The 72,089-nt window shown below is 36.3% G+C and overlaps 2 protein-coding genes across 2 annotated transcripts in view; both read left to right on the top strand.

Moving 5' to 3' along the window:
• Positions 1 to 26,831, top strand: part of LOC117331055 — a 30,575-nt gene extending 3,744 nt beyond the window's left edge. The window contains exons 3-13 of the mRNA XM_033889649.1: positions 14,074 to 14,348; positions 14,897 to 15,130; positions 15,296 to 15,602; positions 16,628 to 16,806; positions 17,474 to 17,953; positions 18,491 to 18,747; positions 20,289 to 20,514; positions 21,652 to 21,777; positions 23,431 to 23,569; positions 24,402 to 24,640; positions 24,933 to 26,831. Coding sequence (XP_033745540.1) covers positions 14,074 to 14,348; positions 14,897 to 15,130; positions 15,296 to 15,602; positions 16,628 to 16,806; positions 17,474 to 17,953; positions 18,491 to 18,747; positions 20,289 to 20,514; positions 21,652 to 21,777; positions 23,431 to 23,569; positions 24,402 to 24,640; positions 24,933 to 25,148 — 2,678 coding nt within the window. The 3' untranslated portion in view covers positions 25,149 to 26,831. The remainder of the gene's footprint in view (positions 1 to 14,073; positions 14,349 to 14,896; positions 15,131 to 15,295; positions 15,603 to 16,627; positions 16,807 to 17,473; positions 17,954 to 18,490; positions 18,748 to 20,288; positions 20,515 to 21,651; positions 21,778 to 23,430; positions 23,570 to 24,401; positions 24,641 to 24,932) is intronic.
• An 11,228-nt stretch (positions 26,832 to 38,059) lies between these two features.
• On the top strand, positions 38,060 to 70,515 carry LOC117331657. Its single transcript, XM_033890483.1, has 13 exons — positions 38,060 to 38,103; positions 41,584 to 41,839; positions 49,203 to 49,309; positions 50,590 to 50,728; positions 51,130 to 51,233; positions 51,429 to 51,485; positions 51,758 to 51,925; positions 62,090 to 62,220; positions 62,626 to 62,768; positions 64,350 to 64,434; positions 65,875 to 65,933; positions 66,183 to 66,284; positions 66,785 to 70,515. Exons 2-13 carry the CDS (start codon positions 41,645 to 41,647, stop codon positions 66,854 to 66,856), a joined length of 1,362 nt encoding a protein of 453 aa, XP_033746374.1. The 5' UTR covers positions 38,060 to 38,103; positions 41,584 to 41,644; the 3' UTR covers positions 66,857 to 70,515.
• Positions 70,516 to 72,089: the final 1,574 nt, after the last annotated feature.

The following is a 72,089-nucleotide window of genomic DNA, read 5'->3' as shown; positions in this document are numbered from 1 at the left end:
ATGTATGCATTTTGACATGGTCTAACAAATATTGATGAAGTTCAGTCCGTATTTTTTATCATTATGAATTCATAGTTACATTAGTAATAATCTAAATAGATGATATCAGTGATACTTTTGTTCCAACTAGAGTCCTAGGATAGAATGATGTCATCGAATTTTGGTTTCACGCTATATACGTGATTGAAGTTTAGTCTTAAGATGGTAACCCAGTTGTATTCATAAACCCATGGATGTATTTCTAGTAGTATTAAGGTAGAGAATATAGTACTAATTAAGTTGTATCTGTGCTGTACCATATTGCATAATATTACACAAATTCAATAAAACATTATGTATGTTTGATAGAATTTGAGCACCACTGACCATTTAGAAATCATTTGTGGAATTGATAATTCATTATCTAACCGCGCACATGTATCTAATCACCATTAACATTCACTATCGTTTTACAGATTAACTATTTAAACATCTGACAGACTAATAACGCGGTCTGTCATAGTTTTACAGATTAACTATTGAAACATACAGCAATCGAAAACCGGTTTGGTTTGGTTGCTGGTTTTTCGTCTACTTTCACGGTGCGGTGGCTGTGTTTAGGTGACGTGAGGGGGGCGGCTGTCGAGTTCCTCCGGTGCCTGTATTATCCCCCTCAGGTGAGACTTGTCCTATCCATCCGGTACGTCCACAGGGCGGTACAGCTCCCCGGGACGGACATGGGCGCGGTTAGATGGCCTAACACATCAGCTTTATATTGGTCACACTAGTTACCGGTGGCGTAGTGATGCTGCTTTGTTATTATCAGACATTTTCTCTTCAACAGAGATTTTGTATGTCAAACAGTTTACATTTTATATAATGTGATCTGACTTCATATTGAACATGGTAATACACATATTGATTCATACATATATATTTAGAAAAAATAGATAGATATATATATCCCTGCATTATAATTGTAGAATACAATAGACTAATTGTAGTTGTTATCTTATACAATAATGGACACCTTATGATAAGAACTTTTATATTAATATTTTATATTTTAAGCTAATTATGATAAAGTCTCCATCTCGTACAACATTCCATTGATATATCTAGAAATATTTAATAACAATGCTTCCAATTCTATATCTGAGAAATAAACATTTATTGATTATATATCATGCATTGTTATGAGTGAATGCGAAACAAAACAAAACAAAAAACTTCTGGAAAATACTAACACTAAAGTCTATTAAAAATCTTCAGCCTGTAGAGACGGGACCTAAAACTAAGCTATCATAAAATCGAAACTATATATTTTCATAATCCAACTCCATTGCTTCAATGGTATACCCACAAAAACACACGGATAAGTTGTAAAAATCAGAGTTGTTGAATTAGAATGGTACTATAAGCCCTAGCCTCATTTCATATTGGGGACAAAATGGTCTAGGATCTACACGCTGTATTTGATATTCAGGGTGGAAATCATTGATTTAACGAGCTGCTAGACTACCGATTCCCACAACACTATACTGTACAAACTACAACACGCACGGTCGAGGTCCTTTTATTCAGTACAAATGTACAGTGTATAAAGTATTAATAGACAATCATAAAGCTCAAAATTATCGGGGTATCAATAACTCAACAAACACCTACACCTTATAAATCTTTACTGTAGGCAATCGATATATTAACAAATTTACCCCATTAATATGTAACAACGGATCTAAAATAAATCAATGAAAACAAATAATACAATTGTATGCACATACTAAACATTACACTCTATGACCTAATAACATCTGAGGTGTGATAACGTCAATGTTAGACTCTGTGACCTGGTAACATCTCAGGTGTTATAACGACAATGTTAGACTCTGTGACCTGATAACATCTCAGGTGTTATAACGACAATGTTAGACTCTGTGACCTGATAACATCTCATGTTGTATAACGACAATGTTAGACTCTGTGACCTGATAACATCTCATGTTGTATAACGTCAATGTTAGACTCTGTGACCCGATAACATCTCAGGTGTTATAACGTCAATGTTAGACTCTGTGACCTGATAACATCTCATGTTGTATAACGACAATGTTAGACTCTGTGACCTGATAACATCTCAGGTTGTATAACGTCAATGTTAGACTCTGTGACCCGATAACATCTCAGGTGTTATAACGTCAATGTTAGACTCTGTGACCTGATAACATCTCAGGTGTTATAACGACAATGTTAGACTCTGTGACCCGATAACATCTCAGGTGTTATAACGTCAATGTTAGACTCTGTGACCTGATAACATCTCAGGTGTTATAACGTCAATGTTAGACTCTGTGACCTGATAACATCTCAGGTGTTATAACGACAATGTTAGACTCTGTGACCTGATAACATCTCAGGTGTTATAACACAATGTTAGACTCTGTGACCTGATAACATCTCAGGTGTTATAACACAATGTTAGACTCTGTGACCTGATAACATCTCAAGTTGTATAACGTCAATGTTAGACTCTGTGACCCGATAACATCTCATGTTGTATAACGTCAATGTTAGACTCTGTGACCCGATAACATCTAAGGTGTTATAACGTCAATGTTAGACTCTGACCTGGTAATATCTCAGGTGTTATAACGTCAATGTTAGACTCTGTGACCTGATAACATCTCAGGTGTTATAACGTCAATGTTAGACTCTGTGACCTGGTAACATCTAAGGTGTTATAGCGACAATGTTAGACTCTGTGACCTGATAACATCTCAAGTTGTATAACGTCAGTGTTAGACTCTGTGACCTGATAACATCTCAGGTGTTATAACGTCAATGTTAGACTCTGTGACCTGATAACATCTCATGTGTTATAACGACAATGTTAGACTCTGTGACCTGATAACATCTCAGTTGTATAACATCAATGTTAGACTCTGTGACCCGATAACATCTCAGGTGTTATAACGACAATGTTAGACTCTGTGACCTGATAACATCTCAGGTGTTATAACGACAATGTTAGACTCTGTGACCTGATAACATCTCAGGTGTTATAACGTCAATGTTAGACTCTGTGACCCGATAACATCTCAGGTGTTATAACGACAATGTTAGACTCTGTGACCTGGATACATATCTCAGGTGTATAAACGACACTGTTAGACTCTGTGACCTGATAACAGTCTCAGTGTTATAACGTCAATGTTAGACTCTGTGACTGATAACATCTAAGGTGTTATACGTCAATGTTTAGACTCTGTGACCTGGATAAATATCTCAGTTGTATCAATTACTCTAACCTGACCTGGTAATATCTCAGGTGTTATAACGTCAATGTTAGACTCTGACCTGGTAATATCTCAGGTGTTATAACGTCAATGTTAGACTCTGACCTGGTAATATCTCAGGTGTTATAACGTCAATGTCAGACTCTGTGACCTGGTAACATCTCAGGTGTTATAACGTCAATGTTAGACTCTGTGACCTGGTAACATCTAAGGTGTTATAACGACAATGTTAGACTCTGTGACCTGATAACATCTCAGGTAGTATAGCGACAATGTTAGACTCTGTGACCTGATAACATCCCAGGTGTTATAACGTCAATGTTAGACTCTGTGACCTGATAACATCTGAGGTGTTATAACGACAATGTTAGACTCTGTGACCTGATAACATCTCATGTTGTATAACGTCAATGTTAGACTCTGTAACCCGATAACATCTCAAGTATTATAACGTCAATGTTAGACTCTGTGACCCGATAACATCCCAGGTGTTATAACGACAATGTTAGACTCTGTGACCCGATAACATCCCAGGTGTTATAACGACAATGTTAGACTCTGTGACCCGATAACATCCCAGGTGTTATAACGACAATGTTAGACTCTGTGACCCGATAACATCTCAGGTGTTATAACGACAATGTTATTGTACCGATAATCAGGTAGTATAACGTTTAGACTCTGTGACCCGATAACATCTCAGGTGTTATAACGACAATGTAGCTATTGACCTGAACATCTCAGTGTTACTAGACTGACTGTAACATCTCAGGTGTTATAACGACAATGTTAGACTCTGTGGCCTGATAACATCCCAGGTGTTATAACGTCAATGTTAGACTCTGTGGCCTGATAACATCCCAGGTAGTATAACGACAATGTTAGACTCTGTGACCTGATAACATGTCGACAGTAGTTGACTAACGACAGTAGTATGTGTAGACTCTGTGACCCGATAACATCTCAGGTGTTATAACGACAATGTTAGACTCTGTGACCTGGTAACATCTCAGGTGTTATACATGTACATATTGATATTCTGATCAAACATAATTGGCTAGATCAATTTAACTTCTAAATTCAAAAAGAATATGCTAGTTTTGTCAATTCCAAGAATATTCATACATATCTGAAATACACTTTTTAGATATTGCTTCGATTTGGTGTGTGTATGGTCAAAACAGCAGAATTCACGTAAAATCACTAATGATGTCAAATTATAATCTTTGATCAACAATAGCTCAAAAATGAGCACACCGACATATGATTGTCTGTTCAGTTTTTAAATCTCTGTATTGTCCCCTTTATAATGAGGTATAACATTTAAAAAAAGAAAAAGTTGACTTTTAAACAGAGCAGATCCTGAAAGAAAATAAGGCTAGTGTTATAGATGGAGTTGTAAATGAGCACATTAAACATACTCTAGAAACATTTCTTCCAGTATACTCGAATATGTTTAACATTGTTCTTAACACAGGTCTAGTCCCGACAGATTGGAAAATTGAAATCATTAAACCTATCTATAAAAACAAAGGTGATAAACACCATCCTGTTAATTACAGAGCAATTACCTTAGGATCATGCTTAGGTAAGTAGTTCAGATATATTATAAATTATATGCTACCTAAAATAGCAGATGGAATTAATATGACTTTGCATGCACAAGCCGGATTTAGAAAGGGGTAGTCCACCACTAAAACACGCCAGGTTTAAATAGGGTTAATCCGCAACTAAAGCACGCTTGGTTTAGATAGGGTTATTCCCCCAATCAAACAAGCTGGGATTAGAAAGGAGTATTCCGCCACTGAAACAAGTCGGGATAAGAAAGGGATATTCCGCCACTGAAACAAGCCGGGATTAGAAAGGGATATTCCGCCACTCATACAAGCCGGGATTAGAAAGGGATATTCCGCCACTGAAACAAGCCGGGATTAGAAAGGGATATTCCGCCACTGAAACAAGTCGGGATAAGAAAGGAGTATTCCGCCACTGAAACAAGCTGGGATTAGAAAGGGATATTCCGCCACTGAAACAAGCCGGGATTAGAAAGGGATATTCCGCCACTGAAACAAGCCGGGATTAGAAAGGGATATTCCGCCACTGAAACAAGCCGGGATTAGAAAGGGATATTCCGCCACTGAAACAAGCCGGGATAAGAAAGGAGTATTCCGCCACTCAAACAAGACAGAATTAGAAAGGGATATTCCGCCACTGAAACAAGCCGGGATTAGAAAGGGATATTCCGCCACTGAAACAAGCTGGGATTAGAAAGGGATATTCCGCCACTGAAACAAGACAGGATTAGAAAAGGGATATTCCGTCACTGAAACAAGACGGGATTAGAAAGGGATATTCCGTCACTGAAACAAGCCGGGATTAGAAAGGGATATTCCGCCACTGAAACACGCCGGGATTAGAAAAGGGATATTCCGCCACTGAAACAAGACAGGATTAGAAAAGGGATATTCCGTCACTGAAACAAGACGGGATTAGAAAGGGATATTCCGTCACTCAAACAAGACAGAATTAGAAAGGGATATTCCGCCACTGAAACAAGCCGGGATTAGAAAGGGATATTCCGCCACTGAAACAAGCCGGGATTAGAAAGGGATATTCCGCCACTGAAACAAGCCGGGATTAGAAAGGGATATTCCGTCACTGAAACAAGACAGAATTAGAAAAGGGGTATTCCGCCACTGAAACAAGCCGGGATTAGAAAGGGATATTCCGCCACTGAAACACGCCGGGATTAGAAAGGGATATTCCGCCACCGAAACAAGCCGGGATTAGAAAGGGATATTCCGTCACTGAAACAAGACAGAATTAGAAAAGGGGTATTCCGCCGCTGAAACAAGCCGGGATTAGAAAGGGATATTCCGCCACTGAAACACGCCGGGATTAGAAAGGGATATTCCGCCACTGAAACAAGACAGAATTAGAAAGGGATATTCCGTCACTGAAACAAGACGGGATTAGAAAAGGGATATTCCGCCACTTGAAATAATTATATATTGCATAATCCTATCAGAATCTGTTCTTCCAAAAAAGCAAAACAAAACAAAAGATGCGTTGTGGCCTACAGGTTATAGAAATAAATGCTATGCTTCTCAATTACAGGAAAAAAATGAAAAAGTAATATGTAAATATATAATTTATATGAAAATACCAAACAAATCCTGTGTTTATAATAGAGATGAGATATCTGATTTTTATGCGTAATTTCGGTGTAAAACAAGGAGAAAATGTCTATATCTTAACGAGTTAGAAGAGTATCTACAACAAAATAAAGTGTCTAGTTTTTTAAAAATCTATAACATATGTGAATAACCTTAATAAGTATGTAAAGTATTTGTTTATTCATATTTAAATGAAAACAGAGTGCTCTTGATTGTTTTCAAAATTATTGTGAAAATTGGAAATTAACTGATAAAAACAGTAATGTTTGATTTGACACTGTTTAATACTGTCCAATACCTCGTGAGGATTCATATGATTATCTCGGTACACTGCTCAACAACAAGGGGTTATTTTTTGAGGTTTGATTGTAAGGATGTTTATGTTTTGACAAATTAATCACTGGAGGAGGTAAACTTTCTGGTTACTATATCGCCTAATACTAAAATTGCAAGAAAACAATACTGCTGGATTTAAATGGTTTGGGTTTATAATTTAAATGGTTTGGGTTTATAATTTCATAACTTAATTCCACAGGTTTTACAAAAAAAAGTTTCAAAATTGAACCCTGCCCAGTTAAGCTTAATTTGAAAGAACGTGATATCATTAACACATTGAGAATGTTGAACTTAAAACTAACCATTAAAACTGGTAGATGGCTTTGTACACCACGTTTGTTTGTTTTGTATTAATAGTATTGTTGTTGATGAATATCACTAACCAATAACAGTCACAGATATATCCCGCATTACTTCTATACAAACCAAAGTTTAGCAAAAATGGAAGGCATGTTTGACATTTGTAATCGACTCTTGATAACTTCTGTGAGCTACTTTCGTAAAAAAAAAATGTCGAACAGTTATGTATTTCACACTGATTAAATCTGTGCCCCATTTTGTACTTGTTATACACAATTATAACACTACTTGAAATCAATCAACCTTAATTAATATCTTTTGTGATAAATCACTGATTATAGATATATACTGTATGTATAAGTATATGTAATTGTTTTACCACTATATCATCATGTTTGCTTAAAATTAACAACAACCCGTGGTAACATGTACAGTGAGATGATACATTATGTTTCTGGTACAACGTATTTTGTCTGTATCCTTGTATATTCACTCTGCTGCCCTGTCTGATATCTACAATATATCTAGTTTTCTTTATGTTGTATGTATCATTGTATCTTTGTTACCCTGTCTGATATCTACAATGTATTTAGTTTTCCGTATTTTGTATGTATCATTGTATCCTTTTCTTTGTTACCCTGTCTGTTGTTTATATGTATGTTGTTTTCCATATCGATCCCTTGTTGCAGACATGCCTGTGCCCAGAGAGAAAAGAATTTTGAATTAATCTTGATTTGTATGTCAGTTGTATGTTCAATACCTCCTTTTAGTACTCGTGTATCAATAGTATTTTTCTTATCAAATCAGTGGTACTTTTTAAAATCTCGTGGTAGTACTCGTATGTCAGTGGTACGTTTGAGTTTTTGTAGTTATGTTAGTATATATTAGTGGTAAATTTTCAGCCCTTTGAAGCAACATTTGTAGTTTATCAATCAAAGACAGAATCTAAACAATTTGCTGAATTCATTAACACCATAGCATAAGAGAAATCAATCTGGCATATTCATAACGTTTGTGTAAGAGTCGACATTTCAAAATATAGAAGCATTTAAATATTTTAATTTGATATTTATATGTAAGATTTATATAATGCATAATACAACCCATTTATCAAAGTTTGCTTAGCCAAACTCTTTCCGTGGACCATACCAATGTTTGATTAGTTTTCTCACATGCTTACCAATGTACTAATTACAGTAGGAATAAACATCAATCTAACTCGTCTGCCAAAACCATGGTCGCCATTCATAAAAAACATTATGACGTCACAGAAACAATTCCTTATATGACATCATAGCGCGTGTTTGCTGTCTTCCCTAGCAATCACCCTGTGAAGTATGTTGGGAATATGCATCAATGATAGTTTAAGGGCCATATGTAGGTGTATGGGATTTTTGTCTTCGGCCGTATGCTTCAGTGAGATAGCACTTTAAGTCGGCAAAAGTTCCGGCCTATCACAAGGAGACTTGACACGAACATACCGCAGCCTCCAAAAACACACATACGCACTCACAACACGCGTACATGTCGCACGCACGGGAGGCCGTCCTTAAATGACCTTAGATGTTAATAGGACGTTAAACAAAATAAACCAAACCAAACCAAGTATGGGTTTTTTGTATGAAACTAAATATATTTAATACTGTACATTTTTCTGTGTGACAATATTATGCGTAAGGCCAAATGTAATTTGCATTCTGCCTTGTAAATCTGTTATGGATAAAAACGTTATTTACTTTTTCTAGAGACTCTTTAAAAACGTTAATGAAGTATACAGTTGTAGGGAAAATTGCAAAATCAATTAGCGTAATTTCCCCGCTTAAATAAAATATTAAAAACTAATTCTAACCCTGACAGTGTAATACCCATGATAATTTAAACGTATTTACAAAGCATGTTAACGTTTAACCTCTATAGTCAACACCACACACGTTATTTGAGTGATGATACGTATTACAGTGTAGTTGTAAATTCAAACCAGTTGTCTATAGTATCGTGTAATCTGAGACAGAATTGTCATCCTTCTGAAATGCTCCACGAATAAACATTAGCTTACACTAAAAATATACCATCGAAGGAACTTGGTTAGGTGTACAATCTAATGCTCCTGAAATATTGGGTAATCATTATGAGGAGACAAACATGTATATTGAAAGATCTGCTTACAATCGATGTCTAAGGTCATTATTCTTTACTCTACAGTAAAGAAACAAACTTCAAGTCTGTTATTTGACTGTAAAGAGCCTTTCCTAAGTGTCAAGCATTAGTCGGTTTTCGATATAACAGAAACAATGTATATGGTGATTTAGTGATGTATACCAATTTGTATAGACTATATGGCATCAAGCAGGAATATTTCCGACATGTTTCTTACAATCTAAAGCTTCATCTTCACGCAAAATTTGCAAATTAAAAAAAAATGATGGTCTACAAAATAATTTGAAAAAGGCCCATTGACTACCGGTTCCGAGATGATATGCTAATTATCATCAGAAATATTCGAAATAATATTAACGATTACTTTAACGTTTTTGAAACAAAATTCATTTTGACTTTATACATAGGTCATTTATCAAAACCTTACTGATATATTTATATCATTTGGACAAATACATAAGACCTATTAAAAGAATTCGACTAAATTGATTTAACTTACATATACATCATATAATATTAAATATGTTATATGGTATAACATGTCTGTAGTGTTTGTTGTTGAGTAATGTATCTGTAAGTAGTACTTGATATCTCTTAAATAGTGGTGAATGTGTATTTTTGTCATATTGCATTATTTGTACATTTATTCAAAACAGCTTTGAAAGAAATGATAAACAATGCCGGATTCGTAATGTGGTATTTCTAATTGTAATGGTATGTAAATGGTGGAAAACAAGTTCATGTCTTCTTGAGATAACGTAAAACATTATATGTATGGTAAGGTATGTCACACTAATAAATATTAATACAAAAATACGTCTCATTCAGCGGGGAGATTTACCCGAAAATCATCGTATTCCACCAGAACGCTACCAGAACATTAGTAATTACGTATATTTCAGAAAACGGGTGTATTTACACAGGTATCCCTAGTCCCCATACGCTTAAGGCGATAATGTTCGGAATGGTTTGAATTACTTTGAATCTCCCGTAGAGGGCCTCAATCTTAAAATCATGTTTCTTTAATGACAACAAGTTGTTAATGATCCAAGGGGTTTTATTTTCCGGTATTATATTGCTATGCTGGGTTAGGTTTTCTAGTAATGAATACACTGAAGTCCGTACCACACAACATTCTATACTCTTTATACTCGGTATCGATTTCCTTAAGACGAACGTGGCATCATGTTTCTGCTTTACAATATTCATATCATCAATCGATAGGGGTTTACTGTCAACCACTAATGTGTTTTTCCAATTTCTGTGCCCACAATGCTTATATACGAAAGGACATTTTATGTAAATCAGGAGGAATGAATGCCTGTTTACAATGCTCTGGTATAAGCACTGGTAATTCAATATATGACAATATCTATGGTTTATCCTTGTTTGAAAGAATAAAATGAAGTAGTCATCAGGTCAATGTTTAAACTATGGCTTCTACTTTATATGGATATATATTATATCACCGATGGGATTTCTTCTTTGAAACATAAAACATCAGTACCTTCTTGATGCATTACATTAAATTGCATTTGAATATTAGATCTTTTCATCCAATGCAATAAACGTGTCCCGTATTTATGACATACTAAATATATTTTTCACAATGAATAATGCATGAATTAAAACAATAAGCGAACAATCAAATGAAGACGAATTCAAAATCTGTCACAATACTTGTTAGGGGCCGCGGTGGCCGAGTGGTTAAGGTGTCCCACCTCTGGGTTGCGAGTTCGAAACCTACGTGGGGCAGTTGCCAGGTACTGACCGTAGGCCGGTGGTTTTTCTCCGGGTACTCCGGCTTTCCTCCACCTCCAAAACCTGGCACGTCCTTAAATGACCCTGGCTGTTAATAGGACGTTAAACAAAAACAAACCAAAACTTGTAAAGTAGGAGATTGTTTCATGGCCGACAAATCATCATGTCCCTCATGCAATGACACATACAAAAGGTTGATAGATATCAGCGTAATACTGGGACTATGCAAAAAAAAGGGAAAAAAGGCCTTTGTTAGTTTTATATTGTAAGTTAAATAATGCAAGTTTGCTATTGTAAATTTGCTATTGTTGGTTAATGCGAGTGTGCTATTTTAGTTTTCTATTGTTGTTAACTAATGCTAGTTTGTCATTGTAAGCTAATTAATGCGAGTTTGGTATTGTTAGTTTTCTATTGTTAGTTTGCTATTTTCAGGTTGCTATTGGTAATTTGCTGTAATTGGTTTGCTGCTTTTAGTTTGCTTATGTTAGCTTCCTATCATAAGTATATGAATCTTAGTTTTCTATTGTTCGTTTCTTATAATTAGTTTTTGTTAGTTTTATATTGTTATTTTTCTATTTTTAGGTTGCTGTTATTTTTCTATTATTAGATTGCTATTGTATATTTTCTATTATTAGTTTGCTTTTGTTAGTTTTCAATAATTACATTGTAACTGTCTATTGGTAATTTGCTATAGTTAGTTTTCTATTATTAGTTTTCTATTGTTAGTTTTCTATTATTAGTTTATAAGTTGTCTTTTTTTAGTTTGTGTTCGTTAATTCATTATTGATTTATATGTTATTTTCTCCAATGTCCACGAACAACTCAGCATGAAGCTACTTTCGGGCATTCAAATCATACTCATATCGATAAAATTGAAGGAATTATTCAATAAACAAGCACCTTTCAAAACAAAAGGGTTGGATACAAAAAAAAGTCAAGAAGAATATAACTGTACCATACTGCTGTTTTATTCTTCCTAGTATACATCAGTGATACTTAGGGCATAAATTATCGGTTACTAAGAGACGACCAAAAAAACAAAAAAAAAGTCGAAAGAAATGTCAAACCTGAATGGGCAGGTACAAATGACCCATCATTCATAATTTTTAATTTTTAATTTAAAACGTTAAGTGCATATGCATATTCTGCAATGTGTCACTATTGAAATGGATTAGAATATAATAAGCAGATTATGGTTAATCTCGGGGACTGAAAATTCTACCAGCAGTACGTACTACAGCACTTATAAAGGATTGAGCAAAACACACAACGAAATGCTAATGGTAGTCGATTTATTCTCATGACTTCATGATGCTAACTTTTACTTTAAAACGGTGTTTGGCTGTCAAAGTTGATACTATATTCAAGTGCTTGCTCCCATTATTGCGATTTCCGTGTCAGCTTTCGACTTCTGACAGGAAAGCTAACAACACAAGGTTTCGAGATATGCAGGTTGATAAAGACCATTGGAAATGTTCTATTATTGTCCAATATGATGTCAGACGTGTTCTATGATTGTTGAAAATGCTATTTATTTCGATGTTACTAGTCGAGTTCTCGGTTTGAGAACCTGACTTAACCCGGGAGGTGCGTGCTTCCACCCTCCCTACCCGTGTCGGTTTGTGTTTTTCGGAAGGCGGAGAAAGGGACATGTCTGTCTTGTCGTGGCTGTGTCCTTGGCAAGACACTTTACCCTTATTGCTCAAGCTGTTGTTCAAGTGGGGAAGACACCAACTTCTGCAGCCTGGAAATGACCCTGGCTGTTCACGGGTCGATACATCCAGCAAAACAAATAACACACACAAACAAAACAAAACTATCTTGTTTGGTCCGACGTGGTCCATACGAGGTCAGAGCCACTGGTAATATCTAGAGCCATTAATGTTCGGTTATGGTCTTGTTTTATTTGATAAGGTTAAGCTGAATGAAAATATGTGTCGTGGATTTCATAATTCATTATACATGGTTTTACAGAGATTATAGAAAACAAGCTCAGAGCTTATGTAAATCCTCTAGAAATCGATTGTCTGTCGGAATTTATAAATTGGGTCTGTATACTGGTTACATCCCGGGTAGCTTTATTGATTTTGTCACCTTGTGGAACACTTCCTTTTATAATGCCACTAGGTACATAGCCGTATTGATAAAATGACATATACTTCGCGTCTCCAACCATTGGCGACAACACTCTTCTCTAACCTTTTTACGTTTCACACGTTTTATTGAAAACCGGGGCGCGTGTAGAGAAATTTACAAAATCGATTTCTATCTTGTGTTGTTAGTAATGAAACAAACATTTTATTGCTAACATGACAGAAACAATCGAATGCAAAGCATCATCGATATTTGATCACAAAAACATCGTCGGTTTCCATTGATATAACTTTTGAATGTGTAATGAAGACAAGCATGGAACTTTCTTTTACCTAGGGTACTTACGCGAGAAATGCGACTTCTGTATAATGAAAATCGATAGGTAATTACTTTCTATACAACAATAATGCGCTGGCGAAAGACAATATCTCCTTAATTGCTGTTATGACAGTGAAAAGAAAACGATGTATGGTATTTATCAATTAATTTATTCGTCATGAGAGTCGTTTCACTGAAATGTCTTGTCGAAGATCATATGACTTTTAAGATATTCAGTTGAGAGTGCCTCTTTGAAGATCATACATTGTATCTAGTGTTTTGCGCACTAGCTGGCTTTTACTATCTGTGATATTGTTTTTTACATACATTTATCTAAATCTGTATCATACGCAAGAGTGTATTGATCGTATTACGAGTAATTCATCGCAGTTATTTGAAACCCGCAATAATAAAATTGAATACTTCAATGTCTCGATAAAACCGTTTTACCTCGCTGAAGTCTCGTATAAGACCTCCTTCAAGATATCTAGAATCTTAGACAACAGTTCGTAAGATGTGAACAAATTATTTTACCTAAACAAGATTTTATGAAACTTCTGTAGAAGAATGTGTTCACTCATATACACAATATAAGAAATATCCAGAAATGGTATGCTCAATTGGTTTTTCATTGTTCTGTATTTCCTATGTGGCAGGCTGGGGCGCAGCAGCTCCAGCTGTGATGACGCCCTCTATCAGCGTTGTGGCGCCGTTTGATACGATGACTGAGTTGCACCTTAGTTCTATGACCAAGCTTGAGCTAGAGGTCCAGTTTCCTGCCGGCCTATCAGAGAGCGTCAAAATTGAACTGCTCCCCTCTATAGACGAGGTCATAGCGATACTAGGGGATGTCACTATAACTCATAATGGCGGCAACCTCGGGATAACGCCGCCTACTCCGGTCCGCTACCAAGTGCCAGCCACTGTTGGGGTAAGTTTGACTAAACTAAATAAACATCTCAAACCCGACTACCTTACCGGTGTAATATCAAATTTGCATCCCCATTCGAATATAGTATCCAGATACTTTTTTGTCCATCGTAATCGTATCCGGGGATACTTTTAATTCTATCATTAAACTATCCCCCTTAAAGCTGACAGTGCAAGTTAAAAAGCATCCAATTGAGATTTAAAAAAAATTTATACATGTACAGATTTCAAAAAATCGTCTCCGAGACATCCCCTAGTTATAATAGTGTCGTAACTAAGGACGGGCAGTTAAACATCCTCATGACGTTACTTAACTTTAAGTAAAAACTTAAGTAATACTTAAGCTTAAATAGGTCTATGAATGCATCTTAAGATAAAACTTTGATTTAAGTAAATACTTAAGTTTATTTTAGTACTTAAGTACAAATGTCCTACTTAAGTATTTACTTAAGTGAAATACTTAACTCAAGTTTTTTTTATGAATATGGGCCCAGGTGTATAAATAGTGATGGTTTGTTGTATATAATCAGATAAGTATTTTGTTTGCAGCAACCCGTTACGTATGACTCTAGATGCGTGCTTGATCTTAACGATGTCACCAACACAGACGCTACCAATGATATTGAAGACAGCATCCTGCGCCTCCAATATGAGGCCATACTGGTCAGCCTCGGGACCTACTCAAACGGCTCTGTCTACTGGATCAGCTCGGGTTTGGAATACAACAACAGTTACAATGTATGGATTGGACAAGCATCGTATAACCTCCTGACTGTTCCTATGGTACGCACACACTATTTTGTTCACGCAACACATTGTTACTTGTTTTAAGTTTCTTGTTTATCAATTATTAGATTCATTACACTTTTGAAATCATGTGATTTGTATCTTGATATGCTTGGTTTATATAATATCAATATGTTCATCCCATACTCAAATTATTTCCAGACCACTTCCAAAACACCCGTGTTCAACATTATCCCACCAACAGATACAAACATCCCTGTCAATTCCTTGTTCAACATACAAATAGACTCTTGGCTTCCTTATCCGCTTTCCTCGTACGCGGCAGAGGGCGTCAGTCTTGCTGTGGATGGTTCGGTGACAATTGTTGCGGTGAGCATGGTATCGTCCGGAAGTAACTACAACTTTCTGTTTGACTATGAACAGCTGACTACTACTGACCTTAGCTGTGACTCGGTTACCCCTGGCAGTGATCGCGTCAGGCTAGATATTGGATCGGTGCCAAACAAAGGTATATACATGTCTATTGTCGAAAACGCATTCCAATTAGAATTAAACAAAAGATAGCTTTACACAGACCAGGAGGGTAAGTGTTTCCTATTTCATCACGCACCACCACCACCACCACCTCCACCACCATCACCTCCACCACTACGCACCATATAATCCAAATCAAATAATATAATGCTCCGTATGAAGGAAATAAAGCGTCGGTCATTGGGTTTGGAACCGGATGGTTGTTACTCAATAGGAACAAGCGACGTTTTAAGGTACAAGATGTTTAAGATAAATCATCATCCTATAATTCCATTAGTTAAAAATATGACTTAACACTGATGTGCTGGGCGTCCTTGTAACAAAAGACGATTACTCTACCGGAACATCTGGTCTCAGTCTCGGCTGACACTTTTTCAATAGTCTTCATGTTTTGTTTGTTTTTCACCTACTTCCTAGTTTTGATGTAGGAGTTCTCTTTTGTTTTTCCACTCCTAGAGTTTACATCACATTAACCAGAACTACTCGGAAGTTTTGTGTGATATCACTATACGACTCCAACCCGTATGTTATATTGCTAAATTGGTAATAAAACATATCCATCATTGCTTTGCTTAGTAAAGAGTCGAGCCAGCAATAAAACATTCTGGTTTTTGTTAACAATGCATATTTCATTAACAGGTAAATACTGCTGACTGAAACAAAGGATAGATAAATAGTAGAATTGATTTTGGAGGCAAACGTTATTTAACAACATCCTGGTTTTCATCTTCGGCATTTTCATTAAACGTAAGGTACCTAGTTGGTCCGTCTGTTGAACATTCTGAGGCACAGTGACGTCATGAATGAGCTGAATGATTCATCAATGATGACACCATTGACCAATATGTTCTATTTTCTAGTAGTCGGTGTAACATTTCAAGACGGTTCGATCTCCTTTAGCTTAACATAACCTCGTATATAGTTATTTACAAGAAGACATATATTTTCAATGTAACGATTTTACCGTCTCTGTATGTATTTACCGTGTACTTCTAACAGGTGCAAACCAGGGGACGGCGGCCACGGCTGCGGACTCCATCCTGGTTCAGGTGACGTGTTACATGTCTGGGGCCGCTGTGATTGGTAACGAATACTCCATAGGTATTGGAATGGAGATCGACTCATCAGAAGTCTTCGTGACGACAGTCAACGTTACCGCTTCTGCTCTAGTCCCATCGGCAAGTCCTCAATCCTAACACAATGTGTCACTTATTCAAACATGTATACCATTATGTATCTGTAGTTTGAGTAGCTATTGTGAAGTCAATACCTTGGAACTAAAATCATTAGGAACTTATATATTACTTCATTGGAAAATCTATCAACATTTTTTGACAAGTTAAAGAGCGCTTGCATACTCCTGTTTAGACACTAGGAAAGGTAGTGCACTTAGACAAATCTTGAAGGTTGGAAAGTTCATAGGTTTGAAGAGGTCATCAATGTCTCATTGTGTCTGATGCCATTAAAGCAAACCGGTGTGGATTTGTTTCCAATAGAGTATTTTCCTTAATATTTTGTTAGGTAATTTTGAATTGTATATCTTTCGCTTTGTTCAACTATTTTGTCATATTTCTTCAGGTCTAATAATTGCTCAAATATTTAAGGATATAAATGGAGGGGGAAATCCGACTGAATAACATTATCAAGCCAAACCCCACAGTTCAAACAAATCTCGCTCTTTTCATTAAACCACCATTCAATCCTAACAGCATGAGTGAATGAAAATGAAATCCCAATTACATGAATTGTTAAAAATACATAATCATAAATGGTTTGACGAAAAGCTAGTGGCTCAGGTTCTCAATATACCATTCGATAATGATGTTGTTTTTTTTTAAATTACAGACAGCAGCTTTCACTGCAGTGGCACAAACGCCTGATCCTGCACTCGTCCCTCAGGGGGGCTTGGCTGCGTTCAAAGCGAATGTGACGTTTCAGCCTCAATCATCTGCGCGGTACACTCTTTTGGCTGAAACACTCCACCAGGGTAACACTAAAGTCCCAGGCCTTGCAACAATTTCTGTTCTAATCACAAACGCTGGCGGTAATGTCCCATGTCCGAATACAGACACGTCATATATTATGTCAAACCCAAGTAACGGCTTTATTGACAAGGCGAATATGGACATGAACGTCACCGATTTTGGTCTGGCATCTGGTGCTTACGACGACACGTTAGAAATAGCGGTAGTGGGTTTGGCCATGCCTGGCTTTGCTGAGGACGGAGAAACATATATCCTACAGTTGACGGTTACTAACATAGACACAGGCGTGTCTGAAGTGGTGCAGGGTGCTTTTACTATCGGCGGTACCATGACATACGATGTGAGTATACCAATGTTTCGGCAATATTTATACGCGTTCTATTGACGGCTATTGCTCCTTTGACCAGTTATGATCTGAATTATCTCAATGAGTAATACACACTTCCCATTGGTAATATATGTACACAATGAAATGAAAACTTCGCGTTAGTCTTACGTACCACGAAATACCATAATAAAGACACATAGGTAACTGGTGCTAATTTGAATTAAACAGAAAATGCAAATATTCATGTGCTAGAAATGAGACTCCATTCGGGCCTGTAAAACAAATTAGTATACATCTCATTGGGAATGAGTCAAGTAGATCTCAGTCCTCGAGATAAATTTTTTAAACCGCCAAACGCTCAACAAGCATCGTGATTTTAAACCTAAATGTCTTCCCCTTCGGGATGAGATCCCTCTGTATCATCTCCAAGTTGATAACATCTCCAATAAAGTTAGCCCCAGTCTTGAGCAACAGTATTGCTGCTGTTGACACATATTCATCTTTTGTTTCTTGTTGATCAAACACTTTGACGTCGGGTTGTATCTCCAGAGTCCTGTGGCCTACTCCTTTAATATGTACCACACTTGCACAAGCAACTGTCTTGTGGCAACCAACTGGATCGACATCTACTTGGATGTGACAACCGAGAGCGGCACCAATCCTGGCCTGGTGACGTTCGAATTGCCTATCCCTTCAAACATCAGCAATAACTTCTTTAAAGTCTGTTCATTCGAGGCCATCAACATTGGAAAAAATATTCCCTGTGTCAACAATGCGCTCATGGCTGTCCAAACGACTCTCGTCACGTAAGTAGTTTAGGATGACTTCTATCCATTGTATGTTGATAGGAGACAAGCTATAAGATAATAAGACCTTATATATAAATTAATCACAAGGTAGATAAAAAGATATATGATTTTGTTTGCTGGGTGTATCACCCCATGGGCAGAAAGTGTCATTTTGAGAAATAGTCTCGTTGTAACTGCTGAGACCTCTCGTGCTATCAAAGCATGAGAATAAACTGATTTGCTAAGAACAAAAGCGCGACAGTACAGGAAGCACAAACGTCTCAAGTAGGAATCCAGTCACATACCTTGAATTTTCGCATGCAGTCCTTTGGTCCCAAAATCTCATATTTAAATAACATAACACACACACAAAGAAAATGAAACTAATTTATTTGATATTTAAGCAATATACCATAGGTCTAGTATACGTAAATAACATAACACACACACAAAGAAAATGAAACTTATTTATTTGTTATTTAAGCAATATACCATAGGTCTAGGATATCTGAAAATCTATCGAATACTTATTTAAATCACAAATGCATTTTTCGCACAATCGATAACAACCAGAAAAGTTCAACTTAGCCTGGCTTTAATCTAGGAGGATGTTACAGTCTGCCAAGACAATGAAATGGTGTGTTAGTTTCCGCACTAACACGCATCGAATAGACGACAGACAACCAAGTTTGGCAAAAGCGGTGATAAATTCAATTTAATCAGTTAATGATAAGAAATTAACAAACCATATGTATTTTGATGTATCTTTTTAAGCCCTGACTACCCATATTCCAATTTAGTTTGTACTTGCATGGATGGGCAATTAAGAGAAAGGAAACATATTTAGAATTAAAATAGTAAATGTAATATATTAACCTTAAGTAAGGGAAGGATAGATATATTTAAGAGAAATTATCTGGAATGTCTTGAATGCAAACTTTTGATATCCTTGTTTTGCACTTAGTTCTTTGAAATTGTGAATGGGTCTATTTCTCCATCATTAGTGTATTGTTTTATAAGATCATAGCAGTGTTGTAGACTGACACCTTGTTTCCGTTAATGACCCCTTGTCTATCGTGAACTATGGACGAAATCAGGAATTTTCAGTAATGCTCATGCATAGTAGAACATTGAAAGTATATCACTTGGAAATGTGGCAAATTTGATTCCCTTTGATCAGGATTACACAAGGAGGAAAGTACAAAGAAAAAAATACCTTTGATTATGTGTTTAGTAATTATCTCTCATAATCTGTTTTGTCCTTCCAGTACTCATCAGTGATTCAAATCCCTAAGAACAAATAGAGAAAACAAAACCGGTCAAAATAAATGATTAAGTAAGGAAAGGATCGTGCCCTATGCTTGATCCATAACAATTACTAACACGATACGTTATACGTGTCTATATATTCTGAGCCGTCGACAATTTCCTGGGAGGTAGACAATCAAAATAAAGATGTGTTCTGATATAACTGTCACTTGTAATATCACGCAACCCAATTGTTAAATCGCTACGAATAAATGTGCAATATTAAGAAAAGGGATTTTAACATGTTTCAGTGATGCAGATGGAAACTACGAGAAGATCCTGGCTAAGATCAATCCTCTTTGTAATCTTGGATTTAGCTCTGACCCTATGGACGATAAGTTTACACTGAAAATGACCGCCTCATACCTTAATGACTCCACTGTGGTTGACGATGACACTGCGCATTTCGGCCTAGGTGTCAGCTATAGTGATGTACAGGTGTATGTCGCTATGCAGGAGATCTGCACAAAAGCAATAGTAAGTTTGGCGCTGTAACCATTTCTATATAACTGATGAATAAACTGTACCATTTGTACTTCTGGTCTCAATACCTCAATGAAATTAGGGAGAATATATATAATGTAACTTGTTCATGTTTCAGTGAATGAAAGACAGCGTTCACAGATGTAGGTTGTTCATGTTTCAATGAATGTAAGGCAGAGTTTACAGATGCATGATAATCCATTTGCAAATGCCAACGCACTTATAAAATGCAACAAAGTTACCAATTAATTAAATGCAACATGTTCATCCATTTTTTCCAGAGTTGGAAAGGGTTGCATGCAAATGATTTTGATTGCAGATTTACACACCTAAACATCTGTAATTTGTTCTGCATTTTGCAAACATTATTGTATTTTCACTTCTCTTTTCTTTGAATTACGTTGTGGTTTTTTTCTTTTTCAAAGTTACCAGTAACGTTTATTTCAATTATTTAAATGCAACATGTTCATCCATTTTTTCCAGAGTTGAAAAGGGTTGCATGCAACTGGTTTTGATTGCAGATTTACACACCTAAACATCTGTATTTTTTGCTGCATTTTGCAAACATTATTGCATTTTCACTTTTTTGTTTCCTTTTTTTCATATTAGATAATATCTATTACATGTGATTATTATAATTTTCATATCATCTGACGTCCAATATGCTTTAAAACAGGTTTAAAAACAAAACAATAAAAATCAAAACAAAGAACAAAAACAACAAAAAACAAAAACAACAAAAAACAAAAACAACAAAAATCAAACAACGTCGCGTTCCTTTACACGCATCAAAATTGTTCTACTAAATGATATTTTCATTTCTCTAGCTATAACGACCGAATCAAATATGAAAAAAAACTCGCTTCCGAGTGCAAGATTTGTTTTGTCCATCACACATACACACAATGAATAAAGAAATAAAACCATTGTAACACATATGCACGGGTTAGATTTAAATTTAAAAAAAAAATTAAAAAAAAGATTTTTTGTTTCTTCACTTTTTTTTCAACTTGCTACGCCACTGCAACTATATTATTCTGCTAATATGATTTGATCAAATCACTCTAATCCTGTTATATATATATCGATAGCACAGACTAATAAAATATACCATTTTGACTTTTCTACCAGACGTACTTTCCATCACTTGCTATCGTGGAGGGAATAGCTGTAAATCCTAACCCTAACGATACACTGACTGACCTTAAACTATTATCCAGTCTTGATGGAAATACATATTTCGACAAACCAGTGGATGTAAGTACCAATCGAGTGTTCGTTGAATGTAAGTACCAATACCATCTTATCCTACTGTGTCTTGTGTGACTGTTTGAATAGTAAATATCATCATATTATTCCATGTTGTATATTTGTAAGTGCAGTAGTGTTATGTAGTGGGTATATGTGCCGCAATGTAATATATTATATTGGTTTTTACTTGTAGCGTAAATACTACTTGTGCATGTATTTATGTTGACAGAAGTGTCACCAACTGTTGTGTCCTTTCGATATGTAGTACAATTTTCCAATCAGGTACTTCATCAGGTTTTACTGTATATCTACAAACCTTTACGATATGTAACATCACTTTCCAATCAGATACTGTTTATCTTCATCAAGTTGTACTGTGACATCACTTTCCAATCAAATACTGTTTATCTTCATCAAATTGTACTGTAACATCATGCTGCAATCAGATACTGTTTATCCTCATCAGGTTGTACTGTAACATCACTGTCCAATCAGATACTGTTTATCTTCATCAAATTGTACTGTAACATCATGATCCAATCAGATACTGTTTATCTTCATCAAGTTGTACTGTAACATCACTGTCCAATCAGATACTGTTTATTTTCATCAGGTTGTACTGTAACATCACTATCCAATCAGATACTGTTTATCTTCATCAAGTTGTACTGTAACATCACTGTCCAATCAGATACTGTTTATCCTCATCAAGTTGTACTGTAACATCATGATCCAATCAGATACTGTTTATCTTCATCAAGTTGTACTGTAACATCACTGTCCAATCAGATACTGTTTATCTTCATCAGCTTGTACTGTAACATCATGCTTTAATTAGATACTGTTTATCTTCATCAGGTTGTTCTGTAACATCATGGTCCAATCAGATACTGTTTATCTTCATCAGGTTGTACTGTAACATCATGGTCCAATCATACACTGTTTATCTTCATCAGGTTGTTCTGTAACATCATGGTCCAATCAGATACTGTTTATCTTCATCAGGTTGTACTGTAACATCATGATCCAATCAGATACTGTTTATCTTCATCAGGTTGTTCTGTAACATCATGGTCCAATCAGATACTGTTTATCTTCATCAGGTTGTACTGTAACATCATGATCCAATCAGATACTGTTTATCTTCATCAGGTTGTACTGTAACATCACTGTCCAATCAGATACTGTTTATCTTCATCAGGTTGTTCTGTAACATCATGGTCCAATCAGATACTGTTTATCTTCATCAAGTTGTACTGTAACATCATGCTCCAATCAGATACTGTTTATCTTCATCAGGTTGTACTGTAACATCATGCTCCAATCAGATTCTGTTTATCTTCATCAGGTTGTACTGTAACATCATGCTCCAATCAGATTCTGTTTATTTTCATCAAGTTGTACTGTAACATCATGGTCCAATCACACACTGTTTATCTTCATGAGGTTGTACTGTATAACTACAAACCTTTACGATATGTAACATCATTTTCCTATTTCCAGGTACTGTTCATCTTCATCAGGTACTGTTCATTTCTATTAAGTTTTGGTGTATAACTACAAACTGTACGATATAGCAGAATAAATAAGACAGCTATTATATTATACATTACTGCACATTGATGTACACAGATAGTGATTTGAGTGTTTATTTTACAGTGGACCAGCGGCGCCAATAACGGTTCACATGACATCTATACCTTGGCCAACCCTTTCTTAACCGTGTTTGTCCGGCTTGCGATGGGTTCAGTTTGTCAGGGAGGATGTTACGTAGATCATGCTTTCATTTACAAAAGTCGTAAGTTCTTAAACCCGCAACAAATACACTAGAGTATAGTATATTGAAAAAGGGAACATTATGAAATTCCCTTTTCCATACATTATAAACGGAAGCTTCTATGCCTAAAAATCTGACGAGAAATGTCTACTTGCTTCGTTAAAGTTGATCAATGATTCATCATAACATTAAAGCGGATATTGGAGTTGATTAACTAATAATTGTATCAGCATGGGTATGCATATTCGCTATCTTAAAAGGGAATTATATATTGGCTGATTAAAAAGACATTGGGTACATTATGAATGAAATGTTTGCTCGTTACCTTAAAGCGACTGTAGATTTCAGTCATTAAACGGTGATGTAGTTTGGCTTTTTCTAAAATCAAATGGGTTTAAGTTATATCGATCTAGAAGACTATACCATAAAACAATGTTCTAAATTAATATATTGTAACGGTTTTTACCTCGATTTATGCTTGAAAAACAATGCTACAGGCCATTGTAATGCTATTGTTTTGCACTAATTTAGGTTATTTACAAAACACGGTTGATTTTCGTAATTAAGGGAAAGTCGTTGTTCTATTATATGTATTTTTTCAAATACTAAGCCGAGTAATATCTTAGGACATACGTGGGAATAACTACTTTAGTGTATCTATACATTGGAAGGGAAATGGTATAATCTATATAATAAGGGGAAGTTACTCGCTACATTAGAAAGGAACGCTTTATCGTTTTGTTAGAAAGGATTGATTGATTGTTTAATTCGAATGCTCACTCGATTAGGTAGCAGTAAAAACTGATCGGTAGAATCGTTTGTTAACTCGCCATTTACTTTATTACGGTTACAGTGGAAGGCTATCTAGATATTTTCCGGGACACAGGTGATGTTCTTCTACGGCAGATGCCTTGGGTTCTTGATAAAAACCCAAATACCTGCTTTGATCTGCCCGTGCAAGGAGAAACGCCCCCAGTACTGTACGTCCGGATGAACACAACACTGTTGGGTTTAGACATCAACAACTTCTCACTGAATGTCACTGGAGACGGTCTGTACTGTGATCGCCACGGAACATCTCGTGTTGTCCAGGTTGTGTTTAGCTCACTCTTAGAAAGTACAAACTATTGTTTTTGTAAGCAATACACTGTTGACGATACTATATAGATAGTTTACGTAAAGGATAACAATACCATATGATATGAAGGGATGTTGAGTAACATTCAAAATGAGTGACTTAACATTATTACCTGTTTTCTGCTGCTCTCGCTATGCAACAGACATTCTTTTCAATGATAATGATAAAATCTAAAATGTAAAATCTATCATCGCCAAACGTCTCTTGATCTGTGTTTTAGATATTCTGATTCCATATATTTCGCAGATTGCGTATCCTATGACTACGGAGACGGATGTGTTTCATGCAGATGTTGGATTTTGTACCTTCAAAACGTCATTCCCTGGAGTTGGTACAGTAACCACCTGCAACTACGAGTGTGTGTGTGCTGACCCTAAACACTGCGGAGAGATATTTATGCTCTTCGCTAACTATGACCAAGGCTTATGGAAACTGTGTGAAATCTCGGCAGCCAACGTGTAGGACCTTCTTTTTGTTGTGTCCATTAACAATTATACCTACTTGAGAGTATAAAAAGCTTTGGTGCATTTTCCTGAAGATACTGCTGCTATAAATCAACTTTCGTACTGATGTATTTCCCTGGTAGTGCCTCGCAGGCAGCGGAAGAAGTTTTCAAATCAAAGATTCCATTATTCCCATCAATGCTCAAAGCATGTAGGCGCAGATGATATACCATCTTAGTACAGTTAAGTACTACAATTTTGGCTACATAACATGGTGCTAGATTGCTGATGACGTCACTATCGACAGATCTAGCTTCTCCTACGACACATGATACAATAAAGGTAGCTTTAGGAAATGATGGTCAATGTTTGAATAACTAGCTTCTTTCGTTCTTTTTTTACTTACACGTTTGATGCTCAGTAAATAAATGTTATGTACAGATTATTTTATTTTCGTCGACGGATTTGTGCTAATACAAACCGCAAACTAGTATGCACTGTGACTTTTAGCCGAATGTGATCAATATGGGATTGCTTTTTGGCATGACTGACCAGGAAAAGAGAGTAAAGAAACTGCGTACACCAGTGAGTTTTTACCCATGAATATATGCAGAGAGAAAACCAGCACATGCGTCTTATGTAGAGTAGAATTGATGGCGTCCATTTGTGGTACTTGTTACATAAACAATGTCACTTGTGTATACGTACAGATTTTCTTGGTGTACAACGTAAGGTCAAATATAATGCACTCAATGATGTATGAAAGATGTGTTCATCCAGTTGAGATTTTTATAATAACACAAGCTCATTACCAGCATAATGTTAAATACTTACCGACTTCGGGAAGTGATTTGTGAAATACATAGGGCAGTGTTAGCGAAAGGTGAATTAACATCTCTGAAGTATTCACAAAGGTGAACGATATTCATGTATCATTTTAACATTCTGTGCTACATTTTAAAACAGCTCAATATATTCCTATTTACTTAAATCGCCTGAGCCAAGCCCTGCAGTTTTTCCTTTTAATTTTCTTGGGAATCAAGAAAGTGCAACAAAGTATTTCTTGCCATGAATGAATGAATTACAGAACCTTTATTTTCAAACATGAAACAATGTCATTTATTGAAACTCAAGAACGATCAGATTTAAAACTCCAAAATGATATGCAAATAACAATAAATCAATAAATAGATAAAAACATAACAGCGGGTGTGATAAAAAGTGTTTGAATTTGATGGAAAAGTTTTAAACTATATTCTAGTTTAAACTAGCTTTATGGCCATTTTCCTAACTATTTATGGTTAGGCAGTACAGCTACTTATATATCTACACGTTTGTCTGTATCTTATACATGAATATGATATTGTAACAAATATAATAAAATATCAATACTAAAACAAACGTACTAACGAGAGGTCAATATGATAATAATCCCAATAGGCTATAACGACATAAATTAAACACAACGATCCTTGTTAACATAAATTTGATACAACAATCTTTGTGAATATATAATAAAGCACAACAATATTCATTTCAATTATAAATTAAACACAACAATCCTTAATTATGATCTGAACAAAATAATATTCCTTTTGATTGTAAATTAAACAATTCTTTTAACTATCAATTAAATACAACAATCCTTGTAAATATATTTTTAATATTAAATCATATTTAATTACATATTAAAAACAACCATTCTTGTAATTATATATATAAGATACAACAATTTTTGTAATTATATATTAAATACAACCATCCTTGAAATAATATATTAAATACAAGCATCATTGTAATTATAAATTAAAGAGGCTTGCCCGCAGAGAGATCAGAAAAATTGGCTAATAGAAAAAGACTTTTTACACATGACAGATTGTTGGAATTGTTGAGTTTTTCATTTTATTTATATGTTATAAAACGCTGAAAAGTGATATTAAAACCTCATTTTTTAAATATTATTTATTTAATCGCAACCCGCAATAAGTCCCCGCTATAAAGTGGAGTCTAATTTGATTGACACATCAAAGAAACAAGCACGTGCACAGTGCGCACAGTGATAACTTTAAAGGCAGCGGCGATTTACAAAGAAGATTTGCCGTTATATTCCATACATTTCCCTCTCAGGTTGAGTTTTAAAACGTCTTTTAAATACATATTCTGTAATTGTTTTCAAGAAATAAAGTCGGAAAGCCTCTAATTTTGTCACATAGAAACGTGTACTGAAGTTTATTTAGTGATCGCAGATGTGCCGTTTACCGGTCCGTCTGCGGGTAAGCCTCTTTAAACACAACAATTCTTGTAAATATATATTAAACACAACAACTATTGTGATTATATTTTAATATTAAATCATATTTAATTATATATTAAATATAGCAATTCTTGTAATTATATATTAAACACAACTATTCTTGTAATTATATATTAAATACAGCAATTCTTGTAATTATATATTAAAAACAACCATTCTTGTCATTATATATATTAAATACAACAATGCTTGTAATTATATATTAAACACAACAATTCTTGTAATTATATATTGAACACAACAATTCATGTAATTATATATTGAACACAACAATTCTTGTAATTATATTTTTAATATTAAATTATATTTAATTATATATTAAATACAGCAATTCTTGTAATTATATATTAAATAGAACTATTCTTGTAAATATATATTAAACACAACAACTATTGTGATTATATTTTAAATACAACAATTCTTGTAATTATATTTTTAATATTAAATTATATTTAATTATATATTAAATATAGCAATTCTTGTAATTATATATTAAACACAACTATTCTTGTAATTATATATTAAATACAGCAATTCTTGTAATTATATATTAAAAACAACCATTCTTGTCATTATATATTAAATACAGCAATTCTTGTAATTATATATTAAAAACAACCATTCTTGTCATTATATATATTAAATACAACAATTCTTGTAATTATGTATTGAATACAGCCATCCTTGTAATTATATATTAAACACAACAATTCTTGTAATTATATTTTTAATAGTAAATTATATTTAATTATATATTAAATACAGCAATTCTTGTAATTATATATTAAACACAGCTATTCTTGTAATTATATATTAAATACAACAATTCTTTTAATTTTTATTAAATACAAAAATCCTTGTAATTACATATTGAACACAACAATTCTTGTAATAAATATATTAAATACAACATTTCTTGTTATTATATATTAAACACAACAATTCTTGTAATTATATATTTATCACAATAATTCTTGTAAATATATATTAAGCACAACAATCCTTGTAACTTTGTGTTAAACACAACATTCTTTGTAACTTGAATAAAACACAGCAATCTTTGTAATTATGAATTCAGCATAACAATCCAAGTTTTCCCAATATATACACTACAATTTCTGTTGTTCTTAGCACAACAGCCCCTATCGCTCTAAACACAACAAACCCTATTTCAGCAGTTCCTATCAAGAAATAATATCCTAATTTTATTTCATCTAACTGTAGAACGTATTGTAATAACAAAATGTATACAAGTTAAGTTATGTTTACTTTTATATTGTGTTCAGATTGTTATAGTCAATGGAAATTATAAATCCTTATCCTTTTTACCTCCGAAAATATTTAGAAATTAATTACACAATAACTACCCTCACAACAGTTAAAATTAATTACACAATAACTACCCTCACAACAGTTAAAATTAATTCTCAATAACTACCCTCACAACAGTTAAGATTAATTCTCAATAACTACTCTCACATCAGTTAGGAATTAATTACACAATAACTACCCTCACGACAGTTAGAATTAATTACACAATAACTACCCTCACAACAGTTAAAATTAATTCTCAATAACTACTCTCACATCAGTTAGGAATTAATTACACAATAACTACCCTCACGACAGTTAGAATTAATTACACAATGACTACCCTCAGAGCAGTTAGAAATTAATTACACAATAACTACCTTCACAACAGTTCAAAAGACATACAATGTATTGCAAATATCCAATATGTATGAACTATGTAGGCTTAGCTAACATATTGATAAACCGGAGACATTTTCAAAACGGAGTAATGCATTAATTTTTCTCATATTGGATAAACCTACAACAGTTTATGATATGTTTTGTTATTTGTTGGTAACTTTGTGTTGTTCGTATTGTTTCATTTTTCATTATCTTTCAATTGATATTTTAAGTGTTTTGTTGTTTTCCTTTGTGTGTGTTGGAGACATATTTAAATCCAGAGTTTTCAGTCCGTGTCTGGTAACAGGAGATGGACACACGTCCGGTGCTATAACACATGTATGGTTCCGAGACACAGCGTCTGGTGCTGGGTCAAATAATAAGTTTGACTCCTGGGCCCAGTTGTTCAAAAGATGATTAGCTTAATCACTTGTTTAGTGCAAATCTCCTTTACTTCAAATTATTTATTTTTCAAAATCAGCAGGTATGAAGAGACTGGTAGGTGTTATAGCTTCAGAAAATGTTGTCAAATAAATTTTACCAGAAATTATTTTATCAAGATTTTAATATTATTGTTAAACTGCGATTAGCCTAATAATCTTTTGAACAACCGGGCCCTGGACAATGTTTCAGAAGATGTTTTAACTAATGTTTGATTCTTGGTTTACACTATGAAATGATAAGAATATAAACTGTCATATCTCACAGTAAAGTTTAAAAAATACATTCATATATACGATAAAAATAGAACTTGTAGAATTGTTTCGTGATGTCATTAAAATGTTATAGTTTTAAAAACAGAAGTATTGTATGTTGACATTCGTTAATAAAATTTAAAATAAAGTTCGCGTTTTTAATCAAACTCCATACATTGGATGCAGCATTGGGCTCTTCGTCGAATAATCCTGATGATAGTCCATATTGCCCTACCTAACATATGCTCCTACCTGCCGTCACATGTGCATACTTGACATACAAATCAATAGTTACATTTTGTTAACTGAGCGTCTGCTGGTTTCAGCTCATCCGCCACGATTTGACTGCTGCTGCTGGTAGCGGTGTTGTTGTTGTTGTTTGTGGTGGTGGCGTGTGTGTTGCGATTGAAGGTGGTGGTGGTGGTGATGATGGAGGGAGACTGATCATGAGGGTGGAGTGGTGGTGGGGAAGGGGGGGGGGGGGGGGGCGCTGTGGGTGTGTGGAAAGGTGTTAAGTTTCAAATAAAAATCAATCAAAGAACCCTTGAAACGTTTCAACAGCATTTGCCTAGATTATGTCATTAATAGATCCAACCAGTAATGATGCATTACCTTTTTTCTAACCATACCTTTAATTTGTTTATCCGACGTATATGTAACTCGACATCATCCTAAAAACTAACCATTCTTTTGCACCAATACGGACTTTCGTTTATTACTGGCCTTGCCCTTAACTGCTAAATCGAAAAGCAAAGAAAATATGTAACCCTGTTACTTATAGTGCATCTTCCCAACGACCTTTGTAAAACGTAACAATCTTCTCCATCGGAATCAGCGTGTTCCCATTCTCATATCATCCTTTCTATTAGACACTCTTTGTAGGATTTTAAATAGGCTGATATTAATCGATGATCATGTAAATCGTCCAAAGAAAATCAACAATAATTGCCTTAATAAAAGACTAATTTTATGAAGAGATCACGTATGGACAAAGAGCTACATAGGCGCCGGTAAATGACATATAATTAAAGTAAAAAAGAAACACAATTGCAAATTGTCCGGTTTACAGAAAATAAAAAGATGTTAAAGAATGTAATACTGGTGTAATTGAAAGATATAGAAACATTCTGTCGTCTGTGAAAATGCCATCTATGTATGTTTGATACTACGTCAAATCAGGATGATCTCCTGATAGAACATTTATAGCACGAGTTAGACAGAAGTACAAGACGTAGGCCGAACCCTATAAATAGGGGGATACACGATATCGATGGGCTCGGAACAGATTGTGTTTCTAAAGGATGTCAACTGAACCAGAAAGGTATATTCACGAGCATCAAACACGTAAAACTTAGTATTGCACAAGGAAATTGAACATCGCGATGCCGACTATAACACTTCCCCGTGGTCTTTTAATGCGAAAATCCATGTATGTGGAAGAGTATTTGGTAGAAGACAGATTTTTTCTGTGATTTAGGGGGATAGAATCACTTCAAAAAGAGCAGTCTTTCCCAACTATTTTGTTTTTCTCTTAAAATCTCGACTTCAATAGGAAGGAACTTGAAACATCATCAATATATTTTGGAGATGTGAACTGATACAGAAGTTTTTATGACGGGTCCAGTCAGGGACGGCATATTTGATATTAGGAGTATCACATATGTTCTAGCTTTGAGCCCTTTGATATCTCTACTCTTCATTAATGATACATGAAGGAAACATCAACACCAAAATCGGACACTTTGCTGGCCGTTGTCCCCTTTTTGGAGATTGATTTTCAGTCGCTATAGAGGAACTGGTTCTGGTTTCATCAACGTTTCTTAACGCCTAGCACGCTCATTAGTCAAAATCCATTACGACTTAATATCTCTATCGATTACTCGTATGTCATAATCGATATTTGACTAATGAGCATGTTAAACACTTATGTTTAAAAAAATCCTTTCAGTAAAAATGTTCCATAGGAAAGTATTATTGGAATTATTGATGAAGCTGGGTACCAACTTCGGTTTATAGGTTCAGACATGACAGATGACAGGTCGTCTTCTTTGACCAGTTGCATGCTTGGACAGGTCTACAGCAGGTTCTGATCATATAGACAGAGCTCTCCTACATATATCATGGGGGAAATATATCGGTAATATCATCAAGAGTATTGGGTATCGTCTGGCTTTGTGGCCTCTATCCTAAGAATGTATGGGGATAGCTCAATGAAGGTGATGTTTATAGCGTACAGCTTTACGTTAGAGACGAAATGGACACTCCTTACTAAGTTCCATAGAACCTGGAACACTGGAAGAAAGCCAGCATGTACACAATACATGGGGAAGCAGTAATTTAATGTTTACATGTCGTGTAAGACATGCTATTGTACTATTGGACTTTTTCTAACCAAGTGCTTTTTTGTTATATCCTATATATATACCCGACCACAACAAATTATAGATAATGGGTATAGTGATACATTTACATCACAGGCATGGTAAAAATGAATCGTTAACTTTTTTTTTCTTTTTTTTTTTTTATAGATATATATACTGGATATATATATCAAGCAGTTCTATTGAACACGAAGCAACAAATTTTATTTTGTTGTTGTTTTCGTGTATAATGGAACGATTAAAAACAAAAGTATAGGAGAAGAAGGGGTTACGCATGCGCGAAAAAGTATGACGGATTTTTCAATGGCTCTGTAAAATTCGATGGTAAGTGACTTTAGCTACACTAGTGTCAAAGAATATACAAGAATACTTCTGCAACTATCGGTGGGATGTTTTGACCCGTCAAAATTCTGATAAGGAAGAATAGCACTGAAATGGAACTCGCTCGCGGCAGCCATAGTCGTATCGTGAGTGCGATTTAGTATAAGTCTTACGTATAAACTAGTGAGACGGATATCGCCGGATCCAATCATAGGTTATAATTGTATATTTTGACGGTGCATGTGGAAGATTTCATTTTTTATCTAGACTGATTATATTTAACATTAATGAACAATTTCAGACTACTAAAGTATCTGGAGACTAATACACTTAAGTGCCCATTGATTACGACGAGGAAAAGGAAATTGGTATTAGTTGCCGACAGCAAAGGTTTGAGGTTAAAGGAGCACTGTGACGACTACTTCCTAAGAAATGACATCAAATGAATTTGCAGAGGAGGCCGAACAACAGCAGCTGCTGTCAATTTAGTAATTGAAAATGTCGATGCATTTATTAGGGATTTTAGCCAATTATTAGTAGTACTCTGGACAGGAACGTGTTCAATATTCCTACCAAAATTAAAGAAACGGTGTCAGGCATGAAGAATGATATAATCGCTGGCCTGAAGGAGGATTTAACTGAAATTGTCTCTGACAAAATAAAGGAAGTAGATCAACAGAAAAGTAGAGAATTGAATGTCATGCTATTCCATCTAAGGGAGTCAGCTTCAGACAACTCACGATAAGGAAGGAAGATGACATAAAGGAATTAAACAGACTAACAACAGCGTTGGGTGTAGGCCATTTAGTGATAAAACTATCATCAGGATAGGGAAGAGAACAGAGGGAAGGAATAGACCAACTAAATTGGTCTCTGAAAGCAAACCAGAAAGGAGGAAAATCTTCGAAAAAAGCACCGAGATTAGGAATCTAAATGATGAGCATCTAAAAGACATAATCGTCACGCGGGACTACACTCCACAACAAAGAGAAAACAACACAAAATTGCGCGACGAAATGAAAATAAGACGGGCAAAGGGAGAAGACGTCAAGATCCGAGGGAACAAAATAGTAAAAGTGTCAGAGGGTCAAATTCCAGACATCAAAACACACGTTCAGTATGAGGAGTAAAAAACTAACAGTATCCCCAAATATCTGGAGCAGAATAGCAGCAAACAGCCAACAAAAAGTGATCTCTGATAATCTGTCGAGTTGAGATCGCTCAACCGTAGATCAAAGACCACTTACTGAACAAGATGAGGATAACTCGATGTCAGCCTACTACAACGCTACTCTCAGTGGCACAATCCTCAGCAGCAATTTAGGAGACGTGGGCAGGGGACAAAATGAAGACACTACAATCATATACAATCAAGACCAGGATATGTTACCCCACTATAGCTACATATGTAGGTCACAGGTTTTATTCAGGACACAACTGTACAAAAGAGCACAGAGGTTTCTTCTTTGTTTAGAGTTGTATACAGTAATGTAGATAGCCTTCTTAACAAGCGCCATGAATGGGAATCAATTATTAGTTTGGAGAGCTCGGCCATCATAGCCCTCACAGAGACTGTGCCTAAAAACAATCCAGGAAATCTACAAAACATTGAATTTAGCCTGAACTGTTATGATATGTTCACCAACAGTTTATCAGAGGGCCGCGGAGTTATATTGTATATCAAAAGTGAATTACAAGTAGAAATTGAGGACATGATGGAATTGAATTTCAATAAAATAGTATGGTGTACTATCAAATTACAAGGAGCAAATAAGCTATTAATAGGATGTATATATAGAAGTCCATCAAGCTGCAGAAATAACTCAGAACACCTATGAACAGTATTTAATAAAGCAAATAACAGAACTTCACATCTCTTGATAATGGGCGACTTCAGTTACAAAGACATCAATTGGCAATTGGAGACAACAACAGGTAACAGCGAACCTACAACCCAGGAGTTTTTAGATTGTATACCAGATCTCTACCTATATCAGAATGTATCAGAATACACAAGAATTAGACCTGGCAACATACCATCAATTGTAGACCTTGTATTCACGAACAAGAGTTTTAGATTGTATACAAGATCTCTACCTATATCAGAATGTATCAGAATACACAAGAATTAGACCTGGCAACATACCATCAATTTTAAACCTTGTATTCAAGAAAAAGGAAGAGACAGTGGAGGATATGATAGTTGGCGAACCATTAGGGAAGAACGACCATGCCACCCTAATATTTAATATGGACATCAATGTAGGAAAGCCTGATCGAACCACACAGAAGAGATTTTGCTTCTACCGAGGTGACTACGAAAAAATGTGCCATGAACTGGAGGGACAGAAGTGGGAGGAGATGAATGAGACGGACCTAGAGGAATCGTGGGCCTACTTTGTTGACAAAATCATAAAGTGTATGGAAAAGTGTGCACCAGTAAACAAAAGTAGTCCTATGAGGCATAGGAAACCATGGATGAACGAAGCTACAATTGAGGCGTTCAAGAAAAAAAGGAAGGAATGGTATAAGTATAGAGGCAATAGTAACCAGACCAATCTAGAGAGTTATAAAAGAGCTAGAAATCAAGAAACAGGTGTTCAACGACAGGCCCCTAAGGGGTATGAGAAGAAACTTGCTGTGGAATTCAAGACAGACCCAAAAGGCTTCTGGAAGAATGTCAAACCAAGTCAAAAGTAAAATTATGTATCTCACCAATAGAAACAGAAGAGGGAAGAGTTGTGTCAGATGATAAGGAAAAGGCTGAAGTTCTAAACAAATGTTTCTGTAAAATCTTTACAAGTGAGGATAAATTGAAACAGAAAATACCCCTAAAACGACAGCCGTTAACAAGAACATGGTAATGGGACACATGGAAATCACAGAAGAGAAAGTATTGGCTAAATTATCAAAACTAGTAACATGAAAACCACAATGACCAGAAGGTGTACATCCAAAAATACTACACGAAACAAGAGCTGTAATAAGTGAACCTCTAAGCAGCATTAAAAAAAATCATTGGAAGATGGGAAGCTACCAACTCATTGGAAAGAAGCAAACATTACCCCAATCTTTAAAAAAGGTAGTAAGAAAGTCCCTTGAACTACAGACCGGTCAGCTTGACGAGCATCACTTGCAAGATCATGGAATCGATTTTGAGGGACAGTATTATGGAACACCTAGAGCAAAATCATCTACTGAACAAAAGCCAATATGGATTCCGTAAGGGCAGAACAACTACACTACAACTCCTTGAGGTCCTAGATGATATAACCAGAAAAATAGATGAAGGACATAATTTATCTGGACTTTCAGAAAGCTTTTGACACAGTTCCCCATCAAAGACTCTCAACAAAAATCTAAGCCATCGGTGTCAATGATAAGTGTCAAACGATAACAGCATTTCTTAGTCAACGGGAAAACATCGGAATGGTCAATTGTAACAAGTGGGGTTCCTCAAGGCAATGTACTCGGTCCTGTACTATTCCTAATATATATCAACGACCTTCCTGAAACAACAGTTTCTACCACAAAGCTATTTGCAGACGATACAAAAATGCATGGGAAAAGCAACAATTACTCCGACACCAGAAAATTACAAGCCGACCTTAACAACATGGAGGATTAGTCTAAAAATGACAGCTGAAATTTAATTCCGGAAAAATCTCTTCATATTGGACGCAACAATACAAGACAAACATATAAAATGTATGGTGAAGACCTGCCACAAGAAGAAGATGAAAAAGACCTAGGTGTCGTATTTGACTGCGATTTAAAGTTCATCCGCCAGGTAGAAGCCACTGTTTAAAAGGCGAACAGACTAAGAGGTCATTTCTCCATATGGATGCACCTATATTTACTACACTAAACAAAGCTCTCATTAGACCACATTTTGGAATATACAAGAAATATGTTCGGTCTATCGAAAATGTACAAAGAAGAGCCACCAAACTTGTTGTAAATGTGAAAGATTTATCCTATCCAGACAGATTGGTCATCCTTGGAATTCCATCATTACAATACAAAAGAAAGCGATCCAAGTCTACTGAATTCTCAACGGAATTGATGAATCAGGAAAAGATGTGTTTGAAGTCGTTGAAAACAACCGAACAAGGGGAAATAATTCAAATTCATGCAACAACACTCAAGGTTGGACTGTAGAAGGCATTCATTTGGATTAAGATTTGTATGAGACTGGAATGGCTTACCAAACGATTTTATCAGTGCACCAACTATGAACACTTTCAAATCTAGGTTGAATACTTATTGGAAAAGATTAGAAATAAAGTTCAACCCAGATTGTTACAACTGAGGCTCAATACTACAAGATGCGAATAGATGAATATAGTGTGGACATGCTCAGAGGCGTTGTAAATATAACGTACCAATGTCAACGTCATGCTTTTTTAAACTATGGGTGTGTTTTAATAGAACTGTACTAAATGTTCATGCGCAACCCACAACATAATCAAGTTTGAAGAATAAAGCTGTTTTAAAAGCTAAAGCTTATACAGACCGAAGATCGGGTAAATCAGGTAACAAACGGGATGTGAATAAAATAACTTAACGCCAAAAAAAATCAATTAAAAAGATTTTCTTACACAGGCAGATTCTTTTTCACGTGTTTTCTTCCTCCCCTTTCTTTGTGTTATTAATATTATTATTATTATCAGTTCACCATAGGTTGTGAAATCAGGCACAAGATTTTGCATCGACAACTCCAGACGAGCAGAAAAAAATCTGCAGTACAGTATTCATTATAGATACGTTTACTGAAAATATGTTTCGTTTGTTAGTCCCCTGGCTGGCTGGCTGGCACGCAACAGTTGTCCGGACAACTCCTTCTTAAGCACTACTGCGATTTTAACTAAACTTGGTATACATGATCAGTATAACATGTAGTTGTGCATCCCATTTTTTTTTCTCGAATTTTTTTTTATCGTATTATAGTTGTGCATCCCACATTTTTTTTTGGAATAAAAATTCCGAAATGCGAGTAAAAATGGCTATATCTCGTCACCTGGCAAGTCAAATAGCTCAAAGTCATGGGTCATTTGAGGTCAAATGTCACTTTTTTCGAAATTACAGCTTGTCCGGGGCATAACTTCCGCGTTAGGCCTATTTCACCTACGTTTAACCAACTAGGTATATTTATGTATTTTTGTTTTTGTTTTTGTTTTTTAAAATATTTGTTGTCCGCAACCTGAAATAGCTGTTGTTCTATTGGGAAAACTAGTTTAATATATCTATTGAAGTCCTGTCGAAAATAAATGGGAAATAAATAGGCGCACTCCTAGGTCAGGCAGGGGACTTTGTATTGCTGTTGCATTGCAGCAATAATATCCATCCTTGTTTATCCACACATTTGCATCAGGCAATATTGGATTAATGAATTTATTCAACTAGACTAGAAAGAGACTTATTTGATATGCACATCCAATGGGTGAAGCTCTGTCCAGAGTGAAAGTCGATATCCCACCGGATTTAACCTTTCCGGTTCTGGTTCAGATTTTATTATCACCCAATTTTCAAAATGGCGGCGTCCATGTAAGCAGCTTTAAGTCGTGAAAGGTAACTTGACTTTGATCCTAATTTAACTTATCCTAGTACAACTAGTTTATCATTTGCACGCACAAATCTATTTGTATTTGGCTTACGTTGTATGTAAAATATGCATTCTAAATATGTTTTGACATTTTTTTCTGATTTGTTTTTTGTTTACGGGTCTGTCACTCTGTGCACAGGGGCATGTCTAGAACGAATATTCATACCCTGCCTACACCGATCTGTCAGAAATTGTCCGTCCGTTGTCCAGAGCTACGTTATCGCAGCTAGGGCATGTCTAGTCTTATATTAAAAATAGCCAGAAATACCTATATATTAACTTAAGACAGGTATTTCTGGCTTTTTTAATATAAGACTAGACATGCCCCTGTGATCTGTACTTGGGGAAACAAGGCCTGATAACCGACTCGGTAAATATTTGCTCTTAATGTTTGCTTTTCATATTTACCATGAATATGTGTATGTGCTAGGCCTACTCCTATAACATAAGAGGCCGCTGGTCAGCTCTTTTACTATCGGATATGATTTTGCCGACTGCGACATGGCGCCTGCCAAAAGTATCTCGCCATGTAAAACCTCTAACATTGTTGGAGTAGTGTATGTGCATGCTAAAACATGGTTTAATAAATAGTGCGAGGGCAGTCTTGGTTGACATATTACAAAGTATACAAAGTTTAAATAACAAGGTTTGATAACACAGCTATTAACAAAACCTATGAGTTAGTTAAAGAACAGGGCTGTTAAAATCAATCCAGGACCATATATATATACGTCATGTAAATATAAAGCCCAAACTAAGTAAGCCATGGGTAACTCCCAACATCAGGAAATCAATGTGAAAAAGAGACTGTATGTAATAGATCGATCACATGATTAATTGAATTTAAATCATTGCCTCCAATAGGGGTTGACCTCTGATTTAGTATTTACCAGCTGGGCTACCTTTAGATGCAAAAATGTAAGATAACTGCTGACACAGAATGAACCAAAATAAGCTGTTGCATAAAAAACATATTGACAGTACACTGGGGAATCCTACGAGGGCTGATTGATAAATTGTGAGCCTTGTATTGATGGAGGTACCCAAGGATGTTCTTTTAAGTCCTTCTATTGTCTGACTATAGGGACGCGTACCCAAGGACTAGTCTCATTTGGTTAGTTTCTATCGACGAGGTAGCACTCTAAAGTAAACAACACAAGTTTAAGCAGCTTTTTCGCAAATGGACAAAATCAGCTAGTGTGAAAGAGTCTGTCATTTCCATGGCTGCCATTCATGATTGCAGCTTTAAATTGATTGAGAATCTGCCATATTCACCTGATCTCGCTCCATCAGAAGTTTTTCCATCTATTTCCAAAACTGAAAAGGCTATTTCAGGCACCCTAAATGACCCTAACATGCAGTGGATGACTTTCTGAACAGCCAAGAAAAGGGGTTCCATAAAAGTGGCATTGAGGTCATTAAACACAGCTGGCAAAAGTTGACTGTTGGCTGTTGAAAAATAATACACTATGTCCGGCAAAATTCAAATCCTTCAATATGAGGCTCACAACTTATCAATTAGCCCTTGTATCCCCCCTCCCCAGAGACTGTGTCCAATTTTAGTACAATGAAGAGACTCTGGTCATACATCAAGCACAGAAAAACAGACTTTGATGGCATCTCATCACTTGACAGTTGAAACTTGTTCACGACCCAAAATTAACCAACAAGGCCCAAATTCTCAGCAAGCAGTCCAATCTGTGTTCTCTTTGGTTGAAAGACTCTCTTCCTCTAATTAATTCATGCAAATACATATACAAAATCTCATCCTGTCAAATAGTACCAGCCCTGTCATGGCAGAATTTTCTATTATTGTTCATGGTATGATTAAAATTTCAAAATCCTAAACCTAAGTAAAGCTGCAGCTGGTCCAAATAATCTCGGACCCAAAATCTTAAAGGAAATTTCTTCTGTCTCATCAGGAAAAGTACCATAATCATCTGGCTGGAAATCTGCCCATGTGTCTAGATCTCCCATACATAAATGGTTATAAATTTGATGCCAAAAACAACTGACCTAGCTATCATAACTTGCATCTGCAGGCTCCTGGAACAAATCATTGTCAATAATTATAACTTACATGATGTTCATAACATCATGTACACTCTTCAGTCATCATGGCTTTCGCGAATCAAGATGATACAAAAGTCAGCTTAGGATATGTCACAAAGAACTTTAGAAAATTAGCATAGAAAGGCGTTCTCATTATAGATGTTTAAAAGGCATTTGAAAAGCTTCCTTCTTCTCCATAAGTTGAGACACTATTGTAAAAGTTAAGACTTGGATTGGAGATCTATTATCAAACTCCATTAAATTTAGTTTATGTATACATACTTTATTTGTTATTAAGATTTTAAAGCATTAATCAAAGCCTATTGAATTAATTAGTTATGGATATCAAAGACCTACATAGTCTTTTATGTTATGCTATGTATTTTACTTCAGGTCACCTGGAGACAAAGTCTCGAGTGACTTTTTCTCATATATTTATCACCTGTTGTCCATCGTGCATTGTCTACTGGTAAACAATTTTCATGAAATTTTGCAGAAACCTTCCATGGCCAAAGGTCAACCAAATTTTTTAATTATATGGTAGCACTCTATAATAACAACTTCATTTTTAAACAGATTTTAATCAAACTTTATATAAAAGTCAAGTATTAGAATACATGTACATATGTACTTCAAACAAACTCATATTTCAGGATACCATGAACAAGGACAAGATCACTATTAATATTTATTAAACAAATCTTTTTAGCACTCTGTAGTGACTTCATTATTTAATGCATTTTAATAAAACTTTGTAGAATAGTTAAGTACAGTGTATATACATGTATTTATGTAAATTAAATACCTCAACTAAGTTCATGTATTAGTGTGCCAAGTTCAATGACAGGGTCACTGTTACTATTTATAGAAAATTATTGCCAGAGCTCTAAAACTAGCAACTTCATTATTCAATTCATTTTAATCAAATTTTATTCATTGTTCAAGTATAAGAATACCTCAGATAAGTTTTCGTGTTTCACTGGGCCAGGTCAAGGACGTCGACAATGTCACAGTTACTATTTATAGGAACTCTTTATCAGCACTCTAGCAACTTTGTTATCTAATGCATTTTAATCAAACTTCATTTAAGTATGAGAAAACCTCGAATGAGTTTTGTGTTTTATAGTGCCAAGGTCAAGGATAAGGTCGGCACTATTCGACAAAAAATGTTATCACACTGTTACACACATCAAGTCACTTACTTTTTAAAGAGATTTCAGTCAAACTTCATATATGGTCAAGTTAATGAGAATATCTCAAACAAGTTGACCTTAAGGCTTATGTTTTCTTAGCACAAGTTCTTCCATCTCATTCTGGCTGCATGAGATGTCATTGATACCCAGTTTTGCTCTTGTGCTCTCCCACAGCTGTATAAAACTTCTTTTCTTTTCCAGATCAATGCTTCTGAAGAAAAGTATTTTAGGATTGCTGATTAGTTGATCTGAGTTGGAAAAGATGGGAAGTGTACAGTGGAAGAGGTCACATATTGTGGCAGTGGCAGCTTCTGTCCTGTTATTGGTGTTTATCCTCTACACTGGTTCTGGTTACTCTGTCCATCCCCAAAACATCAGCAAGACCATGAGACAGCTGAACACTTTCTACACCCAGTGGCCAAGACTAGAAATACCAAGCAAACCTTCCGATGTACATGTAAGATCCTCATGTTTACTTATGACCTGGCCTGAAATCACTGTTTTACCTGGTGTATAAGTTTGTGTATGTCTGTTAATTAAGTCAATATAAATGTCTAATATACCGTAATATTTACAAAGTGTCATTTAAAGGTACAAATAGACAGTCTGTATGTGATGTAATTTAGTGTCAGTTTCTCTCTCTGTAATGGACAAGTGGGTGAAACATCATGTCAGGGTCACAAAACAAGTCAATTTCCTGTATCCTATAAAAAGGACCTATATCAGGGTCACAAGCCAATTCCCTGTACCCTGTAATTACCCCAACATTGGGATCACAAGCCAATTCCCTGTACCCTGTAAAACGACCTACATCAGGGTCACAAAACAAGCTAATTCTCTGCACCCTGTAATTACCCCAACATCGGGATCACAAGCTGATTCCCTGTACCCTGTAAAAAAAATACATCGGGTCACAAAACAAGTCAACTTCCTGTACTCTATAAAAAGGACCTACGTCAGAGTCACAAAACAAGATGATTCTCTGTACTCTGCAAATACTTCCACATAAAGGTCACAAAAACAAGCCAATTCACCGTACTCTATAACAAACCACATCCGGCTCACAAAACAAGCCAATTTCGGAATCTTGTACCCTGTAAACACTGAGACCTCAGGGTCACAAAACAAGCCAATTTCCTGTACACCGTAAAAAAACCTACATCAGGGTCACTAACAAGCTGACTCTCTGTACCCTGTCAACACCCTTACGTCAGGGTCACAAACAAGCTGACTCTCTGTACCCTGTAAACACCGGCCCTTACATCAGGGTAACAAACAAGCCGACTCTCTGTACCCTGTAAACACCCTTATGTCAGGGTAACAAACAAGCTGACTCTCTGTACCCTGTAAACACCCTTACGTCAGGGTCACAAAACGAGCCGACTCTCTGTACCCTGTAAACACCCTTACATCAGGGTCACAAAACGAGCTGACTCTCTGTACCCTGTAAACACTCTTACATCTGCAGGGTCACAAAACGAGCCGACTCTCTGTACCCTGTAAACACCCTTACTTACATCAGGGTAACAAACGAGCCGACTCTCTGTACCCTGTAAACATCCTTACGTCAGGGTAAAAAATGAGCCGACTCTCTGTACCCTGTAAACACCCTTACGTCAGGGTAACAAACAAGCTGACTCTCTGTACCCTGTAAACACCCTTACATCAGGGTAACAAACAAGCCGACTCTCTGTACCCTGTAAACACCCTTACGTCAGGGTCACAAAACAAGCAGACACTCTGTCCCCTGTAAACACCCTTACATCAGGGTAACAAACAAGCCAACTCTCTGTACCCTGTAAACACCCTTACGTCAGGGTAACAAACAAGCCGACTCTCTTACCCAGTGAACACCCTTACGTCAGGGTAACAAACAAGCCGACTCTCTGTACCCTGTAAACACCCTTAAGTCAGGGTAAAAAAACAAGCCGACATTCTGTACCCTGTAAACACCCTTACATCAGGGTAACAAACGAGCCGACTCTCTGTACCCTGTAAACACCCTTACGTCAGGGTCACAAAACAAGCCGACTCTCTGTATCCTGTAAACACCCTTACATCAGGGTAATAAACAAGCCAACTCTCTGTACCCAGTTAACACCCTTACGTCAGGGTAACAAACAAGCCGACTCTCTGTACCCTGTAAACACCCTTACATCAGGGTCACAAAACAAGCCGACTCTCTGTACCCTGTAAACACCCTTACATCAGGTTAACAAACGAGCCGACTCTCTGTAACCTGTAAACACCCTTACATCAGGGTCACAAAACAAGCCGACTCTCTGTACCCTGTAAACACCCTTACATCAGGGTCACAAAACAAGCTGACTCTCTGTACCCTGTAAACACCCTTACGTCAGTGTAACAAACAAGCTGACTCTCTGTACCCTGTAAACACCCTTACGTCAGTGTAACAAACAAGCCGACTCTCTGTACCCTGTAAACACCCTTACTTCAGGGTAACAAACAAGCTGACTCCCTGTACCCTGTAAACACCCTTACGTCAGGGTTACAAACGAGCCGACTCTCTGTACCCTGTAAAAACCCTTACATCAGGGTCACAAAACAAGCCGACTCTCTGTACCCTGTAAACACCCTTACATCAGGGTAACAAACAAGCCGACTCTCTGTAACCTGTAAACACCCTTCGTCAGGGTCACAAAACAAGCCGACATTCTGTACCCTGTAAACACCCTTACATCAGGGTCACAAAACAAGCCGACTCTCTGTACCCTGTAAACACCCTTACATCAGAGTAATAAACAAGCCAACTCTCTTTACCCTGTAAACACCCTTATGTCAGGGTCACAAAACAAGCCGACTCTCTGTACCCTGTAAACACCCTTACTTACATCAGGGTCACAAAACAAGCCGACTCTCTGTACCCTGTAAACACCCTTACATCAGGGTCACAAATTAGCCGACTCTCTGTACCCTGTAAACACCCTTATGTCAGGGTCACAAAACAAGCTGACACTCTGTACCCTGTAAACACCCTTACGTCAGGGTAACAAACAAGCCGACTCTCTGTACCCAGTAAACACCCTTACGTCCGGGTCACAAACAAGCCAACTCTCTGTACCCTGTAAACACCCTTACATCAGGGTAACAAACAAGCCGACTCTCTGTACCCTGTAAACACCCGTACGTCTGGGTCACAAATAAGCTGACTCTCTGTACCCTGTAAACACCCTTACGTCAGGGTAACAAACAAGCCGACTCTCTGTACCCTGTAAACACCCTTACATCAGGGTCACAAAACAAGCAGACACTCTGTTCCCTGTAAACACCCTTACATCAGGGTTACAAAACAAGCCGACTTTCTGTACCTTGTAAACACCCTTACATCAGGGTCACAAAACAAGCTGACACTCTGTACCCTGTAAACACCCTTACGTCAGGGTAACAAACAAGCCAACTCTCTGTACCCTATAAACACCCTTAAATTACGTCAGGGTAACAAACAAGCCGACTCGCTGTACCCTGTAAACACCCTTACATATGTACGTCAGGGTAACAAACGAGCCGACTCTCTGTACCCTGTAAACACCCTTACGTCAGGGTAACAAACAAGCCGACACTCTGTACCCTGTAAACACCCTTAAATTACGTCAGGGTAACAAACAAGCCGACTCTCTGTACCCTGTAAACACCCTTACGTCAGGGTAACAAACAAGCCGACTCTCTGTACCCTGTAAACACCCTTACGTCAGGGTAACAAACAAGCCGACACTCTGTGCCCTGTAAACACCCTTACATCAGGGTCACAAAAGAAGCCGACTTTCTGTACCCTGTAAACACCCTTACATCAGGGTCACAAAACGAGCCAACTTTCTGTACCCTGTAAACACTCTTACATCAGGGTCACAAAACTAGCCGACACTCGATCTGTACCCTGTAAACACCCTTACATCAGGGTAATAAACAAGCCGACTCTCTGTACCCTGTAAACACCCTTACATCAGGGTCACAAAACAAGCAGACACTCTGTACCCTGTAAACACCCTTACATCAGGGTAACAAACAAGCCGACACTCTGTACCCTGTAAACACCCTTAAATTACGTCAGGGTAACAAACAAGCCGACTCTCTGTACCCTGTAAACACCCTTACATCAGGGTAACAAACAAGCCGACTCTCTGTACCCTGTAAACACCCGTACGTCTGGGTCACAAATAAGCTGACTCTCTGTACCCTGTAAACACCCTTACGTCAGGGTAACAAACAAGCCGACTCTCTGTACCCTGTAAACACCCTTACATCAGGGTCACAAAACAAGCAGACACTCTGTTCCCTGTAAACACCCTTACATCAGGGTTACAAAACAAGCCGACTTTCTGTACCTTGTAAACACCCTTACATCAGGGTCACAAAACAAGCTGACACTCTGTACCCTGTAAACACCCTTACGTCAGGGTAACAAACAAGCCAACTCTCTGTACCCTATAAACACCCTTAAATTACGTCAGGGTAACAAACAAGCCGACTCGCTGTACCCTGTAAACACCCTTACATATGTACGTCAGGGTAACAAACGAGCCGACTCTCTGTACCCTGTAAACACCCTTACGTCAGGGTAACAAACAAGCCGACACTCTGTACCCTGTAAACACCCTTAAATTACGTCAGGGTAACAAACAAGCCGACTCTCTGTACCCTGTAAACACCCTTACGTCAGGGTAACAAACAAGCCGACTCTCTGTACCCTGTAAACACCCTTACGTCACGGGTAACAAACAAGCCGACACTCTGTGCCCTGTAAACACCCTTACATCAGGGTCACAAAAGAAGCCGACTTTCTGTACCCTGTAAACACCCTTACATCAGGGTCACAAAACGAGCCAACTTTCTGTACCCTGTAAACACTCTTACATCAGGGTCACAAAACTAGCCGACACTCGATCTGTACCCTGTAAACACCCTTACATCAGGGTAATAAACAAGCCGACTCTCTGTACCCTGTAAACACCCTTACATCAGGGTCACAAAACAAGCAGACACTCTGTACCCTGTAAACACCCTTACATCAGGGTAACAAACAAGCCGACACTCTGTACCCTGTAAACACCCTTAAATTACGTCAGGGTAACAAACAAGCCGACTCTCTGTACCCTGTAAACACCCTTACGTCAGGGTAACAAACAAGCCGACTCTCTGTACCCTGTAAACACCCTTACGTCAGGGTAACAAACAAGCCAACACTCTGTGCCCTGTAAACACCCTTACATCAGGGTCACAAAAGAAGCCGACTTTCTGTACCCTGTAAACACCCTTACATCAGGGTCACAAAACGAGCCAACTTTCTGTACCCTGTAAACACTCTTACATCAGGGTCACAAAACTAGCCGACTCTCTTACCCAGTAAACACCCTTACGTCAGGGTAACAAACAAGCCGACTCTCTGTACCCTGTAAACACCCTTACATCAGGGTAACAAACAAGCCGACTCTCTGTACCCTGTAAACACCCTTACATCAGGGTCACAAAACAAGCCGACTCTCTGTACCCTGTAAACACCCTTACATCAGGGTAATAAACAAGCCGACTCTCTGTACCCTGTAAACACCCTTATGTCAGGGTCACAAAACAAGCCGACTCTCTTACCCAGTAAACACCCTTACATCAGGGTTACAAAACAAGCCGACTCTCTGTACCCTGTAAACACCATTACATCAGGGTCACAAAACAAGCAGACACTCTGTACCCTGTAAACACTTTTACATCAGGGTCACAAAACGAGCCGACACTTGATCTGTACCCTGTAAACACCCTTACATCATGGTAATAAACAAGTCGACTCTCTGTACCCTGTAAACACCCTTACGTCAGGGTCACAAAACAAGCAGACACTCTGTCCCCTGTAAACACCCTTACATCAGGGTCACAAAACAAGCCGACTGTCTGTATCCTGTAAACACCCTTACATCAGGATCACAAAACGAGCCGACTCTCTGTACCCTGTAAACACCCTTACATCAGGGTAATAAACAAGCCGACTCGCTGTACCCTGTAAACACTCTTACGTCAGGGTCACAAAAGAAGCCAACTCTCTGTACCCTGTAAACACCCTTACATCAGGGTAACAAACAAGCCGACTCTCTGTTCCCTGTAAACATCTTTACGTCAGGCTCACAAAACAAGCCGACATTCTGTACCCTGTAAACACCTCTACATCAGGGTCACAAAACAAGCCGACTCTCTGTACCCTGTAAACACCCTTACATCAGGGTCACAAAACGAGCCGACTCTCTGTACCCTGTAAACACCCTTACATCAGGGTAATAAACAAGCCAACTCTCTTTACCCTGTAAACACCCTTATGTCAGGGTCACAAAACAAGCCGACTCTCTGTACCCTGTAAACACCCTTACATCAGGGTCACAAAACAAGCCGACTTTCTGTACCCTGTAAACACCCTTACATCAGGGTAACAAAAGAGCCGACTCTCTGTACCCTGTAAACACCCTTACGTCAGGGTCACAAAACAAGCCGACTCTCTGTACCCTGTAAACACCCTTACATCAGGGTTACAAAACAAGCCGACTGTCTGTATCCTGTAAACACCCTTACATCAGGGTTACAAAACAAGCCGACTGTCTGTATCCCGTAAACACCCTTACGTCAGGGTTACAAAACAAGCCAACTCTCTGTACCCTGTAAACACCCTTATGTCAGGGTCACAAAACAAGCAGACGGTCTGTACCCTGTAAACACCCTTACATCAGGGTAACAAACGAGCCGACTCTCTATAACCTGTAAACACCCTTACGTCAGGGTAACAAACAAGCCGACTGTCTGTACCCTGTAAACACCCTTACATCAGGGTAACAAACGAGCCGACTCTCTGTACCCTGTAAACACCCTTACGTCAGGGTCACAAAACAAGCCGACTCTCTGTACCCTATAAACACCCTTACATCAGGGTAACAAACAAGCCGACTCTCTGTACCCTGTAAACACCCTTACGTCAGGGTCACAAAACAAGCCGACTCTCTGTACCCTGTAAACACCCTTACATCAGGGTCACAAAACAAGCCGACTCTCTGTACCTTGTAAACACCCTTACTTACATCAGGGTCACAAAACAAGCTGACTCTCTGTACCCTTGTCAGTAAACACCCTTACATCGGTCACAAAACAAGCCGACTCTCTGTATCCTGTAAACACCCTTACATCAGGGTCACAAAACAAGCCGACTCTCTGTACCTTGTAAACACCCTTACTTACATCAGGGTCACAAAACAAGCCGACTCTCTGTACCCTTGTCAGTAAACACCCTTACATCGGTCACAAAACAAGCCGACTCTCTGTACCCTGTAAACACCCTTACGTCAGGGTCACAAAACAAGCCGACTCTCTGTACCCTGTAAACACCCTAACATCCAGATCCTACATCCGAGTTACTAAACGAGCCAACTCTTTGTACCCTGTAAACACCTCCATTAGCTCCTCCTTTTTATGAATGTATATGTATTTCATGTACATAAAATACATGATCCACATAGTCATATTTATTGAGTTTTTGAGAACTTTTTCGTTTGTTGTTGTTGTTGGTTTTTTTTTTGGTTTTTTGTTTTTGCAATTATTATTCTCTTTATATCTGCAAAATGGAAGATTTCATAACAGAATCAGCACAATTTAAATTACAATGCACAGACAAGAATCATATGATGTACAAAGCTATTAATAACGCATGAAAAGGCATGGAGTATTAAATCATAATGAAGTGGTTCATATTTCTTCAACATTGAATATTTACAAGATCTTATTACACGTAACACAACACTCAATCTTTTATTTGTTTTTAATTTTCATTCTAGACAAACTTTATGGAAGATTGCCTTCAGAAATCATCACTGAACATGAGATTGGACAACATTCAACAAATTAAAAAACAATGGTCACAGGCAACTAGTTCTCATTGCAGGTCTGTTGAATGGATTCAGAGGCATACCTCTCTTTCATGAATGCCCCTTATTTAAATGAAGGGACTATCTATTTAAATTGGATTTTTTTCAATATGCATGATATTACAGCAATGGTTTTCTTGGGCATTTTTAATTTTCATGCATATCTAAGGAGACAAATTTTTACCCTCTGAATATTTTTCATAATGCTCAACAAATTATTAGTCTTACAATTACCGTTACATACCAGTGGCTGCTTACAAGCTTTCTAAGTGCAATTCATTATACTCTTTTAAAATTTGTTTTTGTTTGAATTTAAGTGTTTATGTGAACAGAACAACATTGTGTAAAAGATTAGTTAATCGAGATAATCATAAGTCTTGCTTGCAATATCCTCTATGTATTTTATTTTAAATCTAAAGCAACAAGATGGAGGCTTCAGGCCTTGTATATGTCTATATAAATGGCTTCAACAACTTACTAGGTTTGTTTAGCAGGTTGAAATGTAATGATATTCCATTTTCCAAATGTTTATTGGTATCATCTGTTTTTAAGGTCTAAAATTGAAACATGTCAGACACTTAAAATGTAGTCAATAACATTGATTTTGACTATCTTTCAATGTGACATAGTCAAATGTATTAAATAGAAGAATTAAAAAATTAATTCTAAAATAAGGTTTGGTAAAAAAGAGGTGCAGTTATGTATGATTTTTTACATTATGAGAATCATCTACATTGATGTTTGGTTGGATTAGTCTCTCCCTTACATGAGGCAGAGAAATCTCTCATACTATTCAGTGCTAGATTTTCCCATCGTGTCTGTCTGGCAACATTTGTTACGGAGTGACATTATAATTAGTAAGATTTTTATATCCAGTTGTCTTTCTCAGGCATAACACAATTTGGAGTTAATTCTGTCAAATTGATGAATAATTTGAAAATCAAAATTGTTCATTTTTTTACTGATGATGTTATTTAAACACAGTTATGTATACATGTATGTATGAGAAAAATAATCTGTTAATTGTCCATATCAAGAATTAACTTATCTCAGTGGTAGGCTGACAATATGTAAAATCTTATTCTAAATATCACCTCCAGCAAGATGTCACTGACTGGAATATCAGTCCTGCGATAAATCAATCCCTAACATGTACAGGTAATATGTTCTATCAGTCTGATGTGTATACATATATACATAGTCATGTGGTTTACAGTCCATTTGATGAGGGATATAAAATTTCAAGTGAATATCAATGCAATACAAGGTTAATATGTATTACTAATAAATCTTTCAGAGGTTTGTATACAGCCTTCACATCGATCTTTACCATCACAGACTTCCCTGCTCAGGTGGTCATACCTAAAACATACGAGTCAAAGGTTCGTAAGTGGCTTGGAAACAATGATGACCTCTTCCAAAATGCCAAACTGCAGGTAAAGAAAAGTTTGAATTGTAAATTTTAGATGTTTGGTGTGAATGTTGGTTTCTGAATAAGTTATGAATAGCCTGAATGTTTAGATTTCTCTTTAAAAAAAAATATAAGAAATAATAAACTATTTCCCAAAAGTAATATGGACACATTTATTATAGATGGGGGGGGGGCCTCCAGTGTGAAAGTTTAGTATTAAGATTTGGGAAGGGCTTATTTGTGAAATACTTTAAGGTTACTATTTTAAAATTGATGATTCAACAAAAATGAAGAAGGGGGTTTAAATATTTGTTGACAGTGCCTTATTTATGTAATAAAAAAATGTGTTGTTTGCTTCAGACTGTAATTAAGTTTTTCTATGGATACAAAATGCTTTTAAGTGTTAAAATTTTCTTTGTTTTTTAGACTGTACTCTATGTTTATAATGAATATACGAAAGAGGAAAATGTCTTCAATCCACTGAGAGAAAAGAGACCAATCGCTAAACCAGACCAACCAGAGAGACAGTAGTAAGATATTGAAATATTACATAGACCATTGAAAAATAGCAAATTATATGTTTATATATATGTATATGTAAGTGATTAATTAAACTTGTATTAACTAATATTGATAAGGTTATTATTAAGATAATTTGGAAATAGCTGTGTGTTCCCTTCAATTACTGTGCTGTCGATATACAATTATACACCTTACTTTTACAGTGTTGAAGAACTGTACAAGGAGACTCAGCCTACTTGTGATTTCTGCAAATACAAAGAGTAAGAATTCAATGGCATTAATTAGTTCAAGTTGAGATATAATAGTAATTAAACATTGCTGAAACGAAATTCAAAACAGGTGTGATGTCAAACAGTTCTCTCTCTCAGAGACTTTTGTTTGTATTTTTACTTTGGAAGGAGAATGAGAAAGACAGAGTTGACAATTTTATATGCAATTTCTACACGTCATTAGAATAAGTTGAGGCATAAGTTTCCAAGAGACTTGTTTGTTTGTAATAAGGCCTATAATCATTGAATTTATTGAATTACAGAAATACTGCAGAGGATGTGTTTGGACGTATAGAGTCAAAGTTATCTTTCTCTGCAGCCAACACATTCAAGCTTGGGGCCTGGCACACACTTATTCTGCCTAAAAAACATCACCCCCTGAATTGGACCAAAACTGAGTACCTGGATCTCACGGATACCTGTCTAAAATGGTTTGTGATTTAATTCATTTAATATAGTTTGATAGTTATAGACTGGTAGAGTTATTTTCATATTCATGAGTTCAATCTTCCTAATGTAGTCACCCTAGGTGTCTGTAGGTCAAAGACACATTGATTCATGGAGTTACTTGTAAATTGCAAAAAAAAAAAAAAAAAAAAAATTAATAGTTCATTAATTTTTTTGAGGGCTGCCCATAACTCCATTCCGACCTAAGTGAGAAGCAGGCCATATAATTATGTGTCAAATATATTTAGTACATATAATATATAGAGGATATTGAATGGTTTCCCTTTTAATATAACATATATTTCAAGAGTATGACAGAATATCAATATTTTCACGAGTGCAATGCACGAGTGAAAAATATCGAAATATTCTGTCATACGAGTGAAATATATGTTATATTTAATGAAAAATCATTCAATTTTTAGGTCATCTGACCCAAAGGGTCAGGATGACCTATAGTCATCGTGCTTCGTCCGTCGTCGTCCGCCGTGCGCCGTGCGTAAACTTTTTCTTTCAAAACGCTACTCCTCCTTAACGCTTGGGTGGATTACTTCCAAATTTGGTTTGAAGCATCATTGGGGGAGGGCAATCATATTTTATATAAATGAGGCTGGTCTGACCCCTGGGGCCAGAAGGGCGGGGCGCCAAAAAGGGAACTTAGGTGAATATTGCTATAAAATCCTACTCCTCCTTTACCCTTGGGTGGATTACAACTAAATGTGGTGTGAAACATCATTGGGGGAGGGCGGTCATATTTTATATAAATGAAGTTGGTGTGACCCCTGGGGCCTGAGGGGCGGGGCCCCAAAAGGGGAACTTTGATGAAATTTTGCTATAAAATCCTACTCCTCCTTAACCCTTTGGTGGATTTCAACCAGATATTGTGTGAAACATCATTTGGGGAGGGTGATCATATTTTATATAAATGAGGCTGGTGTGACCCCTAGGGCCTGAGGGGTGGGGCCCCAAATGGGGAACTTTGATGAAATTTTGCTATAAAATCCTACTCCTCCTTAACCCTTTAGTGGATTTCAACCAGATATGTTGTGAAACATCATTTGGGGAGGGCGGTCATATTTTATATAAATGAGGCTAGTGTGACCCCTGGGGCCTGAGGTAGCAGTGTACAGTAAAAATGCCAAATTCTGAAAAATATGGCACATGCTTTAGATATGTAAACATTGCCAGTTAACCTTACATATAACCTCTAATAAAGTATATATATTTGAAATCTGTACAACATTTGCAATTTTAATAGAGCTCTGAAGGATAAGTAAACTGATATTTTCTGTGATTTTTAGAGCTGTGAATACCATGGTAACAGCTTAAAAAATTCTCAAAAATTGCAAAATATTATGATATTTGACCCAAAATGGCACAATTCTCTACACAATTTTTTTTCTGAAACCTATTTAAAATTAAATATCTCTATCCCAAAGACAGAATTAATCTTGTTTGGACATATGTTGTAAATTAAGTTTTTCCGCTATCTTACCTTTTCTGTGGGCTTCCATTTTGCGCTGTAGGCGAAACTAAATTTCCTGTGTAAACACACGTTCGGAAAATCCGGATATTTAAAATCCGGAACCAATTTATTGATTTTTGTTTTAATAAATGTGAAGCCTGTATGTACTACTTCATACTGGATATACCAATTATAGTGTACATTTATTTTTTCATTTTTTATACATATCATAATACAGGAGTTATTTGCTTAACAAAAAAATTGCCCATGGCCAGGCTGTCTTACTGTGGTGTGCTACCTTATACATCACTTTTGTTAATTCTAATTTTACTAAAAACCCCATGAATGTCTAGAATATGTTCCGACGAACAAAATGACATATCGGGTTACTGTGTATCTTTAATAGTCACCGAGTATTGCTGATTTCCCTGAGAGGTGTATTTTGACAACTTTTTCTCCCAATCCAGTAATAAGGGGAGGTAATTTTAAAGATGAAAACTCCCATAATTCTGTATATCTCTTGAATAAAGTTGTGTTTTGAGTTGAATGTGGTACTTTGAGTCTCTGTGCATGTAATCAAGCAAAAAATACTATACAACTATCAAATTTAGCCTTGTAATATGACGTCATAGTTACCATGACGTCATCAGTAACTATGACGTCATCAGATGGTATCTATGACATCATAAATACTCAATGGGGTCATAATAAATAACCAAATTCCTTTCCAAACCTCAGCTTAGCAACACATGCAATATTCTAACTGATAAATCATGACATGACATCCAAGATTTCAAAATGTCATGCCTATGACATCACAGTCATCTGTTTCCACCCCAGTAATTCAGATATGTACCAATGATCATATGAAAGTGTCCGCTGATCCCATTTTATGCGGAAAATGCTATTTTTTCTGCTTTACCGAAGGAAGTGACAATAATTGACAATATTGTATCAACCGTACACTCCATCAATTGAAATTACATGCTTACCAATGTATAAATAAATTGAAAATAATGGTTTCACCAAATATTTCAAAAAATAACACTTACTGTAATAGTTTCCATGGATACGGGGTAATAAATCAGGTAAAACAAACCAGAATTCAGTCTATATGGTTTGTTAGATACCCAATAAGTTATTTTGGGTTTGTTATAAAACATAGAATATCTTTTCAATTTACACTGACTCATTAACATTATGCTTAATTAACCCACCCTTAAAATGGGTAAATATGCGAGTTACCTCCCTTGATTCCTCTAATATGACAAGCCTGATAATAAACAAGTTTTAAATTGTTTTTATGCATTTTTGAGCAATAATGAACTAAAATGAAGCTTAATCAAGCATAATTAAGCACAATTTCCAAAAAATAACATTTTTCAGCCCTTATAAGGTAGCAGTGTACAGTAAAAATGCCAAATTCTGAAAAATATGGCACATGCTTTAGATATGTAAACATTGCCAGTTAACCTTACATATAACCTCTAATAAAGTATATATATTTGAAATCTGTACAACATTTGCAATTTTAATAGAGCTCTGAAGGATAAGTAAACTGATATTTTCTGTGATTTTTAGAGCTGTGAATACCATGGTAACAGCTTAAAAAATTCTCAAAAATTGCAAAATATTATGATATTTGACCCAAAATGGCACAATTCTCTACACAATTTTTTTTTCTGAAACCTATTTAAAATTAAATATCTCTATCCCAAAGACAGAATTAATCTTGTTTGGACATATGTTGTAAATTAAGTTTTTCCGCTATCTTACCTTTTCTGTGGGCTTCCATTTTGCGCTGTAGGCGAAACTAAATTTCCTGTGTAAACACACGTTCGGAAAATCCGGATATTTAAAATCCGGAACCAATTTATTGATTTTTGTTTTAATAAATGTGAAGCCTGTATGTACTACTTCATACTGGATATACCAATTATAGTGTACATTTATTTTTTCATTTTTTATACATATCATAATACAGGAGTTATTTGCTTAACAAAAAAATTGCCCATGGCCAGGCTGTCTTACTGTGGTGTGCTACCTTATACATCACTTTTGTTAATTCTAATTTTACTAAAAACCCCATGAATGTCTAGAATATGTTCCGACGAACAAAATGACATATCGGGTTACTGTGTATCTTTAATAGTCACCGAGTATTGCTGATTTCCCTGAGAGGTGTATTTTGACAACTTTTTCTCCCAATCCAGTAATAAGGGGAGGTAATTTTAAAGATGAAAACTCCCATAATTCTGTATATCTCTTGAATAAAGTTGTGTTTTGAGTTGAATGTGGTACTTTGAGTCTCTGTGCATGTAATCAAGCAAAAAATACTATACAACTATCAAATTTAGCCTTGTAATATGACGTCATAGTTACCATGACGTCATCAGTAACTATGACGTCATCAGATGGTATCTATGACATCATAAATACTCAATGGGGTCATAATAAATAACCAAATTCCTTTCCAAACCTCAGCTTAGCAACACATGCAATATTCTAACTGATAAATCATGACATGACATCCAAGATTTCAAAATGTCATGCCTATGACATCACAGTCATCTGTTTCCACCCCAGTAATTCAGATATGTACCAATGATCATATGAAAGTGTCCGCTGATCCCATTTTATGCGGAAAATGCTATTTTTTCTGCTTTACCGAAGGAAGTGACAATAATTGACAATATTGTATCAACCGTACACTCCATCAATTGAAATTACATGCTTACCAATGTATAAATAAATTGAAAATAATGGTTTCACCAAATATTTCAAAAAATAACACTTACTGTAATAGTTTCCATGGATACGGGGTAATAAATCAGGTAAAACAAACCAGAATTCAGTCTATATGGTTTGTTAGATACCCAATAAGTTATTTTGGGTTTGTTATAAAACATAGAATATCTTTTCAATTTACACTGACTCATTAACATTATGCTTAATTAACCCACCCTTAAAATGGGTAAATATGCGAGTTACCTCCCTTGATTCCTCTAATATGACAAGCCTGATAATAAACAAGTTTTAAATTGTTTTTATGCATTTTTGAGCAATAATGAACTAAAATGAAGCTTAATCAAGCATAATTAAGCACAATTTCCAAAAAATAACATTTTTCAGCCCTTATAAGGTAGCAGTGTACAGTAAAAATGCCAAATTCTGAAAAATATGGCACATGCTTTAGATATGTAAACATTGCCAGTTAACCTTACATATAACCTCTAATAAAGTATATATATTTGAAATCTGTACAACATTTGCAATTTTAATAGAGCTCTGAAGGATAAGTAAACTGATATTTTCTGTGATTTTTAGAGCTGTGAATACCATGGTAACAGCTTAAAAAATTCTCAAAAATTGCAAAATATTATGATATTTGACCCAAAATGGCACAATTCTCTACACAATTTTTTTTTCTGAAACCTATTTAAAATTAAATATCTCTATCCCAAAGACAGAATTAATCTTGTTTGGACATATGTTGTAAATTAAGTTTTTCCGCTATCTTACCTTTTCTGTGGGCTTCCATTTTGCGCTGTAGGCGAAACTAAATTTCCTGTGTAAACACACGTTCGGAAAATCCGGATATTTAAAATCCGGAACCAATTTATTGATTTTTGTTTTAATAAATGTGAAGCCTGTATGTACTACTTCATACTGGATATACCAATTATAGTGTACATTTATTTTTTCATTTTTTATACATATCATAATACAGGAGTTATTTGCTTAACAAAAAAATTGCCCATGGCCAGGCTGTCTTACTGTGGTGTGCTACCTGAGGGGCGGGGCCCCAAATGGGGAACTTTGATGAAATTTTGCTATAAAATCCTACTCCTCCTTAACCCTTTAGTGGATTTCAACCAGATATGTTGTGAAACATCATTTGGGGAGGGCGGTCATATTTTATATAAATGAGGCTAGTGTGACCCCTGGGGCCTGAGGGGCGGGGCCCCAAATGGGGAACTTTGATGAAATTTTGCTATAAAATCCTACTCCTCCTTAACCCTTTAGTAGATTTCAACCAGATATGTTGTGAAACATCATTTGGGGAGGGTGGTCATATTTTATATAAATGAGGCTAGTATGACCCCTGAGGCCAGAGATGCGGGGCCGCAAAAGGGCAACTTTGATGAAATTTTGCTTTAAAATACTACTCCTCCAAAACCCAAAAGTAGATTATTACAAAATTTGGTGTGGAACATCGTTGGAGGAGGACAATCATATTTTATATAAACGAGGCTGGTCTGACCCCTAGGGCCAGAGGGGCCGCGCGGGCCCTAAATAGGGAACTTTGGTGGATATTTGCTATAAAATCCTACTCCTCCTTTACCCTTTGGTGGATTACAACTAAATTTGGTGTGAAACATCATTGGGGGAGGGCGGTCATATTTTATATAAATGAAGTTGGTGTGACCCCTGGGGCCTGAGGGGCGGGGCCCCAAAAGGGGAACTTTGATGAAATTTTGCTATAAAATCCTACTCCTCCTTAACCCTTTGGTGGATTTCAACCAGATATTGTGTGAAACATCATTTGGGGAGGGTGATCATATTTTATATAAATGAGGCTGGTGTGACCCCTAGGGCCTGAGGGGTGGGGCCCCAAATGGGGAACTTTGATGAAATTTTGCTATAAAATCCTACTCTTCCTTAACCCTTTAGTGGATTTCAACCAGATATGTTGTGAAACATCATTTGGGGAGGGCGGTCATATTTTATATAAATGAGGCTAGTGTGACCCCTGGGGCCTGAGGGGCGGGGCCCCAAATGGGGAACTTTGATGAAATTTTGCTATAAAATCCTACTCCTCCTTAACCCTTTAGTGGATTTCAACCAGATATGTTGTGAAACATCATTTGGGGAGGGCGGTCATATTTTATATAAATGAGGCTAGTGTGACCCCTGGGGCCTGAGGGGCGGGGCCCCAAATGGGGAACTTTGATGAAATTTTGCTATAAAATCCTACTCCTCCTTAACCCTTTAGTAGATTTCAACCAGATATCTTGTGAAACATCATTTGGGGAGGGTGGTCATATTTTATATAAATGAGGCTAGTATGACCCCTGAGGCCAGAGATGCGGGGCCGCAAAAGGGCAACTTTGATGAAATTTTGCTTTAAAATACTACTCCTCAAAAACCCAAAAGTAGATTATTACAAAATTTGGTGTGGAACATCGTTGGAGGAGGACAATCATATTTTATATAAACGAGGCTGGTCTGACCCCTAGGGCCAGAGGGGCCGCGCGGGCCCTAAATAGGGAACTTTGGTGGATATTTGCTATAAAATCCTACTCCTCCTTTACCCTTTGGTGGATTACAACTAAATTTGGTGTGAAACATCATTGGGGGAGGGCGGTCATATTTTATATAAATGAAGTTGGTGTGACCCCTGGGGCCTGAGGGGCGGGGCCCCAAAAGGGGAACTTTGATGAAATTTTGCTATAAAATCCTACTCCTCCTTAACCCTTTGGTGGATTTCAACCAGATATTGTGTGAAACATCATTTGGGGAGGGTGATCATATTTTATATAAATGAGGCTGGTGTGACCCCTAGGGCCTGAGGGGTGGGGCCCCAAATGGGGAACTTTGATGAAATTTTGCTATAAAATCCTACTCTTCCTTAACCCTTTAGTGGATTTCAACCAGATATGTTGTGAAACATCATTTGGGGAGGGCGGTCATATTTTATATAAATGAGGCTAGTGTGACCCCTGGGGCCTGAGGGGCGGGGCCCCAAATGGGGAACTTTGATGAAATTTTGCTATAAAATCCTACTCCTCCTTAACCCTTTAGTGGATTTCAACCAGATATGTTGTGAAACATCATTTGGGGAGGGCGGTCATATTTTATATAAATGAGGCTAGTGTGACCCCTGGGGCCTGAGGGGCGGGGCCCCAAATGGGGAACTTTGATGAAATTTTGCTATAAAATCCTACTCCTCCTTAACCCTTTAGTAGATTTCAACCAGATATGTTGTGAAACATCATTTGGGGAGGGTGGTCATATTTTATATAAATGAGGCTAGTATGACCCCTGAGGCCAGAGATGCGGGGCCGCAAAAGGGCAACTTTGATGAAATTTTGCTTTAAAATACTACTCCTCCAAAACCCAAAAGTAGATTATTACAAAATTTGGTGTGGAACATCGTTGGAGGAGGACAATCATATTTTATATAAACGAGGCTGGTCTGACCCCTAGGGCCAGAGGGGCCGCGCGGGCCCTAAATAGGGAACTTTGGTGGATATTTGCTATAAAATCCTACTCCTCCTTTACCCTTTGGTGGATTACAACTAAATTTGGTGTGAAACATCATTGGGGGAGGGTGATCATATTTTATATAAATGAGGCTGGTGTGAGCCCTGGGGCCAGAGTGACGGGCCCAAAAAAGGGAACTTTGATGAAATTTTGCTATAAAATCCTACTCGTCCTTAACCCTTTGGTGGATTTCAACCAGATATTGTGTGAAACATCATTGGGGGAGGGTGGTCATATTTCATATAAATGAAGCTGGTGTGGCCCCTGGGGCCAGAGGGGCGGGGCCCCAAAAGGGGAACTTTGATGAAATTTTGCTATAAAATCCTACTCCTCCTTAACCCTTTGGTGGATTTCAATAAGATATGGTGTGAAACATCATTGGGGGAAGGTGGTCATATTTTATATAAATTAGGCTGGTGTGGCCCCTGGGGCCAGAAGGGCAGGGCCCCAAAAGGGGAACTTTGATGAAATTTTGCTTTAAAATACTACTCCTCCTAACCCCCATAGTGAATTATTACCAAATTTGGTGTGAAACATCATTGGAGGAGGACAATCATATTTTATATAAATGAGGCTGGTTTGACCCCTAGGGCTATAAATCCTACTTGTCTCTAACCCTTGGGTGGATTAATACGAAATATGGTGTGAAACATCCTTTGGGAAGGGTGGTCATATTTTATATAAACGAGGCTAGTGTGACCCCTGGGGCCTGAGGGGCAGGGTCCCAAAAGGGGAACTTTGGTGAATATTTGCTGTTAAATCCTAATCCTCCCTAACCTTTTGGTGGATTACAACCTAATTTGATGTGAAACATAAGGTGACGGCAATCATATTTTTTAATGAGACAGGTTTGACCCCTGGGGAAAAAAAGATGGGGCAAAAGGAGCGCTTAGGTTAAACATTTCTTTAAAATGCAATTCCTCCTTAATGCCTTAATTGATTACAACCATATTTAGTATGAAACATCATTGGGGAAAGGCAATCCTAATTGATATAAATGAGTCTTGTCTGACCCATTGGGACAGAGGGGCATGCCCCAAAAATGGGAACTTGGCTAAAATTTTGCTTTATGATGCTGCTCTTCCTGGACAAGCTAAATGGATAAAAACCAAATTTGATCTAAAACATAACTGGCTGCGATAAATAATTTATGGTAATAATGCTGGATTGAGGGGTGTGTCCCTGCTGTAAGTGTAAGTGTTTGTCAGATGACCGTTAAGGCCCATGGGCCTCTTGTCTTTTTATTGCATTTCATAAACTTAAACACAAAATTGAAAACATCAAAAAATTAATAGTGTCAAAAAGTGCGGTAATCAGTAATGACATCATCTCTTTGCGACGTTACTCCATGTCAACTTGATGACGCCATTTTGAAAGGACTGATCAACGCAATTTTTAAGTGTTTTCTGCTGTTATGGACGAATCTGTGCATGAATAGCTAACGTCAAGTGAGTATTTTGTCAGAAACTAGCCTGAAAATTTCAGAAATACAGCAAAGTAAACAATTTATCTATCTCCGCTTCGATTGAAAACTCGGCAAGTTTCAATGAGATGAATACAAAAGTTCGCTATGATTGGTCAAAAACGGAAAACTTATATTTTCACTGGGCATCGCTGCAGTGAAAATATAAGTTTTATAAATTTGATAGATTTCTATATTTCACTGGCAAAAATGCAATAAATTGTTGTATTGTCCTTATTAGAATTCTATCCTTGCTATCTTTTTTGTAGCTAAAAATTCTGCCTTGTCCTATTTTCATATTTGTATAGAAATATTTAAGGCATTACTAGATATGTACCAATTTTAGACTGATAGAGTGCTGATAGGTAATGTCAAGTTTGTAGTTTTTCTAGTGTATAAAGTCATATGTATTTATTATACCCCCGCAACGAAGTACACAAATATAGAGGACCATGCCACTTTCTTTTTTCTTTTTTTTTTCAAAATTATGGTTGCTGTGGCACTGGTCACTATAAACAGGTTTTCTGAAAAGAACCATAACTTTAAGTTTGTCCGGACAACTCCTCCTAAACCAAAGGGCCGATTTCAATGAAACTTCACACAAATATAGAGGACCATGTGTAGATGTGCATGCCACATTATTTTTCTCAAAATTATGGTTGCTATGGCAACTGGTCACTATAAACAGGTTTTCCTATAAGAACCATAACTTTAAGTTTGTCCGGACAACTCCTTCTAAACTAAATGGCCAATTTCAATGAAACTTTCACACAAATAAAGAGGACCATGTGTAGATGTTCATGCCACTTTCTTTTTTTTCAAAATTATGGTTGCTATGGCAACTGGTCACTATATTACTGGGTTATCTTAGTTAGCCTCTAATTAACAGTTCCAATTCACCATTGACTTGTGCAGATTCTAGTTTAAATTTAATTTCTTTACCTGTACTTTAAGGATAGACAAGGCTCACAGCCAGAACAAAGCCTTTGTGTATCCCATGCTGATCATGGACCTACTACCCCATGCAGGAGCTAGTCAGATACATCCTCACATCCATGCTTTCCTTGACCGGGACCGTTACCAAGGTATGCTGTAATACTGACCCCAACCAGCCCCAATAAACTGTCCCTACCTGCGTACCAACCTACACTCTCTCTTACAAGTACAATAACATTTAACAATTTATGCCAGGTAAACTGCAGCTTCTAATACAAACTAACCCCTTGACGAAAAAACATATTTTAATTCGCTAGAAATGTAATGTGGAATTCGTTCTTCTGTATGCTTATACTGGTACAATCTTCTCATTTGCATGATTATGAATCCTGGATGGTGATTGTTAATGATGTCAGTGACCCTGACTGACTCTGACACATGACCTTGAAATGTTACTGAATGTTCCTAACAGAACGGATCCTAGGTTGAGTGAATAATCCTGTTATGGAAATGAATAATTATTGTAATAATGGTAAACTCATCACTTTACACAGGAGCAATAGAGAACTGGCGTATAGGTGCCCAGCGGTACAGCGAAGACTTCCCTGGCCACAACTACTTCACAGACCTAATAGCCATTCACTCAGCCCTGGGGCTAGGGGTGACCTATGGAAAAGCTGCTGCTTTTGCAAGTCTTGTAGGTTTTTTGTTTTACTTCAGGTAAACTGATTAGGATTGATACATAGGTAAACTGATTAGGATTGATACATAGGTAAACTGATTATGAATTGATACATTAGACAGTCAGTGATTAAGGGGATGTATGTATGTAATTCCAAAACTAGAGAATTGACAAACAAGTGTAAAAATCACAAAGTGGGTATACATATACTGTATACATGTACAGTCAAACCTCATTAACTCGAAGTCATCGGGATCGTGAAAAAATTTGAGTTATCTGAGTCTTCGAGTTAACCAAGTTTCAAGGTAGACGTGTTTGTATATTTATATATCTTTAAAAAAAAATCCTAAACAGAAACACAACGATTTTATTTTGAATAATAATCATAACAAAAACGTATTTATTATCTATACTAAAAACAATATTTCTTATAAATAAATGATATTTCATGCAATACTGTCGTATCGTTTTAAAATCAAGTAAGCACGTATACCTGTGATTGGGAGTTGTGTTCGACATGTCATTTCTAAGTGAGTGAAAGACGAGAAGATTACCATACAATTTCTCAGCAGTTTGATATCTATTTAAATCATTGATATCGTGGTGCATAAATGATATTATTGTAAAACATAAAACCAATATACGAAATCTGCAGCAAATAATACATACACAAATGTATCGTCACAGGCCACGTGTTGACAAGTGGATAAGCAGCCGGAAATACACAGTGCACAAGTACATATCGATCTTTTCCAACAATCACAGAGTTGAGTCACATAGATATGATCCAACAGTTTTAAAACAATAAAGTTAAATCACTTATCATAGTTGGATCAGAAACGAAGTCCTGGAAATAATCCACATGTTAACCAACCATGGTCAGATGGTTGTTATGTTCAGGTGTGTCGTATAAGTTCCGCCTGATCGCACATGGTGACCCAGTCAATTTGTCAGTGTAGAGAGCTTGGGTATAATTATCGCTCTACTTTAATCATTGAAGGGCTTACGAAAGTGCTGTTTGTCAACATCAAAATGAGTTTTACAGTAACAATAGTCAGGTATGTTTAATGAAATTTAATAACAAACCGGAAAAAAAACGGGATATTTCCCGTGCCCAAAATTGTAAACAATTTACAGAGATGTACGATGAGTATTTTGTTGACACAATTTGTTTAAAAATGAAAATAATGTTTTCAACTTCGGGATAACAGGTACATTTTACATAGGTTTTATAATATTGGGATCAAAATTTTACTTCAGGATAACCGAGTTTTCCCAATTATCCGAGTTTGAATTATCCGAGTTTTTATTACTAAGAAAAAGAAGCATTTTGGCCAGGACCGGAATAATACTTTGAGTTAAACGGGGTCTTCGAGTTATCCGAGTTCAAGTTAGCGAAGTTTGACTGTATATGTAAGCAGAGCTGATATCAAGTCCTTATAACAGTTAGAGATATGAACTTTATATGTAAATGTATGTATGTTAGAAGTTCTATCGAATGAAATGTCTATAGTTCATAGATTTCTGATAGAGATAACTTTTGGTTGGATTTCTGTGGTCTACCGGCCTAGGTGTATAATATCTGTTGTGTTGTAGCTTCCAAAGAGGGACAACGAAGTAGTGATTATCAGTGAAGAACCATGTGAAGATTATTTTAAGCTTGTTTACTTTGTCTACAGAGGTAAGTATTGTGTTAATAACCTTTAGTAATTACCATATTACTGAGATAATAAGCAATAATATCACCCATCAGCACTGTTACCACCATTGTCAACTGAAAATACACAACCCTGATGTCAGCTGAAAAGTACACAACCCTGACTCATTTTTCCTTGGTAATGACCCTAATATCAAAATAATAGGTCACAATAGCCAAATTCTGGTATATAGCACTCTTTCTCCCAAACAAGGTCACAATAGCCAAATTCTGGTATATAGCACTCTTTCTCCCAAACCAGAATCCTTATCCGTTCTATATATAATATGATTCCTCTCTGAAATAGTACATAAAATGTTGGGATTTCATTTCATGGCCCCTAACACTTAAACAGTTTATCACAGTAGACTCCCTCATCCTGCTCCAACATGTAACCTCTTACCAGTTGGAATGCCTATAACAAGGAAAAACTGAAATTTGGCTGAAGTCACTGCTATACAAGGTTCCTCTACATGCACAAATAATTTTATACTTGTTTGTTATCAGGGACTACTTTATCAAAATCATGGTGAAATGTGGTTTGCGCAATGCCCTTTTAGTCTCCACATGCTTCAGACACTTAAGTTATCATGATTCAGAAATATGTATGAATTTTTATGCCTTCAACATTCCCACTATTTTTTTTATTTTTTGGGGGGGAGGGTATTAGTTTTAGTTTTATAGTTTTTTACCCAAGTCCATTCCAACCTGTACCAAATCAATAACATATCTTAACACATTTGATTCCTATTTCCACTACAGTATCATAACATATAAATTCTACATCTGATCATAATTGAAAGTCAGACCTACGTTTGATGTTTGCACTGATACATATATCGGATGTAGTCAGAAGTGTGTTGGTCTGTGACACCAGGAAAACGACAGAACAAGGTGATGAAAGATATAAGAGAGACTGATATTTCTAAAATCTTCTTCTCAAGACCCAGATATGGCAGAATTAAATTCTTTTCATGGATGGAAGGTTCTTAGGGTGCTTTATCAAAATTGTAAATTTCATGGCCCCTGGTATTCACATTCCCTTTGGGGATGGAATTAATTTTACTATAACTTAAATGGAATTAATTTTAACTTGGTTCAAATAAGCAGGATTGAATGACAATTACCTACACGTTTGCCCGACTGATCCCTAGGGGCTGATGGGCGGGGTCAAAAAGGGTCAGGTTAACTGAAATTTCAAAAATCTTGTTCTAAAAACTCAAATAAGGTAAAATCAAACACTCTTCACAGATGGAACGGTCTTAAGGGGATTTAAATTGTGAATTTCATGACCCTGGTGTCTCATTTTTGCCTAAGGGAAGGACGTAAACTTTACTATAATTTATATAAGGAAATCACATTCTTGTTTACCATCTTTTGATGAACTTCTATTTATTAATTTATTAATTCTAATTTGTATTTCAGCCTTTCTTGATGACATGGAGAAGCTGTGCTATAGTTCAGGATACGCAATCCCAAGTCTGGTTTGTAGCCTTCATGTTTATTGAATTCTTCAAATTTAAAAGTGCATCAATGACTGTTTTTATGCACTGAGACCAAGCAAATTGTACTTGCATATTAAATTTTACAGCATTGTTATTGATAATTATAATTGTATATTTGTATATTTTGAAATTGATATGATAGCTGTGTTAACTAAATCCAGACAAGTAGCACATTTATCAATAGATACAGGACTTCATCTTAAGTGATGATGAATTTTTAACTTGTAGGACAAGTTAAGTCTTGGTCGTATACCTGCCTACACACGAGTAGTCACTCGTGGGGCTGTAGCAACCGTTCGCTCTGAGACCAGCTCCTTGGAACTCTTCACTGTAAGTACTTTGTTTTGTGCATTTTGGTGAGGCAGGGAAACAGTCATACAAATCTCTTTCTTGATATTTTATTTGTCACATGAAAGAATCAGAAACAACACTTAAAAGTGCAATACTCCCCTTTGAAGTGTTGATGCATATACATCTAAATCAGTTAACTAGATAATTGCATTTTAAGAAATACAAAAACATGAAATCTCAGGAGATTTGGAGAAGATGGCTTCAGTGCTGTACATATCTTCTATACATTTAGATATATTCTTGCATTACATAAAGCATATTTTGGCTCATTCAATTACAGCTGTTTTTGAACATAGTCATGTGGCAGAGGTCAAATGCCAGGATATACAATGTATAATGTTTACCAGTAATTCTACAAAGTTGTAGAATATGTATGCTCAGTTTCTTTTCTCTATTAAAGCTATGGAATATGATAATATTATGATAGACCCTCGAACAGATAGCAGTATTAACTTGATCTCTTTTTGCTTTCTTTGCAGTCACAAAATGCCAATACAGATCCATACAGGGTGATTGATTACGTGAAGAAATCCATTGCCAAGCGATCTTGACCTTGGTGTAAGACAATTCATTGTCAAGGAACTGAGATTCTTTTCATCCTCTTTGTCCAAAATGTCTTATGCATGATTGAAAGGGTAACTAACAAAATTTGGAAGACTCAAGATTTCTTTCATTCAAGTGAGGAGAATGTTTGTAGAATTTTGAGAAGGTTGATATGAGTAGTGAGTGAGTAGAATTCTGAGTAGGTTAATATGAGTAGTGAGTGAGTAGAATTCTGAGTAGGTTAATATGAGTAGTGAGCGAGTAGAATTCTGAGTAGGTTAATAAGAGTAGAGAGTGAGTAGAATTCTGAGAAGGTTAATATGAGTAGTGAGTGATCCTGATGTGTGTGACAGTTTTTACCACAAAGGTAAATAGTATGTTGCCAAAACCTTTGGTGCATTTAATTTATACTTTATTTTTATAGCTCACTTGGTCAGAAGGACCAAGGTGAGCTTAATATAAGCCATACCATGGCGTCTGTCGTTCGTACATCAACAATTAAACACAACTGACTTCTTGATAACTACTGATAGGAATTTGACCTAATTGACCAAAAGTATCTGTAAGTGATAGGAATTTAAAGGGCTACAAATGGTTGGATTGACCTCTCAGGGGCTGAGGGGCGGTGTCAAAAGGCAGCAATTTGGCTTTATTGCTATAAACAACTTCTTTTCTTGAACCACTCAATGGATATTGCTCATATTTGACTGGTAGCATCCAAAAGGACGCGTTTTTGCTATAAATTGCTAAAAGTGACGATTAAAATCATGACCCCATAACCATATATAGCATTGCTGGACATCAACAGATAAACACAATCCTGTTGAGAAAATTGGTCAAGGGGTCTTTCATTACTCTTAGGGACATAGTTTCTTGGTTATATTTTGAAAAAGTTTAGATCCCCAGCCTATAGGCATACATGCCATTGTTGGGCATCAAGAGATAAACACAATCATGTTGTATGTTCTTTCTCCATTCCTAGGGACTTAATGGGTATTTATGTTTGAGACATATTGTACTGCTGGGTATCAAGAGATAATCACAATTCTGATATAAAAAAAAACAACAAAAAACAACCAAAGGGTCTTTCCCCACCCTAAGAGACTTATAGTTTCTTCAAACACAATCATGTTGTAAAAACAACCCATGGGGTTGTTTCACAACCTAGGGAGTCTGAACTTCATTTCTGCATTATATTATTGAACCAGGTGAGATCTCTACTCCATTGTTCCAATTCAACAAGTAAAGCTATTAACGAATTGAACGAACCAACCAGATGAGCGAAACAGGCCCAGAGGGCCTCTTGTTATTGATAATACTGCTGTGTTTATCAAAATGTATGGTGTATTTGCTGAATATTATAGAATGCTTATATCTGTCTCATGATCATGTGTTAAAATTGATATACAGTGTATGTAAAGTCTACAACGAATGCCTGTCTAGTTTATATAATTTTCATCTAGGCTAAACTTGGTTTATCCTACAATTTTAGAATGATCTCTTTGAAATTTGGTATACAACATAATCAAGATATGAAGTTATATTTCCGTTTAAGAATTTTGATTTGACTATTTTTGTAAGTTATTCCCCTTTTGTTTATTTCAGTACTTGATGTTTTGTCCGGAGATCTCTTACATTTTTTGACAGCTTTCTTTGAAATTTGGTAGGCTTTATTATCATGATGTGAAGTTTTGATTAGACTATTTTTGCAAAAGTTATTGCCCTTCCATCATTGTATTATTTGATTTTTTTCCGCAGATCTCCTACATTTTTTTGACCAATTTCTTTGAAACTTGGAATTCATTATAATCATGATATATTAAGATATGTTTCCCTGAAAAAAATGTGATTTGACTGTTCTTTGCAGAAGTTATTGCCCTTTCCTTATTTCTAGTACTTGAATCTTGTTCGGTATATCCTTTTTCTTTAATTTTGTGTCTATTTCTTTGAAACTTGTTTTTCTCAAGCTCTTAGAAAAGTGAACATTGACTTTGTAGTGAAAGGAGGTTAGATTCATCATAGCATGCCAACTAGCCACTCTTAAGGTGAGTCTAACCTTATTCTAATGCAAGATAGTAGACAAACATGAGCTAGGCATGCCGAATAGTCATGAAATGTTCAAGCATAAACATTTTGATATTTGCTTTCGTTCGGTTAATGTAAAGTGAGGCTTTATGTATTTGGGGTCTGTGTTCAGTAAACATTTTTATGGCCAAGTTTGGTAGTTTATGTTTCTTGAAATTGTACATGCCACATCTCATGTTCTTGTGAAAATAGCATACAGATGGTCTGTGTTTGCTTGTTGTAACAATCAAGAGATATCACACAGTGATGGAAAACATAATTTGTAGATTTCACATGTATATATGTTAACAAGTGTATATTTGAATACTGTATTTATTATTATGTTAAACTGTTCCGGTAAAAGACTTCATCTTTATCTGAAGATATTTGATATTGTGATATTTTTTAAATGCCTGTGTTGTATTGGATGCAAATATTTTTGTTTATTATTTATATTCATTATTAAAGATTATACTGACCATGGTACTTTCACTGTTTAGCTAGGGTTAGTATCCTTGTGGTCGAACTAGGGTGAGCTTCAGATGTGGTTCGACTTTCTCTGTGTAGCTAGGGTTAGTATCCGTGGTTATCGGACTTTCACTGTCTAACTAGGGTTAGTATCCTTGGTTTTCGGACTTTCACTGTCTAACTAGGGTTAGTATCCTTGGTTATCGGACTTTGACTGTGTAGCTAGGGTTAGTATCCTTGTGGTCGAACTAGGGTGAGCTTCAGATGTGGTGTGACTTTCACTGTCTAACTAGGGTTAGTATCCATGGTGGTCTGACTTCCACTGTTTAGATAGAGTTAGTATCCGTGGTTGTCGGATTTTCACTGTGTAGATAGGGTTAGTATCCAATGTCTGGCTTTCACTGTGTAGTGGGGATTAGTGACCATTGTGCTTTGACTTTTTGTGTATTTTTTAACCTATTGTTGCTTAGTAACATACTAACTTTTGATAATACATTTTGGCCAAATGGATATATTGCTGCAGTGATCCATTTCTCTGTATTTTCTATGTGAATTATATAGCAATGTTTAGAAGTGATCTTCATACAATTGTACATTGTACCGTACACTTGAGTGTGCATGTACTAATTACAAGAGTTATTTTTGTATTAACACTAGCATACATGAATGTAAAGGTTTATGTACAAAACAAATACGTACTTCAATATGTGGTACATTGAGAGGTCTTTAAATACTTCAATATCTACTGTATATAATGCTTCTAAATACCATAAAGCAATACTTTAATATCTAATAATACTTCTAAAATGTCATAAAGCAATCAAGAATTATTTCAAACCTGAATAGAATTTCATGGACAAAGTGAGTAAAAGAGAACGTCGGGATCAGGGCTCAAAGTGGCGCCTATTTTAGTGGCCACGGCGCCTTAAATTCACCATTGGTGACCAGTTATTGACCTATAAGGTGCCTACATGGCCACTCAAAAAAAATGTAAAGGAGGTGGTGCATAGGAGGACTGAATCGGCCCACGGCGATTTTTTTCCCGGAAACATATTTTTGTCAAAAGCATAATATCCCCGATTATGTGGGAGGAATTAATTTCCATTCCTCAATGTATGTATTCTTTTTTTGGTGATTTCATTATTTCTCAATCACACTGCATAAGAAGCTAATGTTTTGACCACTAATTATTATAGAACACATTTTTATTTCCTATTTGTGAAACAAATTCACCCCATTTGTTTAAGGTTTAATTTTGTATATGAATCATCACGCTCCGTGACACTAAAATTAAATTTCAGCCAAATTTGATGTCTTCTTTGTGAAAATCATTGTTTTTAACTTTTCATTTAAAGTCTAATACCACAAAGTTATTAATGGAGTACTATCAAAATTTCCGGTTAGAAATAATCTATGGATATTCATAAACATTTAATGAAACAAATTTATTTTGTGAATTACTGGATATGCCAAGATTTTATTATGTTAAATGCATACACCCCAAATTTTGGACAACATATCAAAGTACTGAAAGTACTGAAAAATAGAGGCAAATGCTACAAAAGGTACATCAAAACGTTCGATTAAACATTATTTTACTGCTTGTGTCAGACAGGGTGCTCCTTTTTAACCCATGGTTTTTTAATACAATTTACTTCATGACCTTTCTTTGTATGCAAAAATCTTTTGTTATCCAGTAATTTTTGATGATTTTTTTTGGTTGTGTATTGAGATTAATATGCAAACATGCTTTTTAAAAGCAAAATTTGATAGTACTCCAACGATTATTACAATTTATCTACTTAACAAATAAAAGAAAATTTCAAGAAGGTAAATTTTTTACTGATAATTTTGTTAAAAAAGCTGTAATTACACTTTCTATTATACAAATTCATACTAAACACACATGTTTTTATAAAATATAACATCACATGAGACTATCAATGCAATATGAAATTTATCAAGTACTTTTGTACGAGAAATATATTGAATTTAAAAGGGAGGGTACACATTTTTTACAGAAATCATGTTAGGTGGCGCTGCGTATAGATCATTTGCCAATTTTCGTTTTAGTGTCTAAAATGACATGTATTTGGTAAAAGTCTATGCATAAAATAAGATTCGGCCGTGGGCCGCCATGCACCACCTCCTTTGCGATTTGGTTAATCTTTCAAAGGTTGCAGTCAATGCTAAAATGACTTTCACAATAGAAAAACTTACAGAGAGATGTAATACTTATCTAAAGAATTCAAAGATTTTTTTTTATGTAAGACAACTAGGCCGGGCGTCTAAATTTTCCAATTGGCCCCTAGATTTTATGACTTGGTAGCCAAATAGTCCACCTGGTAAAACTATCCACTTTGAGCCCTGGGGACCTCAGTTTATAAGGTTGTACCTTACACACTCCGATATTACTACTGGTGAAAATGTACTATTAGAATATATTTTTGTTTGATGTCTCCATAGAGGATCTTTCTATATCAATGATCATAAAGATTCGGAATGTATCGGAGACACTTCTTTTTTAAATTTGGTTTGCGGTTACAACATCTATCATTAGGTTTTTTTCAGCCACCTCTCAGAATTTCTTCGTTCTAGTGAATGACACCGTACCACAAATTGAATACACATTAAAACAAACTACCAAGTATTGTTATTTTGTATTGGTATCCATATTGATGTTATCTTTTCTACTTGAATAATTGGTAT

Source organism: Pecten maximus, chromosome 7, assembly GCF_902652985.1.
Source record: "Pecten maximus chromosome 7, xPecMax1.1, whole genome shotgun sequence".
NCBI classification, from domain to species: domain Eukaryota; kingdom Metazoa; phylum Mollusca; class Bivalvia; order Pectinida; family Pectinidae; genus Pecten; species Pecten maximus.
This window is presented reverse-complemented; position numbering and strand designations above follow the sequence as displayed.

Excerpts from the sequence above, each read along its gene's own strand:
- LOC117331657 (XM_033890483.1), top strand. The coding sequence starts at position 41,645 with ATGGGAAGTGTACAGTGGAAGAGGTCACATATTGTGGCAGTGGCAGCT. Across the intron at positions 51,486-51,757 it reads GATTTCTGCAAATACAAAGA|AAATACTGCAGAGGATGTGT; the intron begins GTAAGAATTCAA and ends ATTGAATTACAG. Across the intron at positions 65,934-66,182 it reads GATACGCAATCCCAAGTCTG|GACAAGTTAAGTCTTGGTCG; the intron begins GTTTGTAGCCTT and ends TTTAACTTGTAG.